Here is a 72,089-nt window from a genome sequence, read left to right as displayed (position 1 = left end):
ATCCCAAACACATGCTCTATAATTTTCCTGGTTTGTGCATGTGCCTCATAATGGCATTCTTCAGTGTTTGTGTGTCCATTTCTGATGGTTGTCATCATCCACGGCTGCAGTGCATAGCCAGCATCCCCCACCAGATGTCCATATGGGATGCCCCCTCTGGCAAATGTCTGGTACAGCTGTGAGGCATGCCAGATGTGGGATTTGTTATAACTACCAGGGCTGCCAGCACACATTCATGATAATCCCCTGGACATTGCACATAACCTGGCAGTATAGTGATAGCCCTTGCGGTTGACATAGACTCTACCCTCTTCATCAAGTGGCGCCTTGATGCAGATGTTCATGCAGTCTATGGCACCCAGTACCTCTGGGTAGTCTGCTACATGGTGGAAGAGATGCATATTGCTGGTCATCTCCTCATGGGTGCTGGGGAAATATATGTGCTCACCAGCATGTGTTTGCATGACATCCAGGAACTGGTGGAGTACCCTGGATGCATATGCTTGTGAGACCCCCATAATGTCCCCAGTAGGTCTTTGGAAGGTACCTGTACCTAATATTCTTAAGGCTACACATAACTTGGTTTCAACTGGGAAGGCCTCCCCTCTGTTGGCTCTGGGTCTGAGGTGAGGCTGGCACAACTCGCTGAGTTGCTGAAGTAAGTCCCTGTCCACCCTGTAGTGCTCTAGTATCTCCAGATCATGTGGCCCCTGGTAGGCTACCCTGGGTCTGAACACTCTTGTCCTCCTCCTCAGTCTGGAATGGTTGTCACCATTATCCTTCTCACCACCCTCAGCCTCTAGCACATACTGATGTATCAAAGCAACAGCAGCCCCTAACATTTTGTAAGTTAAAATTCCCAACTGTGTACACCAATGGTGCAGGGTTTGTGGGAAAAAACAGACTGAAAGGTGTTTGCGTACTTTATACTGTTGTGCTGCAAATGCTGTCTGTGTGATTGGCTGACTATGATACATCCCACCTGCCAGCTATATTATTTGTACTTGAGTGCCTTTATTCTGCTATTTCCCATTTTTTCTTCCCATTTCCACCCCTTCTAAGCCCTGCGGTGCACCATGCAAACCCACTGCTCAGTTGAAAACACTTCTGCTATTTTCTTTTTTTTTTTGCTCTGTTTAAGCCCTGCAGAGCACTGTGCAAACTGTTTTAGCAAGTGTAAACATTGCTGAGCAGAAAAAGCCCTCCCCTGGACATGAACATGCTTCTTGACATAGCTAAGCACAGTTAAGCAGCCTCAGACAGACCCCCTTGCTTAGCTGTGCTTAGCTGAGTGCAAATAGAAGCCCCAGATCTCCAATGTGCTTACACCAAGCGTGTCACAACCCATTTTCATGTCAGCTGCTTCTCCTGCTTATACTACCACATTATAGCTTCTGCACAGTTAGGTGCATGCAGACAACAATCTCCCATTTTGCTATTCAATAAATTTAGTTAATTTGTATACCCCGCTCCCTTGTCCCTTGTTACCGCACTATTCCAGAGCCTATGTCCTTAGCTACCACTGTTACCTGTTATTGTTTTGGTTCTGCATGCTACCCACTATAACGGCAATATTTCACTTTCACATAAAATTGTCTTTTTACATTTTCTTTTTTTTCTGTACAATCTCATTTGTGCATCACTGTGCTACGCTTAAACAGCTGAAACTGGCTAAAAAAACTTTGATTTTTATAATTTTGAAATAGTTTTCCATGCCAATGGCCATATTTTTGGCCATTGGCTTGCCTAATAGTCATAATACATGCTTTACTTTGAGCTATCATGCACCTGTTTTTATTTTTGCAGAAATGTGCATGGTTATTAACCGAATACATTTCTGCAGTGGACACTGCTCTGACACGGATGCCTGTCTGCTTACTGAATCGCTAATTCACCTCATTTGCATGGTTTCACCAGCAAATGAGGTAATTAGCATTATTCAGTAGTGTCCGTGTCAGAATAGTGCAGGGAGGCTCGTGCATGCCCCTGACCTTATTTACTGGATCGCTTGGCAGCCATATTCCGTGCAATAGGTGTTACACTATTCTAACACAGAGAATCGCTTCATGTAGGCTTTATTTAATCCCAGCCTGTGTTTTCATTTGAATGGATTTTGACTGAATGTGCAGTATTTAGGACAGATGTGATAATGTGTGATAGGTTGTGTATGCAATTGTTTTATTTCTCTCACTTGTTTTGAGATCATTATTTACATCGATAATTCAATATTTGCATATGCGCATCTGTGTGTGTGTGTGTGTGTGTGTGTGTGTGTGTGTGTGTGTGCATAAAGGATTCAGCACTTATTTAATTTAATATAATAAAATGTATTCAAGTTCTAACATAAAAAAACAAGTCTGTAATACCATACTATATTCCTCTCCTTAATACATAAATTATGAAAATAAATGGATATTCTACATATATGATTGTTCTGCCTGCATAGAGAATATGAACTGACAGATGATCTACTTCAGCACTTTTCAATAATAAATATAACCCTTTCATACTATTCTTACATTCCTCTACAATCTTTTGAATAACATTAATATAATCAGTCAGTCTACTCCACCATTCCCCAGAAACCTACCAGACTAATACTCCCCTTCTTTTACTTTAAGTCACAGTTGATGTGACTACCCCCGTTATTGAACCCCCTCAAACTATATTTCCTAATGTCTTATCCCTCATATATCTTTCAATCTTGTACTGTGAGTAGTAAACCCTGTGTACCTAAGTAGTTTCTTCATCCAACTTAATGATGCATTTATGGAACATTATCTCCTGTTTTCCTATCCCTCCTTGAACAGTGTCTCTTTTGACCAACAGAATGTAGTCCATCCCTCTCATCCCTCTTCCATAAATGTCTCCTTTATTTTCCTTGGAATAAATACAATAAGCATTAACCTTCAATGTTTTTTTAGATATACAAGCTTGGTAAATGACAACAAACTCTGCTATAGTTCCTTAGCTTCATAACATTCTCATCACATGTTCCAGTCATCCACCTCCTCTTGTCCACCATACCCCACCGTTCTTTATCATTAAGCATCTTAGGAATCCTAAACCACAGATCCAAGAAACAGATATATACATGCTCGGTCATCTTTAACTTGTGCACCACCATCCATCCTTTGTCCCTGTGCCTAACCTCAACTAATCATTCTTCACTCCATGAATTCTCTGAGTCTTATGCATTTTCATAAGATAGCTAAAAATGTCTGGTATACTCCAAGCTCTCATCACATTTGATATCTACAACTTAGACTTAATAATTCTACCTTAATTTTCTCTCTGTAGAAACCCATCACAAATCCTCTGCAGCTCTCTCAAATTTATGTAATGTGGCGTAATGGCCACATGCCTTAATAAGTACATAATCAAAATCAATATCGTAATGCTAACCATTTCAACATGCCCACCAAACACAGACATCCGGCTTTATAACTTGTTTAGTAATGACTTCACCTTCTCCAACAACACCTTCTGACTCAATTTCATTATTCCCCTGAGTGAATGAAAGAACATAATACCCTGTTGCTTGTCATCTTTGGAAAATCTTGGCAAAGCATCTCCATCTCCATCAACTCTTCCTATTCTAACATGAAAAAAATATAAATATTTTTTATGGAAACATAAACAAGGTAAATAAGATTTTCCCCAAATCTTCTGAAGATCTCCATCATTACTGGTAAAAGCCTAGTAACATTCCCTAGCAGAACTGTATTATCATCCTTGGTTACACTTATGTTGGTCACCCCTAACGTTTTCTCATTCTGCCCTAAAAATCTCCAAAGCTTCTGTGCCTCCTTTTGTACTGTCAAGATGAAGAGCACTGTGGAGAGCCAATGCCACTTCTTTATACCCTTTTTTGACTGTGCTCTATAAAAATATTCTCATTCATTTTTATGCATATTCACAATAGCTTATATAGTGCTGTTGCTCCCTGCAATAGTTTTTCCTCCCCAATTACTTGATACAAAACACTCAATGATAAAAAGACTAAATTATGTTCTTCCTGCCCAAACAATCCTCTACTGACCTATTTAATTTTCTTGTGCTATCCTCAGAGGATATAACATTAAATGGGTCTACTTCAGAGACTAAAAAACCAAAACATTGAATCCCAAAAGACTGAAAATTCAAAATACTGAATGATAGAATTTGCCCATTTTCCACTGTTGTGCGATCTTGGAGTTGGTAAATATAGTTAGCAGGGAGTGTTGGGGGCACAGCCCCCACATTAGGGGTGCAGGGGGCTTTCCCCCTGCATTACAAATGTATAAGTATTTTGAATTTTCAGTTTTCTGGGATTCAGTCTTTTGGTTTGTCAGTCTTCTGAAGTACACTCAACATTAAACATAGTCTCAACTGCCAAATTACTAGGTGTCACCATTAACACTAATCTTTGGTTTTACCTACATATCAATAAGAAAATAGCTCTTTATTGAAATCTTGACACTTGCAGAGATTCTGAAAGAAAAAAGACCAAAAATAAAGGATAAAAAAGAGAATCTAAAATAATATAAAAAAGAGAATATTCAACATCGCTCTTCTCCTTTAAACTTGTTTTTTTGGGGCAAGCTTCCCCTCCCTCAAAGTTACATATGCCAACTCTAATAGTACCATGCCTTGGACAAAAGGAATATTCCAAAAAACAGCAGTCTAAGACTTAGTACATATAAGTCCAGCTTTTCAACTTTTCAGTCTCCATATCATGGGACTCTGCAAAACATGATGTGTGATTTCAAATAGTTAACTTAAAAACAAATCTAAAACTAGAGACCCCTCTACAAAGCCAAAAATTACATGACTGAATATGATAGTAGATCAGTTTCCTATGGCTAGCTTTGTCCTAGACTACATTATGCAGTTCCAGTATTCACCAATCTACATTCCACTCAGTTGTTGCTCTGCCAAGTAGGGCACACCATTGCACTGCAGAAAAAAATGGCAAGTGTAGTTTCAGTTCTGTTGGTGAGAAAGATTTTGGCTCTATAAAGCATCTCTAATTTTTGGTAATTTTTTATGCAATTTTTGTATATTCAGATCGAATATGAGGGTAACATTCTCTGTTGTGTCTAATAATTTGCAATGAGAATTGACTTCACTGGTTGATTATTAAGAGAGAAGATTTCAAAGTTTGTTTTTTCATGAGAGATGGATTTTGGAAAAAAAGAAATATATATTTTTGGGGTGGTTGAGCATGAGTTTTAAGTTACAAAGCCATTTTTCAGTGGTTTGGCTGTTAAAGCTTCTTAAGTAATTTCTGGAGATGTGCCAGGATGACTGATGTGCATGTGAGTGTGGAGTCATTTGTGTATTGTATCCATGTTTTGTGGATGTGTGCAGAGTGTTAGTGAGAATGTTAAAGAAGAGGGGACCAAGGACAGTGCCTTGTGGTACGGTGGTGGTGACTGGCAGATACAGAGAGAGGGTGGAGAGTCATTTTACTCAATAACACCTATTGGACAAGTAGCTTTTGAACTATAGAAGGGTGGGTCGAGATAGACCTAGTGTGGACATCTGAAGTAGAAGTTTGCTGTGACAATCAATGTTGAAGGCTTTAGTCAGGTCTAAAATAAGGAGGATACAAGTTTGCCATTATCTTTAGCTTTATTGACAGTATCAGTAAAGGTTAGACATGCAGTGTTAATACTATGGAAGGGACAGAAGCTGTGTTGTGTGGGATATAGTAGTTCTTATACTATCAATAAGGTAATCTCTGCCTGACTTACAAAGCCATATCCAACTCAGAATTGATGGACATGCTCCACCTAAAGAAATCCAAGTCACTGCAAGCCACATGCTCTAGTAAGCTAAACCGCACCACAGCAATAAATAGAACATGCTGGACGAGTGGATGGGTAACAGAAAATACACCCCTAGGATCATTTCATTAGCTCTGCTTGACAGAGGTTCAGTTAATTAATCAATGGGGTGGTGAAAGCTGACACATTCTGGCTAGGCTTAAAAATGCCCAGTACCTACCTACCTATGAACCTATGAACCTATGAACCTATGTTATAAGAGTTGAACTCTATTGTAGTTTCAATTGGTGAGTTACTTGGGAGTGGTTAGGGTTGAAATTTTTGGCTGGAATGTAAACATAGCTCTCAACATCTCAGTGCATGAAATCTAGACAAAGCCAGAAATAATGCAAGGACAAAGGTCCAAGTATAGGGATATATTTTAAATATTGCTCCTATAAACTTAGAAAGTTGTTAGAAAGTTTTTCCTTATTATGTATTTTCTGAACAATATAACATCTGAATCTCAAATCTCTGTCATTATTTAATATTATTTGGTGATTTCAATCCTCAATGATTTGCCAGAAAACTGGAAATTTTATGAGGAACAGACCAAAAATATGAAGCAAAAATCTGGACATAGTGTGAAAATATGGACAGTTTAGATGTATGGCTGTAAGATTTCTTTAATGGCTGACTAGAATTTTTTGGGGTTCTGTTTATTATTTTTCTGAATGCTGTTCCCACTCTCAAGCCAGTTATTACAGAAAGCAATCAGTTTATTGTGCCGGTACAGAGCAATTAACAAGGAAGCACAAAGATGAGCAGTTTTTCATTTACTGAATGTAGAACCCAGGAAGCTGGTGAGACTAAGTAACATTTACACCCCGGGATTCATCAAGCCAAAATCTCTTTGCAGGAACAGTGTAGCCATTCCTGCACAGAATATGGCCGCCGAGCAATCCAGCAAACTGCTGATCTGACATGCATGAGCATGCCTACACTGTTCCTGCACAGATAGAGCTATAGAATGCTAATTACCTCATTTGCTGGTGAAAACCATGTAAATGAGGTGAATTAGCAATTCACCAAGCAGCTAGGTATCCATGGTAGAACAGTGTTATTTGCAGAAATGTATTCGGTTACTAACCGAATGCATTTTTGCAAATAAAATGGAGGCATGACAGCCCTCAAAAAAACATGTATTATAGTGTTAGCCATTCCAGTGGCCAAATATATGGCCATTTGCATGGAAAACTGTTTTCTTTTTATAAAAAATTAAATTTATTATTTTTTTTGGCCGACCTTGGCCGTTTAAGCATAGGGCAGCGGCACACAAACAGGATCGTGCCAAAAATAAAAACAAATATGTAAAAACTAAATTTTAAGGGAAATCTGCATTTTGCTATTATAGTTTATGGCATGCAGAATGAAAACAATACCAGGGAACAGTGGTTGTCAAGGGGAAAGGCTCTGTGTAAATGCAGTAACTATGGACTAAGGCAGTGGGGTATGCAAATAAGGGGAAATTTACTGAATCACAAAAATCTTCTATGTCCCAAACTGCACCTAACTGTGTAGGTGCTTTAGCACGATGGTGTTAACTAGGAGGAGCAACAGACATGAAAAGGGTGTGTGTAAGGCATGTTGTAAGCACATTGGAGCCCTAAATTTGCAGAGATAAGCTTAGTTAAACACAGCTAAGCAAGGGTGTCTGTCTGAGGCTGTATATTATTCCATGAACTGAGGAGCATGTTCTCGCCCATGGGAGGGCCATTTCTTACTGTTTACATAAGCTAAACAGGTTTGCATGGTGCTCACCCAGTCTAAAACAAAACCAAAAAAAAAAAAAGAAATGGAAATAGCAGGACTGTTTACATTTGGGCACTGGGTTTGTGCATTGCTTCTCATGGCTTAAAAAGGGAGGAAATGGAAAAGGGGAAAAAGAAAAAAAAGGAAAACAGCAGAATTAAAGCAATCAAGTACAAATAACATAGCTGGCAGGTGGGATGCATCACAGTCAGCCAATCATACAGGCAGCATCTGTAGCACAACAGTATAAAGTACGGAAACACCTTACAGTCTGGAGAGGAATAGCAATATGCATCTCTTCGACCATGTAGCAGAATACCCAGTGGTAATGGGTGTCATAGGCTGCACGCACATCCACATCAAAGCACCACCAGGTGAACAGGGTAGGGTCTACATAAACCACAATAGATTCTCCTCTATCAACTGCCAGGTCATGTGAAATGCCCAGGGCATTATCATGAATGTGTGTGCTGGCAGCCTTGGAAGCTATCATGACTTCCACATCTGGCATTCGTCACAGCTGCACCAAGCATTTGGCAGTGGGGGCATCCCGTATGGCCATCTGGTGGGGGATTCTGGCTATGAACTGGAGTTGTGGAGGATGACTCCCATCAGAACTGCACACACCCACACAAGAATGCCATAATGAAGCATACACACACACAAACCAGGATCATTATAGAGTGTGTGTTTGGGATTCTCAAGTCACGGTTGCACTGCCTTGACATATTTGGTGGAGCCTTGCAGTACTCTCCAGCCACATGTGCACACATGTTCATAGTATGTGCCATGCTACACAATATGATCTTGTGGAAACAGCTGCAGCAGGAACAGCATGAGGAAGGGCCACACAGCCCACCACCATTATCAGGTTCCCCACAGGCACAGAGGGACTCACAGGAGGAGGCCCCTAAGGCTGCTCCTGTAGGCAGACAGAGGTGTGCCCAGTATGCTCAGGCCTTGGCAAAGAGGCAATGCATAGCACACACACTGACACTGTAGGGACCCCAGGGACTGACACCTCTCTCTGACTTGCACACACAGTAAAATGGATGACACACACATCACATTACCTGTAACTTACCATGTATAGGCAGTGTACTGTGTGCTTTCAACATAGGCGGCCCTCAGATACCATCCTCACAACTGCCATAAGCACAAGGTAAGTCATTCTTCTTAACAATAAATGAATGGATTAGTATGTCTTGCTAGCATATCTACAGTAATGCTGCATGCATGTAAGGGACTGAGATGGCCTACTGGGATAGCGGCACACAACTGACAGCTATGTATATCACCAGGAAATGTCTGGCCAAAACTGGCCTCCATGCACTATGCAATAGTACTGAAGGTGGCAAATCCCACTGTAGTATATGTGTGGGGACAACTAACTGGGGGTTATAGGTCACAGGCATGGATGTCAGGGTAGTGGTCCCATAACCACCTCTCACATCCACACAGCAAGTCAGTTATAGAAAACCACAGAGAAATGTCTGGTAAAGGCATACAAATGGCGGCAATGTTGAATTACCCCCCCACAGACTCACACAGTGATAGCACAGCAGGACCCGCAGTTGCAGAAAGGCTATGAAGGGTAAGAAGTCTGAAACACAAATGTATGCCAGTACAATCTGACCTGGGCTCTTTACTGATATGCCTCTAGTCCCCAAGACAGAGCACTATAGTATGGTAAATGGAACCAAAATGTAAAGCAAATATCAGCACAGTCTGTGCAAATGTGTACACTTGACATGTGTGCACCCCCATATACCCACATAAATGCAGTAACATGTATGTTTGCAGGGAAATAGCAGCATAGCACATATTGACAGGGCTGTACCAATACACATGAAAACATGTTGCCTGTCCACAATGTGCAAGGGTCAATGAGCTATGTGTATGTGTGATTAATACTGTCTGGATCTGGCCAGCACATTCTCCTGGCAGTCTTGTAGTGCAATAGGTACAATACTGTCTTTGACATGGCCATGTGTGGATAACTGCAGTGCCAGCTGTTGGGTTTCTATTACCAGATTGCAGATGCAGTTTGATGAATGTGTCTTCATCAAACTGAAAAGTGCGAAAAGGCAATATAGCAAAGTGGCTTTTCAGAAAATTCTTTCCCTGGGAAAGAATTTGCTTGGCCGCTTTCGTTACTTTGCTGTTTTCAGCACTGTAATGTGATCTTGGAGTTAGTATATTTAAGTAGGGGGATTGTGGGGGCCAAAGGCCCCCATATTATGTAATGTTTTAAAGTTTGTTTTTTTTTTAATTTTGGAACAGTGAATTTTTTCCCTTGGAAAAAATTGCTGTTTTGAGGTTTCGACATTGTAAGCTTTTGCTTACATGGGGTTGATTATTTATCGTTCACTTTTGTAAGCCTGCGATAATATAATATAGACCACCAACTGTTATGCATGTCAGTGACACCCACTGTTATGTGTATATATAGCAGAACTGCCAAGGCTTTTGTGACTATTAATGTTTTTTGGTACTGTTGGCAGTCATCGTTCTCAATAATCCTTTTTTCTTATGTTTGCTTTTACATATAATGGACATGCCTGTGCAATTGAATGCATTCTGTACCCACACCCACAACTTCCATCCTCTGAGAGCAAGATGTCTAGACAAGGGCAGAAATAAAAGTGGAACAAAGGCACAATAATAGGCATGTGTTGTAAATATCGCTCTTACATACTGAGAAAGTTGGTTGGGTGAGGGATTTGCAGTAGTGGGAATTGTCTGAAAGTTATGTAGTCTGAAACAGTAATGTCTGTCATTACTTTGTAACATCACTCTTCAATTATATATAACCAGCTTGCCATAAAAACACATGTTTACTTAGAAAGGATGAAACCTCTAGCCAAACATCTGGATGATGGGCCAAAAAATGTACAGGTGAGAGGTATGCCCACACAAGGATATGACATTTCAGGTTAGAAAGATACCACACAAGCAGGAGATCCCCAGCCAGTATATCACCAGGTTGCTGGACTGTTTACACAGCTGTGTCATTACTAAACTGGTTGCAGCCACATCTCACAAATGGCCTTGTTGGGCAAGAATTTACATAGCTGCCCACATAATATTGGTCTATGTAGCATACAAGTAGTATTCCTCTGGTAAAGCAAGGTGATGACCTGAGGATGTCTGGCACTAGGTAATGACACAATACATTGCAGTTTCAGAATACAGATATGTCAGAAAATGTCTGCTAAACAAAACAAGTACCTTGAGGAAAGTCCTGTGTATTCCTGGGAGGTATGGCTGTAGCACGCAAAACCCTGGACTGAAGTACACCTATCTCTGGAATGGAGTCCCACTTGAATATATGACTGCATTGTGTATATATGTCTGTGCATACAGACAGCTATGTACACCTCAACTGTCCCCACACGAACACATCAGACAGGATTACCCTCAGCTAGCAGTAGGTGGCCCATATGTGATATATCTGCATCTGTTTTATGAGATACATACACATATATGTGGGCAACAGAGAACATATGTCAAGCATACACACACATAGATGTGGGGAACTGAGAGACAGACAGTAATAAAGAGAGAGTGAGAGAGAGAGAGACAAAGGGGGACACAGACAGAGTGAGTCACACAAACAGATACCCTGAATGGCATACAGTGATGTCCTGCTGTGGACAGTAGCATACCAGTTGTAAACAGTTGCACGAGTCAGCATAAAAGGTGAGCCCCATTGTGTAACAGTACTGAGGTTGGGTTTATAATATCACATCACCTGCCTGTGTGTGTGTGTGTGTGTGTGTGTGTGTGTGTGTGTGTGTGTGTGTGTGTGTGTGTGTGTGTGTGTATGTCCATAGGTCTACGTATTAGGAGACTCTTCCCACTAAGTGCACTTCACATTACCCTACTTCACAAGATCTGCTGCTGCTGTCATTCACCTTAGAAGTGCCATTGGACATCAATCATCCCTATAAGCTCTGTAGTGCATGTGATAACTGTGTAACACTATAGTACAAATAACAAGATAGGCAGGGGTTCTAATTTCAATACTGGCAACTGTGTGTGTGTGTGTGTGTGTGTGTGTGTGTGTGTGTGTGTGTGTGTGTGTGTGTGTGTGTGTGTGTGTGTGTGTGTGTGCGTGTGTGCGTGTGTGTGTGTGTGTGAGACAGTTGTTTATGTGAGAATGAGAGAGTGTGTGTTTGTTTGAAGGTGAAACAGTTTTAGGCCATTCCCACCTGCAACACTTCCCAGTGCCCCACTTTATCAGTCCTGCTGATGTCATTCCCCTTATCGGCACCTTTGGACAATTATGAACCCAGTAAGCTCTGTAGTGCATGCAATACCTGTGTAACACTGCACTACAAATGACTAGGTAGGCTGGGGTTCTACTCTCAGATCTGGCAAATGTGTGTGTGGGTGTAAAAGTGTGTGTGTATGTTTGTAGGAAGAAGTATTTTGATAAGATTCCCACCCACTGGCCTACTTTATCAGTCATGCTGATGTCACTCCCCTTATAGGTTCATAGGTGTGTACTAGACTAATGGCCCTGGTGCTTTTACAAGACTAGCCCCATAGAAGTGCCCTGCCATTGTGCCACCTGGCATCAGTTTCTAGTGTCTCTATCAAGTAGACCCACTGGAATGATCCCTGGGGTGAACTTTCTATTACCCATCCACTCATCAAGATTTCTCTGGAAGAGGGTCATCTAGGTGCTTTGCTTGACATGTATGGGAAGTCTATTCCAGGACATGTGCAGTCTCTGGGCGAGGAACCTGTCCCTCCAGCATATTGTGTTGATTGTGGTAATGAGGTCGAGGTCTCTGCAGTGTGTGGTGCAGAGGGATTGGAATGCCTTTAGATGTAGCATTTCTAAAAGAGCTGTGTCAGACATGGCTTTGCAAGTCAAGCAGAGATCACCTCTAAGTAGGTGATATGAGACAGAGAATAGCTGGAGTCTTTTGAGTCTGTCTGTGTAGGACATGTGTTTAATGTCTAGGATCCTCTTTGTAAGGTACTTCTGTGGCATCTCCAGCTGTTGCAGGTGTCTACTGAGGCCATTATAGTTGATGATTGGTCTAATGAGGGAAGAGTACACAGAGATGATGACCTCTTTCTTCCTGGATGCAAAACCCTTGGTAATGAGATGTGCCACATAGAAAGATTTCCTGACTACAGTGGCAATGTGGTGGTTGAAGGAAAGGTTGCTGTCAACCTGTGTCCGCAGATCTCGTATAATGCCTACAGTGTTCAGTGGGCTCCCATCAATGTGGTACTTAGTCGGAACTACGTTTTTTACCAAAGGGGCTGATAATGCGTTTTGTGGTGTTAAGCTTCTGCTCATGGTTTACACACAGTCAGTGGTCTCAGTGAGGCCTTTCTGTAGGATGTCTGCATCACTTCTGGATTTAATGATGGCTCCCAGCTTGCAATTGTCTGTGAACTTGGTCAGCCAGAGCTCCTTTGTGTTGCCCTGGACTCCTGAGAAGTAGATACTGAACAGGAGAGTACCCAGGAATGATCCCTGTGGGACTCCACTTGTGACCGGTTGGCAGTCTGACTTGGAGTTCACTACTTTCATACTGTGTGTTCTATCTGTGAGCCAATTTGCAGCCCCCCTCCATGATATAGAGGTTGATGCCTAGTTTGGTAGGTTCATCAATAATTCCTGACTGAGGAATGGTATCAAAAGCCTTGGCCAGATTGATATAGGCTGTATGCAGTGCCTTACCATCATACACAGCCCTGGTGATTGACTCAAAGAAGTCAACCAGGTTGAGGAGGCATAATCTCTCTTTCACAAAGCCAAACTGTGTGGGGTCCAGAGTTAGGAGATTACCTATATCTTTGTCGATCAGGTCCCTGATGATGTGCTCCATAGCTGTACATATCAGACTCATCAGGCTAATGGGCTGATAATTCCCAGGGTCTGTAGTCACTACCACTTTATGGACAGAGATGACTGTAGCAGTGCACCATTTGGGAGGGGCAAAGGCTGAGGTGAGGCTGTGACTGAACAGAGCACACAGATGTGGTGCCAGGTATCTTTGTAGTTCATGTAGAACACAGACAGTAATATTTTGGGTCCTATGGAAGCTGTATTGTTGCCTGTGGACAATGCAGGTTTAACCTGGGCTGCAGTAATCCTGGGTGACTGGCATTCTTCTGGCATTCTGATTGTTCCCTTAGGGGAGGAGAGAGGGGTAAAGCTGGCAGTGAATGTGTTGGCAAGAATGTTGGCAATATCTGTTGGCTTAGTATAGGAGGTAGCATTCTGTAGTAACTCAGAGCACTTCTGGGTATTGCCGTGGAGGTTCTTGATATACCTATCAAAGGCTTTGTGATGATTGTCAGTGTCTGCTGCAATTTTGCCATCATAGCTGGCTTTAGATAATTTCATGAGGGATCTCAAGTTGTTGTTGAGACTAATAAGGGAGTGTTACCACACTTGGGATGCCATCTTTTTCTGCAACAGTTTCTTTCTTCTGTTTTACAGGTTATTAATGGCAGGGGACCACCAGATTGGCCTCCAGTGTTTGGAGGAGAGTGTCATGGTTCTGTTGGGTATGGCTAGTTCCATGCATTTATGTACATGTTTGTACAGTGCATTTGTGTATGATTCAGCTGTCATGCAGGTATTTTCCATTGGCATGGGTGCTGTGAAGTTAGCCACCTCTGTTTTTAGGAGTCCAAAGTCAGCTTTGGAGAAGTTTTTCAAGGTGGTCACCTTTGCGGGGAGTATTGGTGAGATGTGTATTTCCATAATGATTACTAAAGTAAATGGTTGGATCTTACCAGGTAGGGACTGACTACTGTTGTCAAGCAATGGTCCCATATGTTAGTAATCAGCATAGGTCAAGGATGTTGCTTCCTCTATTGGGTGTCAGAATGAGATGTTCCAGGGCATTGGAACTTATGAATTCCAGGAAGCATTGGGTCAGTGTATTGGTGCTTGAGTATTTTTCCAAGGTGATGGAGGGGTAGTTGAAGTCTCCTAGTATGAAAATGTTGGGTTGGACCTTGATAGATTACAAGGTGTTGAGGAGTGTGGATTGAGAGTCTAGAGACATGGATGCACTCCTATAGCAGGCTATCACCTGGATTGCACTATTACCCAATGTCAGTTGTATCTGAAGTATCTCAGATGCATTATCCTGGGACACTAGTCTGGATGTGTACATATCCTTTGTGAATATGGAGCACCACCACCTTTGGAGCTGTGATCCATGTTTTGGGGCTGACAGCTGTGGAATGAGTTATAGCCTGGTAGTGCAGGGGTGCTGTCTGCTGCTGTAAACCAGGTCACTATTACAGCACAAATGTCAATGTTCTCCATTTTGAGGAGTGCTTTGAGTACTGTCTCAAGATTTAGATGTCTAGTGTTGAGCAGCATGACCCCCAGATTGCATTTATATATAATTTTTCTGTGGTAATTTGATTTGGAACACTGCCTAAAAAGGCACTATAGGGGTGGCAAAACACTTAGCCAGTATCTGGAAACCCAGGGGTGACAGATGCCGGCCATCTCTGGCAAGCTATCACAGTCTGTCAATCATGTCATCGCAAGCAAACAAATACTGAATCCCCTGAGACTGACACTAGACACTTAAGCCAATTGTTGAAGTCAATCATTTGTTGTTTGTACTGTGGTATTATTCTGGGTGACAGTAGTATACTTCTCAGGGCTACTGTCATACTCGCCTGGTTCACATAATCTGAGAGCTCCATGTCTCTTTTCATGTAGTCCAGGGAGGTGCGTCTCAGGTCATTCACACACATATGGACAATAACAGAGTGATACTTGTATTTGTTGTGGAGTGACCTCACTGGGTGTTTTGGATTCTGGCATCTGATAGACATCTGACTGTTACCTTCTCCATATTCAACCTAGTAAGTTGGACATGTGTGTGCCTCACTATTGAGTCAGCTAAGCTTACTGTACTGGGAAAGGTGGTTAGCCTTAGGGGCTTAGGTTGAGGGGCACACTGTGTAGGTGAGATGTGTGTCCTGTGGTTTGTGCTGTGTTGTGGTGGGTGAGTGGGTGTCTGTCTTGGTGGTCTTTGCTGTTTTACTAGTCTGTAGGTGTACATATCCTTTGTGAATATGAAGCACCACCACCTTTGGAGCTGTGATCCATGTTTTGGAGCTGACAGCTGTGGAATGAGTTATAGCCTGGTAGTGCAGGGGTGCTGTCTGCTGCTGTAAACCAGGTCACCATTACAGCACAAATGTCAAAGTTCTCCATTTTGAGGAGTACTTTGAGTACTGTCTTGAGATTTAGATGTCTAGTGTTGAGCAGCATGACCCACAGATTGCATTTATGTATAGTTTTTCTGTGGTAATTTGATTTGGAACACTGCCTAAAAAGGCACTATAGGGGTGGCAAAACACTTAGCCAGTATCTGGAAACCCAGGGGTGACAGATGCCGGCCATCTCTGGCAAGCTATCGCAGTCTGTCAATCATGTCATCGCAAGCAAACACTGAATCCCCTGAGACTGACACTAGACACTTAAGCCAATTGTTGAAGTCAATCATTTGTTGTTTGTACTGTGGTATTATTCTGGGTGACAGTAGTATACTTCTCAGGGCTACTGTCATACTCGCCTGGTTCACATAATCTGAGAGCTCCATGTCTCTTTTCATGTAGTCCAGGGAGTTGCGTCTCAGGTCATTCACACACATATGGACAATAACATAGTGATACTTGTATTTGTTGTGGAGTGACCTCACTGGGTGTGTTGGATTCTGGCATCTGATAGACATCTGACTGTTACCTTCTCCATATTCAACCTAGTGAGTTGGACATCTGTGTGCCTCACTATTGAGTCAGCTATGCTTACTGTACTGGGAAAGGTGGTTAGACTTAGGGGCTTAGGTTGAGGGGCACACTGTGTAGGTGAGATGAGTGTCCTGTGGTTTGTGCTGTGTTGTGGTGGGCGAGTGGGTGTCTGTCTTGGTGGTCTTTGCTGTTTGGGTAAATGTCTATTGAGTGCCTCTGTGAAGTTGTGTGTGTGGCTTTTGTTTGTATGTCAGAACTGTGATAGTGGCTGTTCTGGAGGGGTATGTAGTCCATATTGTGTGGTGCAGGTTTTGACACTTCTCCTCTTGACCAGCTAGTCCAGTCTTTGCCGGAGAGTGCATATCTTCCAGTTTGGTGATATAGGGGTATCTCTCACAAGTCTGAGTGTTGGGAGTTTAGAGGAGAAGGTTGTCTGCGTACATGAGCCAGTTACAACAGTGCCTCAGAATGCCCAAGTCACCAGGTTAATGGGCAAAAGCACAGATAACTGCACTTTAATCATGCCAGGAGGGGTGGTTATAACTGCTAAGTACTGGAACTAATTCCATGAGGAAAACTACTGCTGATGGCACTCAGGTGTGCTAGAATAGTTAATACAAAAACCTGTTGGAGTGTAAAACTAATAGGCTATTTGAAGTGCAAGTGAGAAAGAACTAGCAAAATCTAAGGGAAAAATTGAAGGCAGACTTTCTGGCACCTGTAACAGTTTACCTTAGCTGTGCAGTTATCAGCACCTTTGACCATTTGTCAGTCCAGTAAGCTCTGTAGCATGTGTGGTAGCTGAGTAACACTGTAGTACAAGTAACTAAATAGGCAGGGGTTCTACTCTCAAATCCAGCATATGTGTGTATGAGTGTGTAAGTGTGTATGTTTGTAGGAAGAAGTAACACTATAGTACAAATACCTAGATAGGCAGGGGTTCTAATCTTAATACTGGCAAGTGTGTGTATCATATAGTGTGTGGGTTATACCATTTTGATTTGTGTGCCACCCTGTATAAACTTTCATCACCCTACTTTACTAGGCCTGCTGATGTCATTCATTTTAGAAGTACCTTGGGATTAGGTGAAATCATGCAAGCTCCACGGTGTGTCTGATAACTGCATCACACTATAATAGAAATAACTAGATAGGCAGGGGTGCTAATCTCAATACTGGCAACTGTGTGTGTGTGTGTGTGTGTGTGTGTGTGTGTGTGTGTGTGTGTGTGTGTGTGTGTGTTTGTGTAAGAATCACATACTGTGTGGGTTATACTATTTTGAGTTGTGTAGCACCCTGTACACTTCCCATCACCCTATTTTACTAGGCCTGCTGATGTCATTTACCTTAGAAGTACCTCGGGACTAGCAGAAATCATGTAAACTCTGTGGCTCATCTGACAACTGCCTAACACTATAGTAGTAATAACTAGATAGGTAGAGGTTCAACTCTCAATACTGGCAAGTGTGTGTGTGTGTGTGTGTGTGTGTGTGTGTGTGTGTGTGTGTGTGTCTGTGTGAGTGTGTATTTGGGTAAAGATCATATCCTGTTTGGCTGATACCATTTTGATGTGTGTACCATCCATGCCTGTTTACCTCCTCCTGATGGCATTACTTTATACAGCATGGTAATGGCATCTGTCCCACATGCAGCATTGTGCAGGCCTATGTACAAATGTCTATGAAATATCCATATGTTTGCAACCTATATGTGGTATGTGTCCTTTAACAATGCCCATGTATGTGATATTATTGCCAAATCAGCCACAGTGAGTATAGTGACACACATGCCAGCATCAGGTATCATACCTGACTGAAACATCATGCTGATACAATGTCTGCTACCCTATCACTTGTCCAGGCTTGTAGGAGCAATACATGACTCTGCATGTGATTTCTACTGGGTTATCTCACCATCCATGAAGGCATTCAGAACATTACATGCTGTAAGAGGTAGTGTGTTGCATCCTATGCATATAATCTATGTGGGGCATGTCATTTGTATTCAGATGGATATGTAGGTTTACTAATCTATCTATTGCCAACTGTGTTGATGATAGTATATACACATTCCCTTTGTCAGTCTTTACTGTGTGTATGCAAAGGATATACCATTTTGTCTCCCTGTTCCACCCGGTGAACTCAGGAATACATTCCACAAACCTATCATACACAGTATCATGCATGCCCTCATCAACTGCATCAGGGTTGAGTGTATGGGAAAGAAATGTCAGGGCCAACAGGTGTTGACAGGTCAATCTGTTGTAGTTAATGTAATGGCTATGCTTGTGAGGGACCTGCTGACAGTACTGCGGTAGCATGTTCTGTATGTATGAGGTACTACATAACACTGAGGTGACATGTCTGAAGGCTACCTGTCTGTGACAAGGGGCATGTATGTAAGGTCGCACTGTCTGAAAACAGTGTCCCTCACACACTGTTGCATGCATACACACATGGTACATGTACATATAAAGCTGTACCTTGCCTATGACATGGTCGATGTAGTCCCACTCTGCCATAACCCTCTTGGGAATGTCTACAGGGCCACAGCTTGCAGACACACAGACACCTAAAACACAAACAGAATACAGCATGTCAGACTACATTCAGTCAGTGGTACTAACAGCAATAATGCATTCTGGCAAATAAGGTACATACACCTGTATGTGTACCCATAACAAATGCAAGTAGACAGCACCTTACACAGTATTACATAGCTACACTGTACTATATTCACTCTGTGTATCAGACCCATATTAGCATGTCCCTGCATAGATGTTATGGATGACAGGGATGTGGCACAGGTATCATCATATGCACAGGGAGTGGTGTGAGTTTGCCAGAAGCTTAGGCTGGGCCATATGGTTGACATCATGTGGGTGTGTTTGTAGGGCAATCCAATAGATGGGCTGTGTAGGGGTGCTGTGTGCATCTGTAGGTGACCTGCCAGTGATACAGATGTGTGTGCATGCATGCATACAGTCACGCCATGTGGCTGCCCTACACAGGTGTATGTTGGACAGCTGTGGGCTGTACATGGCAGGGTGTCCAGTTCACCATCTCCAGCCATGGACATGGGAATTGGTCCTGCCAGGGGTATCATTGGCACCACCAAGCCCAATGCCAGATGCAGTACTGCTTCCTGATGGTGACTGCTGTCTGCTGGATCTGTGTCCCTGATGGGACCAACCAGAACCATGTGCCCATGGCCTGCTCCAGTGTGATGTGGACAGCAACCCCCCTTTGGTAGTGCTGATGTCACTGCCACTACAGGAGTGTGAAGTTGCATGACCCCGTAGACTTTCATCTGTTGTTGGTGCTGACCTATGTCCACATGGCAAATGCCCATCTCCCACCACATGCTCTAGCACAGACATGCCACAGTCGAGGATTGCCAAGGTCTCACCCCACTCTCTATTCATGACCTAAGCATTATGACGTATGGCCTCAACAAGGTCATGTATGTTGCCACATAAATCAGGAAGATTTGCATCCACCACCCTGAGTATTTGTCTGATGTGGCATTCAGTATGTGCCTGTGCATTCATGACAGCCAGAAACATGTGTCTGGTGACACCTGCTGTGGCACTTCCAACAGCAGCTTGACAAGCAGCAGTCCTCCTGCGAGCACCCCTGTCTATCTGCCTGTGTGGGACCTTGCTTGCACTCTGGCTATGGCCAGTGTCTACACTCACACCTGCCTTAGTCACCACATTAGCCTGTTCCATGCCACAACCTGCCAACTGTCCATCATCTGTGGCCACTAGTGAAGGGGCATGTGTGCGCATTGTCACTGTATGCGGGGATGGTGAGGACAGCAGTGGGATGCCAACCAATGTCACAGATTCAGCCCCTGACAGCCCCACCTGTACCTCACTATTCCTAGCATGATTGTCAGAGTCTGCAGAGACAATGACATCAGTTTGCATTTGAGGTTGGCTATTACACACAAACACACACACACACACACACACACACACACACACACACACACACACACACACACACACACAAACACTTACAGGTGAAATGACAAAAAATCTGTTACACAGACCTCACATTACCCAAATGGTGACATGCATGACACATGGCCCTCAACATCATGCATTGCAGCCAGTTTTACTACATGTGACTAACAATATAGAGCTCTGGATACATGAGTAGTTTTAGTAGGTGATGACCCTTCCCCAGCACAGACTGCACCCACGTACACATCACTGCTGTTCACCTGTATAGCACAGTGGCAAGTACTACAGAACATACTTCATAACTGTACAGATCCTTGCAAGATGTGTAGCTGTCTGGCTCATATGTTTGCTCTGTTTCTCATAACCCCTGTCTTTGTCTGATACATAACTGGGATGATCTGAGGAGTGACGCTACTAATTAATGACATACATTTGAGTTTCAGACCTCCAAACCAGCAGTAAATGTATGGTCACACAATTCCTGTTACACCATCAACCTTCTAAGCTTACAGTGAATATGATAAGTGTACACAACCCTGTTAACATGCCATGTTATTTTAATATATAAAATGAGACCTCAAAAATGCATTCAAATATATTACCCACCTTTCATGTGACATATGACCTGTGCAATCCAATTGATAAACAAATGTGTTACGTGTAAAATATAATAAATGAAATATGCGCAATATGGTGGTTGCATAAGTGTGCACACCCTTAGAATGATACTTTGTTAAAGGACATTGTAAGTGACTTACAGCATTCACTCTTCTTGGAAAGGTGTCTATCAGCATGGCATATCTTGACTTGGCATTATTGGCCACTCTTCCTTTCAAAGGTCCCCCATCTCTGTCAGATTGCAAGGGCAGCTCATGTGCACAGCCCTTGTCAGGTTGCACTGGAGTTTTGCTATTGAGTTTAGGTCTAGGCTCTGGCTGAACCAATCCATAATCATGACTGTGTCAGGTGGAGCCATTCTTAAGTAGTTTTGGATGTATGCTTTAGGTCATTGTCATGTTGAAGGCTGACACCCCTCCCCATCCTCAGCATTCTTGCAGACACCTGATGGATGTGGGACAGATGTGTGTTATTTTGAAATGTTCAGAATTTCCACCACCGTGACTACAGGTCTGGTTCTGGCTTTAGAACAGCATCCCCACAGCAGGCCAATGCCACCAGCATGATTCACCATGGGGATGGTGGTCTTCAGGTGAAGAGAGGTGTTGCTTGTGCGCCACACGTACCTTTTGGTATTGTGACTGTGAGGTCGATCCATAATCTCATTACACCATAACACATTTGTACATATGCCTTTGGGAGACATGATGTGCTGTATTGGAAGTTGTATCCACTCCTGGATGTTGTTTAGTGTGGGGAAATGCTTCCATCTTTTGACCCTACCCCATAGGCCAAACTTATGCAGTATATGGGAGATTGTTCTCACATGTATTACATAACACCAGTACTTGCAAGAGATTTCTGCAACTCCCTCAGTGTTGCTGTATGTCTCCTGGCAGCCTCCCTGACCAGGTTTGGACATGCCTTTTCATCAGTTTTGGAGGGACGTCATGTTCTTTTCAACAGCACTGTTGTCCAATATTCAATAAACCTTTTGATAACTTTCTCCACTGTGTTCCATGGTGTATGCAATGCTGTGGTAATGTTGTTGTACCCTACTCCTGAGTGATACCTTTCAAATATGAGATCTCTTTGCTGCTTTGTAAGCTGTCTGCAAGCCATGGCTGTTGCTGTTGCAGGCAACTGAGCAAATGTCAAGAATATCCTACTTGGACAGCAGAGTGTTATGTGGTCTTACTCAGAGTGCCTTTACTTGATGGCAGGTGTGAACCCAAGCAGAGTGAATGCTGTCAGTAAATTACAAGCTGCTGCAATAAAATATTATTTGAAGGGTGTGCACATCTATGAATCCAGCTTATTGTAAGGTTTGTATACTCCATATTTGGTGCCCAACAGATTGGTTGGTTTTACAATTGAATTGTTCATGTTGTGGGTCACAGTAAAGACTGGAAAAGGCGTGGACTGACATATTGTGGTCTCAATGTGCAGATATCACAAACACCTGGCATCTTAATGGGGGTGTGTACACTGTTTATATCCACTGTATAAAAGTAATGTTTCACACATGTCCCTACCGTAGGCCATATGTCCCCCCATTTTGCTGGTCTCTGTCCAGACGTCTTGCCCTGACAAGTTGTGAGGTATGCTACAGGAATGTTACATTCTCTTTAGATTGGCCCCTGTGGTGACCACTGTGATACAATGCAGTTAACCCCACCACAAGTGAACATGCACATAAAGCAGTATGGCTATGAGTGACAGTTGTGTGCATGATAAATTGCATGTCCTTCACATGCCTGGGGTATTGGCAAAGCTCAACAGAACAATTCCATATTCACCAGCTTCAGGCTGCTGTCACACATGCAGACCAGAGGGACCTTGGTAGGTATGGGAGAGAGGTATTATCAGCAGACTCACATGTGACATTGGTATAGGATGGATGCAACATGTCTGCACATTTACAGTACAACCCCCATACTACACAATTTGCTGTCCTTCACCATAGATTTGCACTTCTGTGCATTAGAAAACCCCATTCACAACTGCAATCTGACCTGACACATGCATGTAGATACTCTACAGATACAAGTATGTCTGCTACACTAGTCTAGTAATCTTCATTGGGGCCTTACCTGCACGCTCCTCATCCATTGTCTGGGTGCCACCCACATCCAGCATGTGGTGGTCGGTACCTTGATGTTTTACTAGGCTGGGAGCCCCAAGGTAGGCAAGGAGCTCCTCGATGGGTGTCAGTGGAGGCTGCATGGCTGGGCCCCCACCTGTGGCTGTGCGGTCCCTGGCCATGGCAGCAGCCCTTTATCAGGCGTGGTGTATGAGGTCGGTTGCATGATGCCGGACCTGTTTGTATGTACGTGTGTGCAGGATGATGGACGGTCCTCTCTCACAGATGTTTCTGGCTTTGGCCAAACATTATAGCATGGTTCTGTATGATGGCTTCTATGATTATGGTTGTCTCAGCCACTGAAAATGTTGCCCTTTGCTGATGCAACATTGCACCAGCAAACAGGGAAACTCATCACAGGACCTCAGACATTTGGCAACAGTATGTACAGAACCTGCACATGTACATTGAATACCATTAGCCACCAGTTGCAACCACACCGTACCCCTGTAATCTAGCAGCACAATGTCAGCTTGCATTGTACTCTTGGTCCTGGTGTGTCATATTCACCCCAATGAGGGCCAGTTATTTGCATAATCCTCTATTCCTCATTCAGGTCTGTGTAGAGGGATGACATTGGCCATCTTCCATGTGGATGGGGTGTGGATGGTGCCAAGGCTTGGTGTAATTACAGTGTGTAATGGAGCTGGGAGCACATGCCTGAGTTCATGTAGGATGCAGACAGGGATGTTATCATGTCCTATGGATACTTACATTTTTTGCCTTTCAGTAGGTATTATGTACCTGCTCACTGGTGATGAGAGGAGGGATGTGGGTGCTGTGCATATCCACCTATAGTTATGGTGCGCCAGGGGGGTGATGTTTGCCCTAACTCTATCTGCAGCAGGTTGGCTATAGCTATGTTGTGTATGTATGTGGTCTGACTGACCACCATTACAGGTTGTGTTGGTTTGTTGCCTCTGAGATTGCAGACATATGGGAAGATGGCCTTGTGATTTGCCTTGGTGGATGTGTCCAATTTGTACTCATAGGTAGCCTGACAGTAATCCACCTGTGACCTTATATGCTTTTTCAGACAACAGCTGACTTGATGCCAGGTTGGCGACTGCTCCTACTTTGCCCTGTACAGTCAATATAGGGACAAAGTTTGTGGTTTGTGTATTGCTGCTGTCCAGCAAAGGGGATTGCTCTACTTTAGTTGAGGCATGTTTTACAAGTAAGCTACTGCTGAGTCCATACAGCTATGTAGGTGTTTATATAGCTGTTTGTAGTAGGCATGGACACAAAGTCATAACATAGTTGGACATCTCTCCAATTTCAAACTGATAATAATGCTTATTGTAATACACATGGCTGTGTTAGGGCAATGCAACAACCAGTAGTTGTAGAAATGTCACTCTGTTGGATGCACAGTAACTAAGATTACATGTGTACAACATGTACAGATTATTTAACTGACATTTTGCATCCCATGTCTTTTGTTGTGAGGCGACCAGATACACCTACTCATACTGACATGTGCACAGGTAATACCTGATATACATTTCTGTTCTATGTTAGTATGGCACACTGTATTCACACTCTTGCTGCCCAGTCATCCCTCTCAACCCATTAGAGCAGGACATCTGTAGGACGCCACACATACGGGGCGGGGGCAATGGGACAAAATTAGTGACTCTGTCTTAATATTGCTGTAACACACTTGAGTCATTCAATTGCACAGTAGCCTTTGAATTGACAGGCATACCCTGGAGGATGTACAACACTCATATGGCAGGAAGAGAGGAGAAAGGCTAGGAGTGTGGTAGTGAGAGTAAGAACTTTTAATGTTGGCGGTATGACTGGTATAGGGACAGAGCTAGCTGATATGATGGCCAGAGGAAGGTTGATATATTGTGTGTACAAGAGACTATATGGAAGGAGTATGGCTAGGTGTATTGGGAGGCAGGTCACAATTGTGCTATCATGGTGTGGATGGGAGGAGAAAGGGGGTAGGGGTTATCCTGAAGGATCAGTATGCCAAGAGTGCTTTTGGAGGATGAAATGAGTGTCTGATAGAGTGATGTTTATGATGCTGGAAACTGATAGTGTAAAAATGACTGTTGTTAGTGCATATGCTATGCAAGTTGGTTGCATGATGGATGAGAAAGAGAAATGTGAAGTCAGTTGGATGACATGCTGATGACTGTACCCAAGGGTGACAGAGAGGTGATTAAAGCAGATTTCATTGGGCATGTTGGTGAAGGGAGCAGAGGGGATGAGGAAGTGATGGTATATATGGTGTTAAGCAAAGGAATGCAGATGGTGAGATGGTAGTGGATTTTGCAAAAAGGATGGACATGGATGTGGTGAATAGATATTATAACATGAGGGAGGAGCATAGGGTGACATACAAAAGTAGAAGAATATGCACACAGGTGGAATATATCCAAGGTAAAATGGCCAGTTTGAAGGAGATTTAAGACTGTAAAAGTGGTGACAGGGGAAAGTGTATTTAGACAGCATAGAATGTTGGTCTGTAGGATGATGTTGGTTGTCAAGAAGAAGGAGTGTGAGGGTAGCACCAAAGATCAAATGGTGGGAAATGGAAAAAGGTGACTGTGAGGTGGAGTTTAGGGAAGAGTTAAGACAGGCACTGGGTGGCAGTGAAGATTTACCAAATATCTGGTTAAGTACAGCAGAGCTAGTAAGGGAGATGGCTAGAAAGGTGCTTAGAGTGACATGTGGATGGAGGAAGGAGCACAAGAAGACCTGGTGGTGGACTGAGGAAGTACTAGACAGTATACAAAGAAAGAGGTTGAGGAAGAAGGAGTAGGATTGTCAGAGAGATGAGGAAAGTAGATGGGGATATAAGGAGATGAGGTGCATGGCAAAGAAAGATGTGGCGAAGGCTAAGGATGAGGCTAAGGAGGGATGCAAGGACTTGTACCGATTAACTAGACTGAGGGACTGAGCTAGGAAATATGTGCAGCAGATAAGGGTGATAAAGAATAATGAGAGAAACATACTCACAATTTATTTATTTATTTATTTAAATGTGTTGACCGGGAGTGTCCGACTGGACGTAGGCCCATTTTCAGCGGAGGCCTGGGGAGAAAAGCTCCACAGTTAAAATAAACAGACAGTAGTTACATTGGATTACATAGCGATTAACAATTTGATTAACATAGCAATTAATTACAAACATATTTACAGATGAATAACAGAGCACATCAGCAGACAACTAGAATCTTTATCTGTGAAGTACATAACAGACATTAACAAACACCAACAGCAGCTTGACAAGCAGCAGTCCTCCTGTGAGCACCCCTGTCTATCTGCCTGTGTGGGACCTTGCTTGCACTCTGGCTACGGCCAGTGTCTACACTCACACCTGCCATAGTCACCACATTAGCCTGTTCCATGCCACAACCTGCCAACTGTCCATCATCTGTGGCCACTAGTGAAGGGGCATGTGTGCGCATTGTCACTGTATGCGGGGATGGTGAGGACAGCAGTGGGATGCCAACCAATGTCACAGATTCAGCCCCTGACAGCCCCACCTGTACCTCACTATTCCTATCATGATTGTCAGAGTCTGCAGAGACAATGACATCAGTTTGCATTTGAGGTTGGCTATTACACACAAACACACACACACACACACACACACACACACACACACACACACACACACACACACACACACACACACAAACACTTACAGGTGAGATGACAAAAAATCTGTTACACAGACCTCACATTACCCAAATGGTGACATGCATGACACATGGCCCTCAACATCATGCATTGCAGCCAGTTTTACTACATGTGACTAACAATATAGAGCTCTGGATACATGAGTAGTTTTAGTAGGTGATGACCCTTCCGCAGCACAGACTGCACCCATGTACACATCACTGCTGTTCACCTGTATAGCACAGTGGCAAGCACTACAGAACATACTTCATAACTGTACAGATCCTTGCAAGATGTGTAGCTGTCTGGCTCATATGTTTTCTCTGTTTCTCATAACCCCTGTGTTTGTCTGATACATAACTGGGATGATCTGAGGAGTGACGCTACTAATTAATGACATACATTTGAGTTTCAGACCTCCAAACCAGCAGTAAATGTATGGTCACACAATTCCTGTTACACCATCAACCTTCTAAGCTTACAGTGAATATGATAAGTGTACACAACCCTGTTAACATGCCATGTTATTTTAATATATAAAATGAGACCACAAAAATGCATTCAAATATATTACCCACCTTTCATGTGACATATGACCTGTGCAATCCAATTGATAAACAAATGTGTTACGTGTAAAATATAATAAATGAAATATGTGCAATATGGTGGTTGCATAAGTGTGCACACCCTTAGAATGATACTTTGTTGAAGGACCTTGTAAGTGACTTACAGCATTCACTCTTCTTGGAAAGGTGTCTATCAGCATGGCATATCTTGACTTGGCATTATTTGGCCACTCTTCCTTTCAAAGGTCCCCCATCTCTGTCAGATTGCAAGGGCAGCTCATGTGCACAGCCCTTGTCAGGTTGCACTGGAGTTTTGCTATTGAGTTTAGGTCTAGGCTCTGGCTGAACCAATCCATAATCATGACTGTGTCAGGTGGAGCCATTCTTAAGTAGTTTCGGATGTATGCTTCGGGTCTTTGTCATGTTGAAGGCTGACACCCCTCCCCATCCTCAGCATTCTTGCAGACACCTGATGGATGTGGGACAGATGTGTGTTATTTTGAAATGTTCAGAATTTCCACCACCGTGACTACAGGTCTGGTTCTGGCTTTAGAACAGCATCCCCACAGCAGGCCAATGCCAACAGCGTGATTCACCATGGGGATGGTGGTCTTCAGGTGAAGAGAGGTGTTGCTTGTGCGCCACACGCACCTTTTGGTATTGTGACTGTGAGGTCGATCCATAATCTCATTACACCATAACACATTTGTACATATGCCTTTGGGAGACATGATGTGCTGTATTGGAAGTTGTATCCACTCCTGGATGTTGTTTAGTGTGGGGAAATGCTTCCATCTTTTGACCCTACCCCATAGGCCAGACTTATGCAGTATATGGGAGATTGTTCTCACATGTAGTACATAACACCAGTACTTGCAAGAGATTTCTGAAACTCCCTCAGTGTTGCTATATGTCTCCTGGCAGCCTCCCTGACCAGGTTTGGACATGCCTTTTCATCAGTTTTGGAGGGACGTCATGTTCTTTTCAACAGCACTGTTGTCCAATATTCAATAAACCTTTTGATAACTTTCTCCACTGTGTTCCATGGTGTATGCAATGCTATGGTTATGTTGTTGTACCCTACTCCTGAGTGATACCTTTCAAATATGAGATCTCTTTGCTGCTTTGTAAGCTGTCTGCAAGCCATGGCTGTTGCTGTTGCAGGCAACTGAGCAAATGTCAAGAATATCCTACTTGGACAGCAGAGTGTTATGTGGTCTTACTCAGAGTGCCTTTACTTGATGGCAGGTGTGAACCCAAGCAGACTGAATGCTGTCAGTAAATTACAAGCTGCTGCAATAAAATATTATTTGAAGGGTGTGCACATCTATGAATCCAGCTTATTGTAAGGTTTGTATACTCCATATTTGGTGCCCAACAGATTGGTTGGTTTTACAATTGAATTGTTCATGTTGTGGGTCACAGTAAAGACTGGAAAAGGCGTGGACTGACATATTGTGGTCTCAATGTGCAGATATCACAAACACCTGGCATCTTAACGGGGGTGTGTACACTGTTTATATCCACTGTATAAAAGTAATGTTTCACACATGTCCCTACCGTAGGCCATATGTCCCCCCATTTTGCTGGTCTCTGTCCAGACATCTTGCCCTGACAAGTTGTGAGGTATGCTACAGGAATGTTACATTCTCTTTAGATTGGCCCCTGTGGTGACCACTGTGATACAATGCAGTTAACCCCACCACAAGTGAACATGCACATAAAGCAGTATGGCTATGAGTGACAGTTGTGTGCATGATAAATTGCATGTCCTTCACATGCCTGGGGTATTGGCAAAGCTCAACAGAACAATTCCATATTCACCAGCTTCAGGCTGCTGTCACACATGCAGACCAGAGGGACCTTGGTAGGTATGGGAGAGAGGTATTATCAGCAGACTCACATGTGACATTGGTATAGGATGGATGCAGCATGTCTGCACATTTACAGTACAACCCCCATACTACACAATTTGCTGTCCTTCACCATAGATGTGCACTTCTGTGCATTAGAAAACCCCATTCACAACTGCAATCTGACCTGACACATGCATGTAGATACTCTACAGATACAAGTATGTCTGCTACACTAGTCTAGTAATCTTCATTGGGGCCTTACCTGCACGCTCCTCATCCATTGTCTGGGTGCCACCCACATCCAGCATGTGGAGGTCGGTACCTTGATGTTGTACTAGGATGGGAGCCCCAAGGTTGGCAAGGAGCTCCTCGATGGGTGTCAGTGGAGGCTGCATGGCTGGGCCCCCACCTGTGGCTGTGCGGTCCCTGGCCATGGCAGCAGCCCTTTATCAGGCGTGGTGTATGAGGTCGGTTGCATGATGCCGGACCTGTTTGTATGTACGTGTGTGCAGGATGATGGACGGTCCTCTCTCACAGATGTTTCTGGCTTTGGCCAAACATTATAGCATGGTTCTGTATGATGGCTTCTATGATTATGGTTGTCTCAGCCACTGAAAATGATGCCCTTTGCTGATGCAACATTGCACCAGCAAACAGGGAAACTCATCACAGGACCTCAGACATTTGGCAACAGTATGTACAGAACCTGCACATGTACATTGAATACCATTAGCCACCAGTTGCAACCACACCGTACCCCTGTAATCTAGCAGCACAATGTCAGCTTGCATTGTACTCTTGGTCCTGGTGTGTCATATTCACCCCAATGAGGGCCAGTTATTTGCATAATCCTCTATTCCTCATTCAGGTCTGTGTAGAGGGATGACATTGGCCATCTTCCATGTGGATGGGGTGTGGATGGTGCCAAGGCTTGGTGTAACTACAGTGTGTAATGGAGCTGGGAGCACATGCCTGAGTTCATGTAGGATGCAGACAGGGATGTTATCATGTCCTATGGATACTTACATTTTTTGCCTTTCAGTAGGTATTATGTACCTGCTCACTGGTGATGAGAGGAGGGATGCTGGTGCTGTGCATATCCACCTATAGTTATGGTGCGCCAGGGGGGTGATGTTTGCCCTAACTCTATCTTCAGCAGGTTGGCTATAGCTATGTTGTGTATGTATGTGGTCTGACTGACCACCATTACAGGTTGGGTTGGTTTGTTGCCTCTGAGATTGCAGACATATGGGAAGATGGCCTTGTGATTTGCCTTGGTGGATGTGTCCAATTTGTACTCATAGTTAGCCTGACAGTAATCCACCTGTGACCTTATATGCTTTTTCAGACAACAGCTGACTTGATGCCAGGTTGGCGACTGCTCCTACTTTGCCCAGTACAGTCAATATAGGGACAGAGTCTGTGGTTTGTGTATTGCTGCTGTCCAGCAAAGGGGATTGCTCTACTTTGGTTGAGGCATGTTTTACAAGTAAGCTACTGCTGAGTCCATACAGCTATGTAGGTGTTTATATAGCTGTTTGTAGTAGGCATGGACACAAAGTCATAACATAGTTGGACATCTCTCCAATTTCAAACTGATAATAATGCTTATTGTAATACACATGGCTGTGTTAGGGCAATGCAACAACCAGTAGTTGTAGAAATGTTACTCTGTTGGATGCACAGTAACTAAGATTACACGTGTACAACATGTACAGATTATTTAACTGACATTTTGCATCCCATGTCTTTTGTTGTGAGGCGACCAGATACACCTACTCATACTGACATGTGCACAGGTAATACCTGATATACATTTCTGTTCTATGTTAGTATGGCACACTGTATTCACACTCTTGCTGCCCAGTCATCCCTCTCAACCCATTAGAGCAGGACATCTGTAGGACGCCACACATACGGGGCAGGGGCAATGGGACAAAATTAGTGACTCTGTCTTAATATTGCTGTAACACACTTGAGTCATTCAATTGCACAGTAGCCTTTGAATTGACAGGCATACCCTGGAGGATGTACAACACTCATATGGCAGGAAGAGAGGAGAAAGGCTAGGAGTGTGGTAGTGAGAGTAAGAACTTTTAATGTTGGCGGTATGACTGGTATAGGGACAGAGCTAGCTGATATGATGGCCAGAGGAAGGTTGATATATTGTGTGTACAAGAGACTATATGGAAGGAGTATGGCTAGGTGTATTGGGAGGCAGGTCACAATTGTGCTATCATGGTGTGGATGGGAGGAGAAAGGGGTAGGGGTTATCCTGAAGGATCAGTATGCCAAGAGTGCTTTTGGAGGATGAAATGAGTGTCTGATAGAGTGATGTTTATGAAGCTGGAAACTGATAGTGTAATAATGACTGTTGTTAGTGCATATGCTATGCAAGTTGGTTGCATGATGGATGAGAAAGAGAAATGTGAAGTCAATTGGATGACATGCTGATGACTGTACCCAAGGGTGACAGAGAGGTGATTAAAGATGATTTCATTGGGCATGTTGGTGAAGGGAGCAGAGGGGATGAGAAAGTGATGGTATATATGGCGTTAAGCAAAGGAATGCAGATGGTGAGATGGTAGTGGATTTTGCAAAAAGGATGGACATGGATGTGGTGAATACATACTATAACATGAGGGAGGAGCATAGGGTGACATACAAAAGTAGAAGAATATGCACACAGGTGGAATATATCCAATGTAAAATGGCCAGTTTGAAGGAGATTGAAGACTGTAAAAGTGGTGACAGGGGAAAGTGTATTTAGACAGCATAGAATGTTGGTCTGTAGGATGATGTTGGTGATCAAGAAGAGGAGGAGTGTGAGGATAGCACCAAAGATCAAATGGTGGGAAATGGAAAAAGGTGACTGTGAGGTGGAGTTTAGGGAAGAGTTAAGACAGGCACTGGGTGGCAGTGAAGATTTACCAAATATCTGGTTAAGTACAGCAGAGCTAGTAAGGGAGATGGCTAGAAAGGTTCTTAGAGTGACATGTGGATGGAGGAAGGAGCACAAGAAGACCTGGTGGTGGCCTGAGGAAGTACTAGACAGTATACAAAGAAAGAGGTTGAGGAAGAAGGAGTAGGATTGTCAGAGAGATGAGGAAAGTAGATGGGGATATAAGGAGATGAGGTGCATGGCAAAGAAAGATGTGGCGAAGGCTAAGGATGAGGCTAAGGAGGGATGCAAAGACTTGTACCGATTAACTAGACTGAGGGACTGAGCTAGGAAATTTGTGCAGCAGATAAGGGTGATAAAGAATAATGAGAGAAACATACTCACAATTTATTTATTTATTTATTTACATTTGTTGACCGGGAGTGTCCGACTGGACGTAGGCCCATTTTCAGCAGAGGCCTGGGGAGAAAAGCTCCACAGTTAAAATAAACAGACAGTAGTTACATTGGATTACATAACGATTAACAATTTGATTAACATAGCAATTAATTACAAACATATTTACAGATGAACATAGTACATCAGCAGACAACTAGATTCTTTATCTCTGAAGTACATAACAGACATTAACAAATGTTACAATAAGAAGTTCCTGCTGTATAATAAGTACTAGGCTTATGAGCATCTGAGCTTGCTATAATCAAGGTAATTAGTGGGTTGGAAAGAAAAGTAGTGGTTGGATGGGGTGGGTAATATTAGAGTGGGAGTTGCAAGGGCATAGCCAGCATGTTTTTAGGTGTGCTTTTAGTAAAGTTTTGAAGTGGGTGCATGATGGTACGGAGGTAATTGTGGGTGTGGGGAAGTTCCATAATTTGACTATGGCGCAAGAGAATAGTGCTTCACCAGCAGATTTATTGGCATTAGTGATCTGCAAGTGATTTTTGTTGCTGGTTCTTAGTGGTCTGGTGGTGTGATAGGGTTGTAGTAGATTCTGGAGGGATGGGACATTTAGTGGATGGTTTACTAGTTTGTGGGCGAGTCAGAGTTGATACCATTGAAGGAGGTGAGGGAGTTCAAGCCAGCCCAGTTCAGTAAGTGAGAGACAATGGTGACTACGGTAGAATGCCCCTATGGCGAATTTGGTGATTTTGTTGTAGCAGGTCTCTAGCTTGTTTAGATCGCATTGCCTTAGGTTTGTATATATTGGAGAGGCATAAAGTAGGGTGGAGATAAGGTGGGAATTTGCTATTGAAATCTTTGCTGCTTTGGTGAGAAGTTGCTTATTTCTGTATAACGCTCCTAGTTTTTTGTGAACTTTTTTTATGGTCATGGATATGTGAATGTCAAATTTTAGTTTATTGTCTATTTCTAGTGTGTTCAGTTGGGTATATAGTGGTGTCTTTTGCTGTGATGTTAAAGTGAGAGTTGTTTTGAGTATGTTTGGTGGGTTGGAAGATGAACAGTTTAGTTTTGTTTGGGTTGAGTATTAATTGGGCATCGGATAACCAAGTTTCAAAAGAGGCAAAGGCTTCCTGTGTGACTTTTTGCAGTTTGGGTAGGGACTGGGCTGAGCAGATGATGGTTGAGTCTTCTGCGTATTGTATGAGTGTGCCATGTTTGGTGGCAGAGGCTAGATTTTTGATGAAAACAGAGAAGAGTAGGGGTCGTACAGGTAACTCTGAAACCAGTTGGTGACTGATTGAGAAAAGGATAGGTTATTGAGGACAGAGATGAGTTGTTTGTGTGGGACCATGTCATATGCTTTAGATAGGAAAGTAGCAGAGGAGAGACAGTCATTACTTTTATGCTGAAGGACAAGTGAGGGGAGTGTGTTGAGCAGATGGAGAGAGTACTTTGAGAGGCAGATGAATGAAGAGAATGAAAGAGAGAAGGTTGGATGATGTGGGTATGGTGAATCAGAAAGTTCAACGCCTTACCAAGGAGGAAGTAAGGATAGCTATGATGAGGATGAATATTGGAAAGTCTGTTGGTCCACATGACATACTTGTGGAAGCATGGAGGTGTTTAGGGGAAATGGCAGTGGTGTTTTTAACCAGATTGTGTAATAATGTCTTGGAAAGTGAGAGGTTGCCTGAGGAGCAGAGAGAAAGCGTTTGGGAACCATTTTAAGAATAGTGTTGATGTGCAGAGCTGTAGTAACTGCAGAGGGATAACATTGATCAGTCACAGCATGAAGTTATGGGAAAGAGTAGTGGCAACTAGGTTAAGCAGGGAGGTGATGAGTAGTTTTCAGCAGTATGGTGTCTTGCCAGGAAAGAGCACTACAGGTGCGATGTTTGCTCTGTGAGTGTTGATGGAGAAGTACAAAGGATATCAAGAGTTGCTTTGTGTCTTTATGGACTAAGAGAAAGCATTTGACATGCCTAGCAAAGAGTTGTGGTACTGTATGAGGAAGTCATGAGTGGCAGAGATATATGTAAGAGTGGTACAGGATATGTACAAGGGTAGTGTGACAGCAGTGAGGCCTGCATTGGGAGTGACGAATGCATTTAAGGTGGAGGTGGAATGACATCAGGGATCAGCTGTGAGCCCTTTCTTATTTAAAATGGTAATGAACAGGTTGACAGACAAGATCATACAGGTGTCCCTGTTGATGATGATGTTTGCAGATGACATTGTGAACTGTATTGAGAGTAGGGGACAGATTTAGGAGAACCTGGAGAGGTGGGGATAGGCTCTAGAGAGGAGAGGAATGAAGGTCAGCAGGACTATGACAGTATATGTGTGTGTGAATGAGAGGGAGGATAGCGGAATGTTGAGGATGCAGGGAGTATAGTTGGCAAAGGTGGATGTGTTGAAATTATTGGGATCAACATTTCAGAGTAATGACAAGTGTGGAGGACAGATGAAGAAGAAAGTACAGGCAGGATGAAGATGGTGGAGAAGAGTGTCAGGAGTGATTTGTGACAGACGAGTACCAGTAAAAGTGAAAGGGAAGGTCTACAAGAGGGTAGTGAGACCAGCTATGTTATATGGGTTGGAGACAGTGGCATTGACAAAAAGGCAGGAGTCAGAGCTGGATGTGGCAGAGTTACAGATGTTAGGATTTACACTGGGTGTGACAAGGGTGCACAGGATTACCAATGGGTATATGAGAGGGCCAGCCCATGTTGGACGGTTTTGGGACAAAGACAGAGAGGCGAGATTACATTGGTTTGGACATGTGCTGAGAAGGGATGCTGAGTATATTGGGAAAAGGATGGTAAGGATGTAGCTGCCAGGCAAGAGGAAAAGAGAAAGGCTTCAGATAAGGTTCTGGAAGTAGTGAGAGAGGACATCCAGGTGGATGGTGTGACAGTGCAAGATGCAGAGAACAGGCAGAAATGGCAACAGATGATCCACTGTGGTGACCCATAACTGGAACAGCCAGTGGAAAAAGAATGAGATGTTGTAATGTCAGTCTTCATAGATTTGCCAAGGAAATGCCAGACATAACACAACTCTATGAGTAAATGACTGCAAATATGCCACACATATGGTCAGTGTACATAACACTGGAGAGTTACATGGTATGAGCTCAGTATATCACATGCAGTTCGACACACACATCTGCAACAGTACTTTACTATGCAAATGAACTGAATATTAATGTAATTGAATATTGTGAGCTCTGTGTCTCTACAGTTAGTTCCCCCTCTCCCCCCTGTTCTTGTTTTGGTGTTAATGTTGGTGGCTTTGAAATTGACCACCCCTCTTGTAAATTTGTATTTGAATACTCCTTCTGGACCCATCTCATTTGCTCACTCAATTGAGTGCAGTGAGATCATATTCTGATTTCAGACACTCCTACTAGTCCCATCTCTTCAGCTGTATCTACTGTGCCACTGTGTACAAAGAGAGCATTTGGGAATTTGGGAAGGACAACCCCTGTAGCCTCTTAATCCTACTCTGTTTCCTCCCTCAAAAAAAAAAAAAAAAAAAAAAATATATATATATATATATATATATATATATATATATATATGTATATATATATATGGGTTCCATACACTAGACTGAATTTTCACTAATTTGAAATAGTGCATGGAATGCTCACTGCAGCGAAAGTGCACTTAATCGAAAGTGCACTTACATGAAGTTCAGTACAACGAACGGGTGTTGTACTGAACTTCTGTGCAGTACTCACAGACATTAAGGTTAGGGCACACGTCATAGTAAGGACATAGCCTGTAGGGCTATCCCCTTACCATGACCCTTGCCCTAACCCTAAGTCCGTGATGACTGCAGCACAGTGAAGGACATATCAATGTCCTCCACTATGGTGCGATAGTCACGAACCTTAGGGTTAGGGCATGGGTTAGGGTAAGGGGATAGCTTTACTAACTATCCCCTTACCCTAACCTGTGCCCTAACCCTAATGTCCATGACTATCACACCATAGTGGAGGACATAGCTTGTTTTTTATGTCCTCCACTGTGCTGCGGTGTTTTCGGTGAAGGTCACTTGTGCAAAAGTTCACTTTCGTTAAAGTGAACTTTCGCAGAAGTGAAGCTTCCTATTACAAGTTCAAAGTAGTGAACTTTTGTTCTTGTAATAGGAATCCATATACATGCACACACACACACACACACACACACACACACACACACACATATATATATATATATATATATATATATATATATATATATATATATATACTTTATTCAGCTGTTCTTACTGTAATTGTCTTAGTTTGCTGTTCTGTGTGCAATCTCTTCAGTTGCTCTTACTCTGCACTTATTACTGCTTGTTAGTAGCCTTCTAATTTACTGCCTTCTGCACTTGTTTTAGTCATTTGTTAATTTAATTGCATTTATGTAAACTGTATTCACCGTAATATTGCTACACACTCAAGTGTGCTAGCCTGCACTGCATTTGAATTGTATTTACTACTGTTTTAGCTGCTTTTCTGTAAAAAAAATAAATAAATATTCTAAGCTTGTTTCCTGCCTTTCCTGTAACTAGTCTAGTCCAGGTACAGATTTGCTGTATCCAAGACTGTGTGTAAGTTTCTGAGCCCCCAAGCCTTTCTGTGTTGAAGGGAAGCCTTCTAGCTTGTCAGTGTGAGTGGTAAGTACTAGGTATACTATCTACCACAAGAGGAGTGGTTCCTGGCCCAGAAATTGTAGCTTATTGGCTGTTTGGGCAACTTTTTCCATCTCTTTCAACTTTCTGATTTAAAAGCCCACATTTGTGCTTGTTTCCTGCCTTTCCTGTAACTAGTCTAGTCCAGATACAGAGTTGCTGTATCCAGGACTGTTGGTAAGCTTCTGAGCCCCCCAAGCCTTTCTGTGTTGGAGGGAAGACTTCAAGTTTATCAGTGGGAGTGGTAAGCACTAGGTAGCTTATCTACCACAAGAGGAGTGGTTTCTGGCCCAGAAATTGTAGTTTATTGGCTGTTTGGGCAGTTTTTCCATATCGTTCAACTTTCTGATTTAAAAGCTCGCGCTTACACTTGTTCCCTACCTTTCCTGTAACTAGTCTAGTCCAGGTACAGATTTGCTGTATCCAGGACTGTTTGTAAGCTTCTGAGCCCCCTAAGCCTTTCTGTGTTGTAGGGAAGCCTTCTAGCTTATCAATGAGTAGTAAGTGCAAGGTAGCCTATCTACCACAAGAGGAGTGTTTTTTGGCCCAGAAATTGTAGTTTATTGAACATTTGGATAGTTCTTCCATCTCTTTCAACTTTCTGATTTAAAAGCCCACATCTGCACTTGTTTCCCACCTTTCCTGTAACTAATCTAGTCCAGATACAGATTTGTTGTATCCAAGACTGTTTGAAAGCTTCTGAATGATGCCAAAGACTGCTTTTCAATTTTTCCCTTAGATCTGCTAGTTCTCTCCTCTCCTGCACTTTTACTAGCTTGTTAGTTTAGCACTTTACCAGACTTCTTGTAGCAATTATTGTAGTACACAAAAGTGCTACCAGCACTAAATATTTTACAAGGAAACAGCTCCAGAACTTATTAATGCCCACCCCTCCAGACATGTCTAAAGGTCAGTACCCTGTGCTTTCTCCTATTAACCTGGTGAACTTGGACATCCTAAGGCAATGTAGCAACTGCCTCATGTACACTGACAAGACTCTCTTCTTACCTCCCAACACTCAGACTTGTGAGAGATACACTTATATATCCAAATTGGAAGCCACATACTCTCCAGCCAAAACTGGAATAGCTGGTCAAGAGGAGAAGGTCAACACTTGCACCACACCACATGGAACACATAGTCCTCCAGAACACACCAGCATTGCCTTCACATAAAAACAAAAACCACACACCCACCTTTGCGGAGGCTCTCAATAAAAATCTAACCATACAGCAGAGACCTCTAAGGCAGAAATGCACTCGGCCACCACAACACAACAATAATCACGAGACACATTACTTTCCTAAAGAGTGTGCCACTCAACCAAAGCCCCTGAGGCAAAACAGCATTCCCAGCACACTAGTCATAGGTGACTCAATAGTGAGGCACACTGATGTCCCACTCACTAGGTTGAATAAGGAGAAAGTAACAGTCAGCTTCCTGTCAGGCGCCAGGATCTGCCACATAATGCACACACTCAGGTCCCTCAACAACAGGTACAAATATGACTCTGTCATTGTACATGTGAAAGACCTGAGACGTACCTCCCTGGATACATGAAAATAGACATGGAGGAACTCTCAGATTATGTAGCCCAGGCGGGTATGACCTTAGCATCCTACCATCACCCAGAATGATGCCACAGTGCAAGTAGAAAATGAGATTTCAACAATTGGCTAAGTTTCTGGTGTCATTCTAAGGGGGATCCAGTATCTTGTCTGCCTGGGATGACATGATTGACAGACCTCAATGCTTTGCCAGAGATGGCCTGCATCTGTCACCCCTGGGCTTCCAGATACTGGCCAAGGCTCTTGCCACCCCTATAGTGCCTTTTTAGGCAGTGTTCCAAAGACCAAATTACCACTGTAACAGCTACAAACAAATGCAATTTGAGGGTCATGCTGCTCAACGCTAGAAGTCTAAATCTCAAAATGCACTCTTTCGAAATACTCCTTAAAATGGAGAACATCGACATTTGTGCTGTAACAGAGACCTGGTTCAAGACAGCAGAAAGCACCCCTGCACTACCAGGCTACAACTCATTCCACACCTTTCGGCCCCAGAACTTGGACCGAAGCTCCAAAGTGGTGGTGTTTCCATATTCATAAAGGATGCGCACACCTCCAGACTGGTAGCCCAACATAAAACATCTGAGATACTTCAGGTGCAGCTTTCATTGGGTAAGACAGCAATTCAGATCGTAGCCTGCTATAGGTCCCCAACCATGCCCCAAGATTCACACTCCACATTCCTAAGCACTCTGGATAATATTAGGGTCCAACCTAATACTCTCATACTGGGTGACTTCAACTACCCCTCCATTAACTGGGAAAACTACTCATGTATCAATACACTTACCCAACACTTTCTGGAATTCATTAATTCCAATGCACTGGACCAGTTCATGCTTACCCCCACTAGAGGTAGCAACATCCTTGATCTGGTCATTACTAACATGGGCGACTGTTGCTCTACACCAATAGTCAACTCTTCCATGGTTAGATCCGATCACAAGCTAATCACCTTGGAAATCCACATCCCTCCCACACCCCCACCCCCAACAAAGGTAACCACCATGAAAAACTTCTCCAAAGCTAACTTTGGGCTCCTACAAACAGAGGTGGTTAACTTCACGGCACCCACACAAATGGAGAATAGTTGCATAACTGCAAAATCATACTCCAAAGCACTATACTACCACGTACACAAATGCATGGATCTTGCCATACCCAATAGAACTAAGATACTCTCCTCAAAAAAAAAAAAAGGAAGCCAATCTGGTGGTCCCCTGCCATAAACAAACTCTACAACAGAAGGAGGAAACTGATGTGGAATAAGGTGAAGTCCCAAGACTGGAAAAACTCCCTTATCAGCCTCAGCAAAAGGTTGAGATCCTTCATCAAATCCTTTAAAGCTAGCTATGAAAACAGAATTGCAGCAGATAGTAAATACAACCACAAGGCCTTCTATAGTTATGTAAAGAATCTCCATGGCAATACCCAGATTTTCTCTGAGCTACTGCACAATGGTACCTCCTATACCAAGCCAACATATATTTCAAATATACTGGCGGGCAGATTCAGGGCTAACTTTACCCCTCTCCCCCCCAAAGGAACAATCACAATACCAGTAGATTGCCAGGCACGCAGTATTACTGCTGCACAGGTTAAAACAGCACTGTCCAAGGCCAACAATACAGCTTCTATGGGACCTGACAGTATCCCTGGCTGTGTTATACATGAACTACAGAGTGAACTGGCACCTCACCTGTGTGCCCTGTTCAATCACAGCCTCACCTCAGGCTTTGTCCCTACTGAATGTGGCACTGCTACAGTCATCCCTCTCCACAAAGGAGGAGTGACTACAGACCCTGGGAATTATCGCCTCATTAGCCTGACGAGTCTGTTATGCAAAGCTATGGAATGCATCATCATGGACCTAATAAACAAGGATATAGGGAATCTCAAAGCTCTGGATCCTACACAGTTTGGTTTTGTGAAGGGTAGATCATGCCTGCTCAACTTGGTCGACTTCTTTGAGTCAGTCACGAGAGCTGTGGATGAAGGTAAGGTGATTCATACAGCCTACCTTGATCTGGCCAAGGCCTTTGATACCATTCTCCACTCAGGAATCATAGAAAAACTTACTAAGCTAGGCATCAACCCCTATATCACTAGGTGGGTTGCAAACTGGCTCACAGATAGAACCCACAGTGTGAAAGTAGCTGACTCCAAGTCAGACTGCCAACCAGTCACAAGTGGAATCCCACAGGGTTCAGTCCTGGATCCTCTCCTGTTTGGTATCTACTTCTCTGAAGTCCAGGAAAACACAAAGGAACTCTGGCCAACAAAGTATGCAGATGCTTGCAAGTTGGGAGCTATTATTAACTCCCCAAGTGATGTTGACATCCTACAGAAAGGCCTCAATGAGACCAATGACTGGTGTCAGAACCATGGCCTTAAGCTTAATGCCAAAAAATGTGTCTTCATTCCCTTTGGGAAAAAAGTGGTTCCCTTGAATTACCACATTGATAGTAGTCCACTGAACACAGAAAGTGTTATAAGAGATCTGGGAACACAGGTTGACAGCAACCTCTCTTTTGACCATCATGTTGCCACTGTGGTCAGAAAGTCCTTCTATGTGGCACATCTCATTACTAAGGGTATTGCATCCAGGAAGAAAGAGGTCATTGTCTCCCTCTGCTCTTCCCTCATTATGTCAATCATCGAGTACAATACCCCATTTGGCATGTACCTCACTAGACAGCTGCAAAAACTGGAGAGGCCACAAAAGTACCCCACAAAGAGGATCCTAGGCCTTAAACACTTGTCCTATATGGACAGACTAAAAAAACTCCAACTATTCTCTGTCTGCTATCGCCTACTTAGAGGCAATCTCTGCTTGACTTACAAAGCCATGTCTGACCCAGCTCTGTTAGAAATGCTTCATCTAAAGAAATCCCAATCCTTCCACACCACATGTTCCAGAGACCTCAACCTCATTACCACGATCAACAGAACATGCTGGAGGGATAGGTTCATAACCCAGAGACTGCCCATGCTATGGAATAGACTTCCAGAACATGTCAAGCAGAGCACCTTGCTGGCCCTCTTCAAGAGAAATCTTGATGAGTGGATGGGAAATAGAAAATTCACCCCGGGGATCACTCCAGTGAATTTACTCAACAGAGGCACTAGGAACTAAGGTTGGGTGGCAAAATGCCAGGGTAATCCTATCGGCAAGGCTTGTAAAGGCTCCAGGGCCATTAGCCTAGTACACACCTATGAACCTATGAACCTAAATACCATGTATAGGTCTTTCTCATTTCAGACACAAACAAGCATATTTATAGTTGTATTCACAAGTAAGATATGAATATGTATGATATCCCAGTAGCTGGCCTAGCATTCTCACAATCAGTATTGTTCAACACACACTGCAGTAGTAGTCACATGCTGGAGGGACAGGTTCATAACCCAGAGACTGCCCATGCTATGGAATAGACTTCCCATACATGTCAAGCAGAGCACCTCACTGGCCCTCAAGAGAAATCTTGATGAGTGGATGGGAAATAGAAAAATCACCCCGAGGATCACTCCAGTGACTTTACTTGACAGAGGCACTAGGAACTAAGGTTGGGTGGCACGATGCCAGGGTAATCCTATGGGCAAGGCTTGTAAAGGCTCCAGGGCCATTAGCCTAGTACACACCTATGAACCTATGAACCTAAATACCATGTATAGGTTTCTCACATTTCAGAGACAAACAAGTATATTTATAGTTGTATTCACAAGTAAGATATGAATATGTATGACATCCTAGTAGCTGGCCTAGCATTGTCACAATCAGTATTGTTCAACACACACTGCAGTAGTAGTCATATGTGAGCCATTCCTTTCTGGTGTGACTCAGGGGCCTGACCTATGATCTATGTCACTGCAGACAGACCCAGATGCTATTCCCTCAGTTCTGATCAGCAATATATCAGAACAGCAACTCTTGTTGAGACATATATGTTAAACTTCAGATTTCCCATTCTTAAATACCCCCTACTGCAGTCCATTACATGCTTACTCTTTTGACATACCTGTTTTTTTTCCAAGTGTAAGTGGTTATATCCTGCTGTTTTCTTTCACTGTTTCCCTCATTTTCTCTCTCTTTCTCTCTCATGGATGTAGGGTGTACATCTGTTTTGCATAAGCAGCAGCTTGCCTTTTGTAGGTAATGCTCATGAGCAGCTGAAGGCCTTTGCACCAATTGGTGTCCCCCACTTGCTAATTGCATGCAGAACAGCCATGTTGGTATTCATATAACCAATGGCATGGCAACATACTCCTTTAATTGCGTACTTCATGTGAGCATTGAGCCTTTTCCTTGCCAGTGAAGAGGACTTCATGTAGGTGTGTGAACGGGTATTTGGAAAAATACCTCTTACATCCAAAACTTTGGAGACAGGCCAACAAAATGGGGAGAATGTTCCAGAAATAGGGACAGAATGTAAGAATAGCTGTTATACATTTGGATTAATGCTAGTTTAACAGGAATTGTGTGGATGTGGAGTTTCTGAATGATTTTAACTCTGACAGTGTTATGTTTGACATAGCTCTCAACTGTAGGGCTATCCACAGAATGGCCAGAGTTTGGACTCCTATGTTTGGTGTGTGTTCCTCAGACAATTTTTTGTCTTTGGAAAATCAGTAGCATACTTTGGGGATTGCAGTCAGTAACTGCTAACATCAGTTTGTATTTCTGACCTCATATCTCTCAGAAAAGATATGTTACAACTAACTCTTACACCAGCAACCTTCTCAGTTTATAAAAGCAATATTTCAAATATGTCCCTGTTTTTGAGCCTCTGTCTCACAATTATGTCAGGCTTTGTCCAGAAGTCATGCAGTAAGAGGTTGATAGGTATGGTATATGATTATTTAGTGCCTGCATTCCTGATAACATCCCAGTGATGTATCAGACTGCCAGACATGTTATGTGGAAGAGGCTTTATATATGAGTGGAAAGTCTGGACATTCTGTGGGACTCTGTACAGTTGCTAGGTCTGTGTATTTCTGGCAATTGTTGAAAAACTGTCAGGATTGTGTAGCAGTGTAGTGTGTCAATGCTATTTGGCCTGAGAAGGGTGGGTGTATGTGTTATGGCTCTTTTTGTATCTTCCTGTGCATGCTGCTCCCATTTCTGGTGGTCTGTTGGCTGTATATGTTTGTAGGGGCAGACTGAGACATGTCCCATACCACAGTCAGGCATCAGACTACACTGTGAATTGGGCCAGTATATGTAGGGGTGGTGTGTGAGTGACAAACATGTTGAGATATTTTTGTTCACACAGTCCTTATACTGTACTGTTCCTTTAGCTTACCAGTATGTCACTGTGACTGTGGTGGAATTGGTTGTGGGTATATACTTTCAGACTGGTGTCTGTTTTTCAGTACTTTTACATCACTGTAGTGCCTGATATATTTGCCAATACATGTGTAATTCCCCCTAGCAGATTTGGGTTAGTGTTGGGTCAGTCTGACTGTAGTTTGGACAGTGCTTGGTGACATGCTTAGCAGCTGAGTGTAGTTTCCCTAACGTGATGTTATGTCCAGATATTTGAAGGATGTACTGTTGCCTGGCCCCCATAATGCTGTGTATTTCTGACACATCAGTGGGCTGATGTGAGGATTTGAGTCACTAACTAGTGAGAAGTATCTGAGTGTTGGACCTGTGCTGTTTCAGTCAATATATGTTAGGACAGACATGAGGGTGTTACTGCAGCAAGTGTGTCAGCTTATCTACTCCAGTATTTCAGATATGTCCTTATTTTCATGCCCGCCCCCCCCACTTTGTCAGACATGGTCCAGATTTGTTGCACTAATGGATTCTTTGCCTACCTCTTGACTGTCTAGATTGTTGCAGTATGTTCAGGTTTATTGCTCATATTTCTGGTCTGTTCCACAAAGTCATCATTTTTATATCCCTGGTAAATCACTGCGATGATCCGCGGATTTCTGCAGTAAATGATGACATACATTTCAGTTTCAGAGCTCACATCCTTCTGAATATGTATGCTGAAACAAACCCTGTCACTCTGGCAACATTCTATATTTATTAAAGCAATTTATAAAATATGTCCCTAGTTTGGGCCCATTGTCCCCCCATTTGGACAGCCTCTGGACAGATTTCTTGCACTAAGAGGTTGAGAGGTATGGTTGTGAAGTATGACTCCACTACATGTTATGAGCATATATATATATATATATATATATATATATATATATATATATATATATATATATATATATATATATATATCTCTGTTTATATTATGCATATATTTTCCATATATATGCATCTCCATACATATATGCATGTGTATATGTTTAAATACAAAACCTGACTCATTCTACGGTATCTTTTCCCTACTGTTGAATGACTCTGCTGCATGATATGTTTGAAAATGCATCAGCAATCCTTACAAGTGAAATGGTGTAGTTGTACATTGCTCTGACTATGGTGTACAAGGCCCTGGGTGTGAGACTTGGCAGGGCTGATTATTTGGTTGCTATACAGAACAGTGGCTGATGGAAACAGAGTGTTTAAAGCAGTTCTAAGTGGGTTTGCATGACACTAAGTGATGCCAACGCATTGTTAAATGTACAGATGCTTAATCTGTGCTGGCTCCACTTAGTGATGTTTACCAGTGTGCAAATACACTTAGCTAAGTTACCTGCTGCTTAAAGCTGCTGAGCATTGCTAATGATTGCTCACAGTTCATTCTTATCAAATATCTTTTATATATATTTATATATATATTCTATTATTATAACAATACTATAATATTATATCCATATAATATTATTATAATATCATATTATATTACATATATATATATATATATATATATATATATATATATATATTTCTTATAAAATATAAAATGTGCTTCCATTACAGTAGCAAAGAGTGTAACTATACTGTATGGGACACATGTATACATGGGTAGTTTCACATGTTATACATGCACTCTCACTTCTATTTTACACCAGATATACTATCCTGGATGACAAAAATAACTTACCACATATTTTAATATGAAAATATTTCTTTTAATATTGCTTTTCCATGTAAAATTGGATTGCCTGCTGTAGTACTCAAACCATGTACGCCTGCATGCAAAGCTGAGACTTTGATCTCTACACTACCTTTGTTTGGGGATCTGAGTTGTATATTTGTATTTATCTTCTACTGCATATTAATATTATGTTATTATATTAAATGGAGAGTATTGAGGTTTTCGGCCATGTCATTGAGTGCTGTCATGACATAATGACATACATTTCAGTTTCAGACTTGTATCCTTTAGAACATTCATGCTAATGCATAACCTGTTTTCTATCAACTTTCTGTCTGTCCTCTGTGCAGATGGGATGACACCGCTGCTCTGGCTATGGTTGACTACACTGCAGAATGGGTCTGAGAGCTCATGCCTGTGTTCAGGTAGGATGCAGCCACAAATGGTATCAGACCTATGGAGACCTCTGTGTGTTGCCTTTGAGAGGGCATTACAGACCTGCTTCTTCATCATGAGGGGAGGGGGGCAGGTGCTGTACATGCACATGTGTACCTATGGGGGACAGGGGGGTGAAGTTTACACTTCACTTGTCTGCAGCCAGTTGCCTATACCTATGGCATATGTATATCTGGTGTTACTGACCACCACTACAGAGCAGATATGTGTGTTGCCCCTGGAATTGCAGACACATGTCTGGAAGGCCCACTGATTGGCCTTGGTGGATGTATCCAGTTTGCACTGAAAGATAGCCTTAGTGTACATCCCCTGTGACCTTATTTGCTTGTGCAGAACTAGGTGACATGGCTGCCAATGAGGTACCCATTCCTTTTTGTCCTCTCCTGTGATTATTTCCAACTATGATGGTAGTTGTGTATTGCTGCTGTCCACCACAGGTGTTCAGCCTATATTGAGGGGGTTGATTTTGTCCTGTCAGGTATTACTGAGGCCATACAGCTATGTAGGTGCCTACATAGTATTGTGGTGTGGGCCTGGACACTGCTGCTAGTTTCAACATATGGGACGTCCTGCATGTGGGCCTTGCCCCTTTTCCTTGCCTGTGCAGGAGACATTATGGAGGGGTGAGGGCTAAAGCTTCACAGACAGTAGGTGGGAATACCTCACAGGACAGGACTTGTGGAGACAGCCCAACAGCATGTGGGACAAAGCTCCAGAATTGGGTACAGATTGTGTGTCAGTGCCGTTATACACATGGAGGGTTGCTAGATTGACAGGGTTCATCTGGACATGCATTTATTAAGTGACTTGACATCTGATAGTGATATGCCTCTGACATGCCTCTCAACTGGCATGTTGTCCACAGAGTGTCCAGAGGTTTGCCTATTATGTTTGGTCATTTCCTCAAACAATGTCTGCTTTTATGTTGTTGGTAGGATAATGTGAGGATTGTAGTCACTAACTGTTGACATCCATTGGTGTTCCAGACATCATATCCTTCAGGGATGTTATGATACAACAACACATATAACACCAGCTACTGTTTCAGTTTGTAATGCCATTATGTGTAATATGTCCCTCTTTCCAGCCCCCTGTCCCCCATGTATGTCATGCATTGTCCAGATGTCCTGCACTACAAGGTGCAGAGGTATGGTATATCATTAATTACCGACTGCACTCCAGTTATCATCCCAGTGACCTAGCAGACTCCTAGCCATGGTATGCAGCAGTGGCCAGGATTATGGTTCCACACCCTGGAAATTCTGTGGAAATCTGTACATATGACAGTTATGTATGTGTGGCCATTGTGAACAGACTGCCACAATTGTGTAGCAGTGTTGTGTGTAGATGTTTGTTGGGCTGGGTAGGGAGAGTAGCAGATGTGAGTGCAATACATCCTTTACCTATCTGACTGTGCATGCTGCTATGGCTGCTGGTGGTCTATCAGGTCTGTATGCTTGTAGGGGCAGACTGTGAAATGTCCTGTAACACCTCAGGATTCCCAGTACACTGTTATTTTGGCCAGTATATGTCAGTGTATTGTGTGACTGGCAATCAAAATATGTTTGTTTAGACAGTTGTACTCAGGAGTTCATTTTGGGTACTGGTATGTTGCTGTGACTGTGGTACAAATGTTTTTGGGTGGACATTTTTGCACCACTATCTGCTTTTCACTGCAGTTCCATCCCTGTAGTGCTTGCTATATTTGAATATACATGGGTAATTGCCCAGAGCTGATATGGGGGAGTGTCTTGTTGGTCTTACTGTGCTTCATAAGGTGCTGGGTGACACTTTTGGCAGCTGTCAGGAGATTTCCAGTCTATTACATGACTGCGGTCATACCTCTACACTGTCTAGAGTACTTGACACTGTCCAGGTGCATGGCTTATATGTTTGGTCTGTTCCCCACACAGTCGTTATCCTTGGCTAATCAGTAGGATACTCTGGGGAATGCAGTCAGTACATGCTAACAACAATTAGTGTTACTGACTTAATATCCCTCAGAAAAGAGATGTGACAACAACCCCAGTAACACCAGCAACTGTCTAAATTTATAACAGCAATATATCCAATATACCACTGTGTTTGGGCCTCTGTCTCCCAATTATGTCAGGCTTTGTCCAAATCTCATGCACTTAGAGGTTCAGAGGTATATAGTATCCTTATTCATTGCCTTCATTCTTGCTACCATCCCAGTGAAGTCATAGACCCCAGACATGTAACAAGGAAGCGGCCATAGATATGAGTCCTGTGCCTATACATTCTGTGGGAAACTGTAAATTTGAGAAGTCTGTGTATGTCTGGCCATTGTTACCAGACTATCAGGATTGTGTAGCAGTGTAGTGTGTACATGTTATTTGGGCTGTGTAGGTAGGGTGGTACATGTGAGTGTCATGGGCCCTTTCTATCTGACTGTGCATGCTGCTCTATTTTCTGGTCCCCTATCACCTGTATATGTTTGTATGGGCAGACCATGACATGTCCCATAACACCTCAAGATTCCCAATACACTGGGACTTGGGGCAGTATATGTAGGGGTAATGTACAAGTGGAAAACCAGATATTGTTGTTAACCCATTCATTATACTGTAGTGTTCAGTTTGCTTGCTGGTATGCTGCTGTGACTGTGGTACAATTGGCTGTGGTATGCACTTTCAGATCAGTGTCTGTTTTCCACAAGTGTTACATCCCTGTAGTGCCTGTTATATTTGCAAATGCATGTGTACAGCTCCAGAGCTGGATTTGGATAGTGTTATGTCAGTCTGATTGTAGTTTGGTTGTTGCTTGTTAGCTGAGTGTAGTTTCCCTAGTGTTATATCCATACATTTGTAGGATGTCATGTTGTCTGGCTGATATCATTGGTCTGGTCCCCATAATTGTTATGTATTCATGACACATCAGTAGGATGATGTGGGGATTGAGGTCACCAACTAATGAGAAGCAATTGAGTCACAGACTTGTGATATTTCACTCAATATATATTAGGACATACAGTGTTACTACATCAACTTTCTCAGGTTATCTACTCATGCATTTTAGATATGTCCCTAATTTCATGCCTTTGTCCCCCCACTTTGTCAGGGTTGGTCCAGATTCATTGCAGTAAGGGGTTCTGAGCATACCTCTCCACTGCCAGGGTTTTCACAGAATGTCCAAATGTTTGGCCCATACTTTTGTTCTGTTCTACAATTTATTTGTATTTGTCTGGTAAATCTCTGTGATGATCCAAGGATTTATGTCAGTAAATAATGACATAACATTTCAGTTTCCATCTTCATATCCTTTAGCAATCGTCTGCTGAAATGCACCCTGTTGCTGTAGCAGATGTCTTTGTTTCTAACAACGCTAGTTGAAATATGTCCCTATTTCTGTCCCATTCCCCCCTTTACAGCCTTTATACAGGTGTATTGCACTAAGAGGTTGAGAAAGATGGTTCTGAGGTCTGACTACACTGCATGTTATGTACTTGCATTTATATATATATATATATATATATATATATATATATATATATATATATATATATATATATATTTTTTTTCTTTTACCCCTTCCTTTATATATTTATATATGTATATCTATAGTATTTATCCACTATTTCATATATATGTTTCAACCGACATATATCTATATATATATATATATATATATATGTATATAAAACTATAAATATATACATATATATATATATATATATATATATATATACATATATACACACACACATATATATATATATATATATGTATATATATATATATATATATATATATATATATATATATATATATATGTATATGGGTCCACTTTGTAATTTCGAAATACTGAAATCTTGAATTTCAGTATTCCGAAATCACAAAGCCAAAAACCCAACTATAACTCACAAACTCGAAAATGCACAACCGCGAAATTCAAAATCCCATACCCACACTATACATACAGTACACACATAAACTTACACAAAACTCCCCACAATCAAACAAACTAATCTAAACTACAAGAAAGCCCCCATGCACCCCCATGTGGGGGGCTGCACCCTCCTCACCCCCCCACCCCCTACTTATATATTCTAACTCTGAGATCGCACAAGCAGTAACACAAACGAAACTCACACACATCTTACAATCTCTCAAACACAGTCACAACACACACTTACACACACTAAACCTCTAATCAACCTACTTACACACACATACTTACCAAAATTAAGCCCAAACATCCAAATTCCATACCACCAGAAGCAGAAATTCAAAATATCTGTGCTTTTGTATTTTGAATTTTGCGCTTCTGCCGGTTTCGGAAATGTGAGTATTCTGCTTTGTGATTTTGAAATGCTAAAATTCAAGATTTCAGTATTTCAAGATTACAAAGAGGACCATATATATATATATATATATATATATATATATATATATATATATATATATATATATATATATATATATATATATATATATATATATATATATATATATATATATACACAGGTGGTACAGACTTGGGACTGATTTTTTTTCCCTTAATGTTAAATGACCAGAATGCATGATATGTTTGTTAAAGCATTGCAGATTCTCACAGCTCAGATGGTGTAGTGGTATGTTGCTGTGATCGTAAAGCACAGACTTCAAGATTTGGCAGGGCTGACTATTTTGTTTCTTTTAAGCAGTTGTAAGTGGGTTCGCGCAGGTTTGCATGATTGTAAGTGATGCCAAGCTACGGTTAATCCATTTTAGCATCACTTACCGCCATTTATTCCCGCTTACCCCTGAGCTAATTTCTTTAAAAGAAAAGAAAAGGGGTGATAGGAAAGTGGTGAAAAAAGGGGCACATGCAGGGAAGTACAGTATGAAAGGTAGCTAGGGATGTGGTGGACAGGTGTAGGAAAGGTCTATAGCTGGCCCTTTCATCTACAGCAACATCTATGAATTTCTATAGAATTTGGAGGTGAATTTGGACAACCAAACCCCTGAGAGAGGGGTGAGGACAACAGTCATGTGTTGTCTAGCCAATTGGACCAGAGTACATGTCCATTGGACACATGTGCAAAATGTACAGCTATGTATGGGATGTATTTTTTTTTAAGGTGAGAGTGAGACAGGGAAGGATTGTAGGTATATTTGGGGAGGTAAGTTGGGTAGGAAGACAGACAAGACAGACAAGACAGCAGACAGGGCAGTATATGACACATGTGGGGAGTAAACACCTTGGACGGGGAGGATAGTTGGGAATCGTACACCCATGAGCCCCCAAATGGATACAGTGGGACTGAGGTCCCCACCCTTGGGTAGTCACCACTGCACCTTCACGGCCTCAAACTTGGCTGTGCTTGGGGCTGGACACGAGAGGCAGGCTGACCATCAAGATGCATCCGGCAGCCCTCAGGCTGGTACAGCTGTCCACCAAACTCCTTTTGCATGGCACTATGCACCAAACCCTGTACCTGGCTACAGATGATGGTTTCCTGTCCACTCCCACTCCCAGGGGGGATGGGCCCCTTCCCCTGAGGTGGTTCCACCTGAATGTGGTTCAGGACCTGTGGATGAGGAGGTCCTGGGTTGGGTTCCAGATGTGCTGGGGCCCAGTGCCATGGTCAGATGAGGCGGGACAGGCAGATCTGCTAGGATCTGCCTTCTCAGGCATGCTATGGTGTTGAGGTTTTACAAAATATGTTGGTTAGTCATGAACAAAACATTTTAAAATTAGTTTCAACAGCATGCATTGGTGTTCCAATTAACCCAAAACAACAGATTTGGAGCAGTTGCATAGCAAACAGAACACATGCATAAATGGAACAACAGTAGGCATCATAATGGCATGTAAGTTACATTGATAGCAACAGGTCATCATTGATAGTATTTGAATGGGAAACATTAATAATCAAATTATTCAATATTTGTAGAATAATAGGACACATGTCCCAACTGTAGTTTTGGAGAAAAACATACCCGTTTATTATGTGTATGAATTATTGGTGCAGATAGGGTGGGGGAGAGAGAGAGATGTCAATTAGCAACTGTATAGGCTTCAATTGTTCACAACTCTACTGATCATTGCTCTACTTATTACTCTCCAGGTATGACTTCACTTTACATCTACCTATGGCCTGGGGTTGGGCAGTGGAATGTTTGTACACAGTGTATTACTAAAGCCTTCTTAAAGCTAATACATACATATTCTTACCTGGTAGACCTGTGGAGTGAATATCTGTTAACACTACCTGACGGTTTCTACACATAATCACATATTCAAGGTTACATATGTGACACTGACAGGGGTGCCCTGCACTCATGCTGTGTGTGTGTTTTACTGCCATACTCTGCCTGGATTTTTATCTGTCACCCTGGGTATTGGCAGTGGTGACCACTAGCCTTGACTTGAGGGACATGTATTGGAAGAAACTGCTTGGTGTATGTACTTATCTTGCTGTGTTTTGCAGCCTTGGGGTTGGACAGTGGAAATGTTGTGTGCAGTGTATTAGTACAGCCTTCTTACAGATAATAGAAACATTTTCTTACCTTGCAGACCTGTGAAGGAAATTTTTGTTAACACTACCTATTTCTACACATGTTCACATATTCAAGGTCACATATGTGACACTGACAGGGGTGACCTCCACTCATACTGTGTGTGTGCTACTGCCATACTCCACCTGGATTTCTGGCTTCATACAGCTAATAGAAACATTTTCTTACCTTACAGACATGTGAAGGAATTTTCTGTTAATACTACCTGCTTGTTTCTACACATATTCACATATTCTTTGGTGAAATTATGCATACAGCTTACTACTACTTCTCCTGGGAATCGAACAGTGCCTGTGTCTGCAAAAAGGTACAATAAGGTTGCGTTTCAAGGCAATGAGCTATTGAGAAACTGCTGTTTGTTGTTTGACTGTTTTCTGCCTAATACTCTTTAATTGGACAATCTGACCTTGTAATTCTGACATTCATGCATGGCAGATAGTTCTTGTATTGTGTATAAATAACATATAATAATCTGGAAAGCAATGATAAACACTAAGCACTGCTGTAGGGGATACAGTATACTAGTTTACAGATTACTATTCAGGGATCAGATCTTGGTGCATGGAACATTTCATGTAGTTGATCTGTTTTACAGCTCTACAATCTTTGTCAGATGAGCTTCAATTAATTAATGCTGTCAGAGCCATAGTTACTGTGCAGAACCTGTACACATTTAGATTCATACCACCACATACCAAAGTAAACACAACAGTCTGGGGGTTTTAGTTTTATTGAAGGATACTGGCACATTTATTGATAGATATCCTGTACATTGGTATTACTCTGCTAATGTCTCGTGTCGTCATTACACACAGTACACATTTTAACCTACTGGCAGTTGACATTCTACTCCTTTCTATTTATTTACCCTTAATACCGCAAGCTAGATTAGTACTCACCAGCCTCCTGGCACAGCCTTAGCAACCTGCTGGCATGGGGGTCTATGTTCACAGCCCTCTCATCTGCAGCTGTACAGGAGATAAAGAAACATTTATGCACAGCTATCAATCACATTCACAGGCTGGACTTTGTTGAACACTAATTGATACTGGTATTTGCACACTTCTGGGACATTCTGTGCTCATGCGTCTTGAGTCCACTGGTCCAAGAGCTCCCTCTTCCTACGCTTGAGGTCAGTAAAATGGTGCCGGACCTGCTCACCAGTTTGAGGGATGCCAGTAACACTGGTGAGATCATGTGTGAAATGGTCCCAGGCCTCCACTTTGTATTGGGAACCTGGTACTGGCCCTGCAGCAGTCTCTCTTCATGGTCTTCACTAGGAGTCCAACCATGACTCTGGTCTCCTGAATGCCCCAGCATTGCACCACGAAAGCGCAAACCCTCATCTACACCAGCTATAGTGCCTGCAAGGATGAGCTACAACTGGTTATGGCTGTATTCTTGCCTACGAGGTTTAAATAGAGCCAAATTCCCACCGTTTGCTATCACTGGAATTTTTTGAATATGCTGAGCTAAGCTAAGTGATGCACAAACACGCTTAGCTAAGGTTGGCAGTGCTTAAAGGGATAGATGTTGAGCACTGCTTACCAATGCGCAAATCCACTTAGCTGGGCTACTTATTGCTTAGCCTTTACATTTAAGCAATGCTTACACTAAGTTAGCATAGCTGAGCACTACTTAGCATTGTTCACATTTCATTTTATAAAGTATCAAGATTGTGGGATTGATTCATCATTACTGACATATTATAATTTTATGATTACCTTTCATGACATCCCCCTATGCGCTTTCATTAAATTATATTCTTCTGTGACTATACTGTATGGGGCACTTGTGTTTATATGGAGGTTTCACATATGTTCTAGATTGACATCTCACCTTTGGACCTGCTACACTACCATGGATGACAAAAAACAGTTGCTACATAAATTTAACACTACTGTCCCATAGAAAAATAAGTTACTTGTCTTGGTACTCGAACCATGAACACCTGCATGAAAAGCCAGGATTCTAACCACTACACTCTGTTAACTTGTGAATTTCACCTCTATATTTGCATTTATCTCCTAGTGGATGTTTAAGCTATGCTAAGCAGATGGCCATAACACTCACACCCACTTAGCTACACTTAAACATTCCTTAGACTTGAAAAAAGTTTATATTATTATTATATTCTTGTTATATAAGTGAGTCTTGTGGTGTTCTGACAGCTCATTGAGGACTGCAATCATGAAATAATGGCATTTATTTAGCCTTCAGTTTTCTATCCTTCAGGGACTCCTGCTAATACATATCCTGTTTTCTATCAACTTTCTAAGTGTGTGAGGGCAATTTTTTAGGCATGTCCCTAATTTATTATTTAATCCCCCCATCATTTGTGCACTGCTCTAAGGGGATATTGGCATACATTTGCTTTCAGAGTTCTACCTTCCCATAATTAATGCTAATGCATGACCTGTTCTCTATCAACTTTTTATGTTTGTATCAGCTATATCTGTGTTTTGTCCCTTTTGAAGGCTTTATCCCCCGTTATGTGTGCATTTGCACACATTTTCTGCATTAGCAGGTTGCAGAATTGTTGTATGGCACTTTAGCAATGCAGGGTGTGTGTCACAGAACCTGTCACATGCCCCCTGCATTGCTTTCTTCATGTCAATGTTTTTTTCACTGTCCGCAGACACTGAAATACTGCCATAATATTAGAGTCAATCTCTAATATTACACCAGTTCAGCTTAGAAAGTGCTGTATGGCACTGTTTGAGTGCAAGATGTATGTTCAGTGTGTGTGCACTACTTGGACACACCCCCTGCACTCATTCATGGTTCATTTCCATATAGGAAGTACAGCAGCGTGCCTACATGAATATTCAACGTGCGCTGCTGTGCTAAATGGACATGAACCACTCTGTGCAAGAATAGTCTTATTCTTGCACGGATTTTGTTGAATCCAGGGGACAGTGTAATCTATTAGTCATGAGAAAGGATAGTGGCCAACTTAGTAAGTTGCCTATAGAGTGTGAGGACTACTCCTTTGGAGGAATGCAACAGCCACTTTCCAGCAGAGGTCAGGCATGTATTTGACTAGTTATACACAGCAAGGCTCTTCATTTTAAATTTGCTTCATTGCACAATGACAGTATTCTCTTTGAAAATGTTTGAGAGTTGGGTCTTGTGGCAGAGTTCCTTTAAAAAATACAACTTTCAAGTCCTGTTTACCTTTCTATACATGTCCATGACACGTATAACAAGCCTGCAGGCTTGACACGCATACAAGGTTCTTTATGCATCTTTTTCCCATTGAACACAGTGACAACTGAGGAATGTCATGAACATTATTTGAGAGGTCATACTCTTCTGAACAGCACACCTCCCAGTGATACATCCTGGAGAAGAGAAAGAGAACAAGAAAAGAGAGGTAAGGACTAGTTAACTACTAAAATCGCATCAAGAGTCTCAATATTGCTTAACTATTTGCATTGGAATATCGTGCCTTCTGGGACCTTCTATTGAATACAAGATCACATCTGACTGACTGAGTAATTACACCTAGTTCCTTGGCTTGAACATCATTTGGCCTCCCTTCTTCAGCACAGCCTCCTTGCTGGTAATCCTGCACTGCCCCTCACACAATATGCAAAGATAGGTCTCTATCATCTTCTACAACCTCTTCCACCATCCACCCTTGCTTCCCTCGGGCATCCAGTTTTAAAGGTGATCTTTTCATGAAGCCTAGCATATCAATATTACTACAGGCTTCTGTAGTCCTACTGTAATTGTGTCACTTCCACATTTACTAAATTGGGCCCTAGCAAAATGAATCATTCACTCTATGCACAGGAACAGGAATATTTTTTTCTGCAGTTGAAGCTCCTCAGCTACACACTGCTTTGACTTCTGCGGCTCCCTTTGTACTACTACAAATTCATGCCCAGTAATCCACTACTTCTGTATAAACATGGACAACTTCTTCCAAGGACCCTAGACCAACAGAGGATACCCTGTCATATGTCTCCAAAGCAAACAGATATACAAAATGAATTACTGTTCTGGCTTTCCACAAATTTCAACCTGTGGCCTGCAACTTCGTCTATCTTTGATATACTGAAGCCAAGAAGAGTGACCTTAATTCAATATCCAGCCACTGCAAGTTCTCTGTCTCCTTTCACATTGGCATGTCTTAACTAACCAGTCCTTAAGCTTATAGTTATGGCATTTTACAATAACCTGCCAGGACTTTACCCTCACTACATACAAACCGCTGACTCTGTGCACCATCAGCTTGATAATTAAGTCCTGGCATACCATAAATTAACTAGATTAGCCACCCTTCCAAAAAATCTAGTACATGTTCTCCTTTTACTCCTTCCTTCAGCCCAGAGCTTATGATATTGTAATGTTGACATCCTCCATCAGTAACAGCATTTCAGTGGCTGCTCTTAGCTGTGGAATGTTTTTATCTTGCATCTGAAATTAGCATTTTGCATCACTAGCATGAATTTCAGCTTGCACTAAAGCCAATTTAAAAGATTCTGTTCCTCCCTGTGTTGTCACTGTCTCTTAACTCTTAACATTTATATTCAAAGTTGTTATCCAGTTTCCCCAAAATACAATTTATTTTTTCTTCCATGCAGTACTTTTTTATCCCTCAAACTGTACCAGTTTGGTTATCACAGGCAAAACAGATTCCGACATAATATTACCTAAACTTCTCTTCTTTTCCAGAATTTAAATGGGTTTCTTTGTGGTTTGGAGCAGAGCTAACAGTTTGCACTGCCATAATAATTAAGCTCACTGGTGTGCAAGTTCAGAAACATAATTTTAGTCATTACAGAGAGGATACAAATGCATCTTTAAAATGTAGTACTGGTCACACGTGAATGCATTTTCTGCTTACCATACCTGAAAGAACCAACAATCCAAATGAATGCATTAGTTAATTTTTCATTAATTTTGAAGGAGCTCCATTACCTCGCAATTGATTGAAACAACATTTTCCTACACAAATATTCAGAATGTCCATACCCAGTCTTGTAAAATCTTCCTATGACCCAGTAATGTTACCCAAACCTAAGTCACTCTAGTGAACAGTGCTGTTATTTTTAGGGAGCATATGAAAGGTAACTAGTAAAATACACAGAACCCTTACCAAAAGAAACTGGAATCATCTGCAAGGCTATGAAAAATATGGTGACAGAATTAGTTTAGCAGGTTGTGGGCAATGTACAACTCCAGGTCATAGACCAGTATGTACTGGGATGAATAAAACATGTATTTCAGGTCTGGTCAACTTCTTCAAAGACAGTAGAGGTGTACTGTATGAAGAACTGTCAGGGCACATAGCTTTTCTGTTCTCACAAAAGTATTCACCATTGTCCCCCCCCCCCAACACACACAAAGTGGTCACAGATAAACTCTGTGAGCTTGTGGATAATACTTCATCGATCCACTGGAATGGTAGTTAGCACAAGTGGTGAGAGTGGTAACAATTCTTCACACTTGAAGGAGCCACTGGGGGCACACTAGGTTCCCCTTTTTGGCATCTTTTTAGAAGTACAGGCCAACACCAGCAATCTCTGCATCTTCAGGTTTTATGATGAGTGCAGACTTAGTACAAATGTCCTTCTGCCCTTTAATACCTTAGACACTGGCTAGATATAACCCACACTTCTATGAAACACTATGAGAAACTGCTGCATTGTCAATTTTGGAGGCAAATAGTTCCTGCCACTTATTAATTTGGGGAGAAGAAGGGAGGATGACCATTTAGACAGTCTGATTAAAGACCAAGGTGCAAGTTCCCATGGTAGAAAGAAACGCTTTTGATGTGGCTAATATGAAACATGTCTTACAAGCCTTTACAATAAACTGCCACTCCCTTTAATGCACTGTCAACCTTCATTTAAAAAAGGAATTAGAATGGTGCATATGTATGTATAAATATTAATATGGGACAACACTGGACAATCTTCTTAATGGCCACAAGGCAGTACATTTGATACCCAACTATGAATTAAAGGGTATATCAGTATTTAAAGTAAAAGATTAAATGTGTCATTTTTTATAATATTAGTGTTATGGATGAACACAAGTAAGTATGACAACTTCTAGTCAGTTAACTGAAGAGACATATGACAGGATATTTGTTTTCAAGATCTTTTGCTGAACTGGCAGGTTTTTCGATCCACATAATACATCAGCTCCATTACTATGGTATGTATTAACTTCACACATGGTTATATACGTGTCATCCAATGACTTTTATACAAGATAATTGTATACAATACTTCTATCTACATTATGCTATTTCATGTCATAACGCATATCATGAATATCATGATTAGTATAATGATAAGTAATACAAACATTTAAGCTGGTTGACATAGGCAGTTTTCATCATTTACTGATTATGTACAGTGAGTATATGATATTGTTTAAGTATCCATATCACAAATATACATTGCCAAAAGTTGAATCAGCAGATTTGATATTTTCTTTTTTTGAACGCTGCACATCTGATAAGTAAATTTCATGGAAGAGTCTTAGATGGTGTTGCACATCAGAGTTTTCCTAATGAGCTTAATTGTCAGCCTCATGCACAGTATGACATGATGATAAAAGCCAATCTGTATTTGAAACCTGAGACACATTTTTCATATATGAACTCGCAGGGTAGTATGATTTAGAGTTGATTGCTTAAAAATGTTTTCCACAAATACTGTAAATTTAGGGATCAGGACCTTTTTAACAAATATAACATTGGTTCTTCTTTGTTTTTGACTGCTATGCCTGGCTCACTGGCTTTTTGACTTCAGTATTGTGATCTTTGCTTAATAGTTATCATTATCTTTCTGCATTTTTTTAAATAGTAAGAATCCTGATAAATCTGTCTTAACAGACATTTTTTTTCTCATTGACACTTTTGCAGCAACTGGATGGCATCACTTTTACTAGCCGGTATGAGTAAGAAGTGTGAAGTAGGTAATTAAGACATTAGGCCTCTGCTCATCAACAACTGAGCTGCGGATAAATGCACAGACTGTACTGTCATCTTTCCATATTTAACAATTCAAGAATAGTCTGAATTTTCTGAAACACTCATCTCTTAATATGATTCTTTACTGCTTGTACCATTCATTCCAATTACTCCATGGATATCTGGGGCTTGATTTATATGTTTGAATTAATTCTGTTTCATAAAACTACAAAATTCTTAGCTAATAAATAACAGATCATTATCTAATGTTACTACATTAGGAATACCATGTCCTGGTAATATAGACTTTTTTACTGTTACAACATCGTGACTTGCTATTTCATATAACTACACAACAGCTGGATATTTAGAATAGTAACCCACACACAGAAGGCGATATGCATCTTTGTACTGAAATAAATCAATTCATGCCTTCAACCAATGAAGCTTTTGGAATTTCATGTTGTATCATTTCATTCTTTTGATTTTTGAACATATTACAAACGTCACAAATTTTTACTATTTGTTCAATTTGTCCAAACATTCAAGACAATGAAGAAAATCAAGGACCCTTTCTCTTCACAAAATAATTTTTAAAAGTGACTCACATCTTATTCAACATAATTTAATGCAAATGAATGGGAAGAGCGACTCTATTTGCTTCAAACAGAAAATGCACCCAAGTAAGTTTATCGGAAAATGAAAAATAAAAATGAATATACAGATGAAGTGGCATGGAACTCTCTGGCTCCTCATTCCTTACTCCAATTCATATCCCATAACAGGTACTGTTTGGGGTCTTACTTCATTCTGTTTTGAGCTTTTCCAGCTTCTGAATGGACATAGGTATCTGGGAGTCCAAAGCGTATGCAGATATTGTTGACATGCACTCTGCATGGTATGAACTATACTAATCTTCCTAGTTTGTACTAAACTAACAAACCTTATTTTGAAAAAATAATAATACTATTTGCAGCCATGTTGGAGGTTTATGAAAGGGTTTCTTGAATCAGTTTGTGCTTTGATTTAACAATGAGTCTTGCATGTAGATTTAGTCAATGTTATTTCTGATAATTAAACGCTGTAACACATTTTTCTTTTTCAAAGCTCTTGGCAATAAACTTTGAATCTGATTTCTTACAGTAGAACAATTCCTAGCTCTTAGTGACTGTCACCAATCTGCAGTGCAACTGAAATTTATTTCAGCATGTGCACATCTAGTGCAGCCCCATAGAAATCCTAAAATTATATTCTCCTTGCAAATAGCCTAAATCCATAAACAAATTGGATTACCTCTTGAAGATATCATTAGGAACATGAGGTACAACTAAATGTCCACAATTTTAAGAATTTTATTTCTTAAATCCCATTGATTTACTTCTACTTTTATAAATACTTTTAACAGACTTGATACTGTATTTACTATCCATATTTTATTCTTATATGTAGATAGACCATTTTCCTGAACTTCCTAGATTAATAAATTATCACAGAACTCAGTAAAAATTGTCCATTTCTAGAATATGTATGACTCAGTGCATCTTCAATATTATTAGATTAATTGTTCTGATCTCTAACGTTACCTCTGATGCTGATGATATTGATCAACACATCATTCAATAACTGCACAGCATGGATTTCCTTATCAAATCATGTGTCTCACTAACATCACGACCTAATGTGCTAGGTTGTTTTGAGTATTTCTTCACTGACACTCCTTGAAATAATAATAAGCTGTATTTTCTGCAGTTCTAATCAACACAAATCCATCCCACATGGTTCAGTTTGTGCTTGGGAGATGTCAAAAGAGTGAAGCGTGATGTTTACTTTACTAGACAATACAATGCCTTAAACATAAACTCACTCAATATCAAGTCTAATTGCAAAGCATATTACTTTTATAACTTGATTCTAACAATTGGTTATTTTTCCTGCTGCTTATTCTGGTACTGCATTCACAATATATAATTCAAGAGAACCTACAAATATTTCAGTTCTTTGCTTTGTATGCATGTAAATCTTACTTCAAAGCTTTATTTCAATTCTTGCACATTTTTTAAAATGATTATATATAACTTCATAATTAGCAGATTCAGTTAATTGCTTTGCAGCAGGCTTTCTCATGTCTGTAGTCATGATGCTTACACTGTGTGTGGCATCTGCCTGTATCTTTATTACCAGGGGCCACCTGGAATGCCATGCAGTCAGCAGGATTTGTAGTCATATGTTAATTATCTTTAGTATTTGTGTGCTTTACTCACCTCTCATTTCTATTTGCAGCCTTTATTTTATACACTTAATTCCTCTGTTATACTTTTAAGCTGTATGCTTGAAAGATCACTCAGTTTACATGCACCTGGCACTTTATCAAGTGTTACTTTAGATTATTTTATCAGTCTGCTTCTCACTTAGTCATGTTTTGATTACATATGTGCATCTATGTCAATGAATCATACAATTTGTCAAACTCATGGGCTCTGAGCTTCATATCAGTCAAAAAGATATATGTTGACTCATTAAATCCCTTGATTTCTCTCGAAAAGCACATGCTTTATATATGACTACTCTCCTTTGACTCACCCTCAGCTTGAACATGTCTTTCAAGATGAATGTTGTCTTTCTTTCTCTCTGTTTTTCTCTTTCTGTTGTCCTTTTCTACCTGATTCTTCCCCTATATAAGATTAAATAAATATTTATGAAAAAAAGGAAAAATGCACTTTTTTTAAGAAACAGTATAAAAATGCAATATGGAACTGGAACCAAGACTTTCTTTTTTGGATTTTTTTTGAAAATTTGTATAAAGCAGAAAACTGGAGGAATCAAGAAAAAAACCAGGAAATATTTATGGAAGGCTTACATATGCCAAGGTTAGAGGTATATGAGGCTTAACAACTAACAGTTAAGATAGGAGGAGATGAGATAAAAATGGAGATGCATAACTAATCTACATGAAACTCTCCAGGGATAGATGGTATTCTGGTGGAAGTCTTGAAGTATGGAGGGAAGAAAGTGATTTCTGGAAGATTTTGTTTAACAATATTTTAAAAGGAGAGGAGGCACCAAAATCCTGGGAAAAAAAGCTGTTGTGGCTGTAATACCTAAAGACAACAAAGACCCATCTAATACAGCTTCATACAGACCTATTTCACATCTAAACTGTTTTTATAAAGTATTTATGTCTATAATGGCTAAAAGAATGGTAAAGGTGATGTCAAAATCAATAGGTATGGACCAATGTGGCTGTGTGGAGGGGAAGCAAACATTTGAAAACAGCAGAACAATAATGATGCAGAGGGAAGCAGAGTATAAAAAAATACCATTGCCATTAGTGGGTTTTGATGCAGAGGAAGCATTCAACAGAGTAAGCTGGGATTTTATGAGTATAGTAATAGAAGCATTTGCATTGCCTGATACAATAATAAGGTTAATTCAGAAAGATATATAAGGGATCGGAGGCAAAAATTAAAGTGAGAGAGTTCATCTCTGATAAGTTTTGTCTGAACAGAGAAACTAAAACTAGGCAGGGTTGTTTCCCCTTTGTTATTATGGTTATATATTGACCCACTGGCAAAGAAAATAAGGGACTCAGGAATTCAAGGATATAATTGATATGGTGTTCAAGAAAATATGGCTTTATTTGCTGATGATATTATTTTGTACCTGATGGAACCGGACAATGGCATCTTAGTGTTGTGGCAGTCCCATTTTTTTTTCCAGGATAGGATATAAAGTTAATGAAGATAAAAAAAAACTATAGCTATAAACTGCTTACCCATGCATGAATTGGTCCAGCAATATCCATATTTATGGGGGCAGGATAAAATGAAATATTTAGAAGTATAAATTAAAAAGGATTTGGATATGGCAGCTAAGGATATAGGGGAAGAGACTAAACAAAAGATAATACAAAAACTGAGAAACTGGAAGTTCCTGCATATCGCTATGGATAGCAAAATACAACCAGTAAAAATGTTTTTAGTCCCTTTAATTTTATGCAAAGGTCAGGAATACTTTTATCAACCAAGGAGAAGTCGTGGACAATAAATAATAAAGTGTCAAAGGATTTTATCTGGGAGGGGACGAGGAGAAGAATCAAGTGGGATAAGCTGATCCCCCAACAGAACAAGGGAGTTTAGGATTACCTAATTTGAAGGGATATTTTAAAGCTACACAGTAAAGGCTCTTATAAATACCACAAGCGGAAAGCTACAGTTCAAAGTGGAAAGGGATTATGATGAAGCAGGGGATAATTCAAGAAATAAAGAAATAATGTGATTTTGGATGCAGAGCCTTAAGATGAATAACAACAGTGATACAGAGTATTATATTCATAAAGTAGCAGAAAGTATACCAAGAACTAAACCAAAAGGGGAATGGATAAAGAAGATTTTACCAATAGGGATGACTGCAATTAGGGGTACAGAGAACAGACAAGAGGGTTTGGAATTTACCAGAAGAAGCTAGCAAAAGAACCAAGGAGTTGGGAACAAATAATCAGAGAAGAAAAGGTAATAGAATAGAAAGAGGCCAAGAAGACTTTTAAAAGGCAGGCTAGTGATTTCTTTCCTTATTATGCAATAAAATCAGAATTCAGACAAATAGAAAGGGACAGGGGAATCTTAAATTAAAGACTTGTACTGGTTGAGTTTTTAATTGAATCTAGAACAGAAGATGCTGTTAAAAAGGATAATTAGTAGCACAATAACTATAGGAATCCATCAGAAGAGGCCGAGAAAGACTGGAAAGAGAGATTTGGTATGCAACTCAGAAAGAAACAGTGGAAGGATATATGTATGGCTACCAAATATGCAACAAAGTCTAGAAGAATTAGGATTCTTGCCTGGAAGTGTTTGAACAATACTTTTGTACCCCAAGCAGACTCCAAAGAATTTTTCCGCAGGTAGATAGGAAACATTGGAGGTATCATGGGGATAAAAAAGGTGAATGGGAACAAATGTTTTGGGAGTGTAACAAGTTGGTAGACTTTAAAAATTCCTTACAAAGTACTCTGTCAGAAATACATGGTGAGCAAATGAATGTAACTAAGGAAATATTTTTTTTACTGGGATACAGGATCTGAATTGCCTAGACATAGTAAGACCTTGTTAAGTTTAATTGTGGTGGCTGTGAAAAAAAAGCAATTTAAATGTTAATCAAAATATAAACCAACTATATTTGAAGCAGTGAATATTGTAACAGAAGTCCAAAACTACTTTGTCACATACAAGATTGCAGGCCCATGAATGGACTACCTGAATCTGTCATAGAGAGGAAATTCACAGAGGAATTCAAAAAGTCATGGGACAGGTGGGGAAAATGTACACAATAAAGTTAGGGTGGAGGACAGGTAGAATGTTAAATGTAATTAAATGCTAGATTATATAGGCTTATTGTCTCCTTCTGCTGTTAAACAAGGGAGATATAATATTATCCAATGCAACATCACATATAGGTTTATATGTGATAGTGCAGGTTACTGAAATGTCTTTCCAAAATGATTTCCTCTTTTGTTGTTACCTTTCCACCTTACAGTTCCAGCATTATCACAATATGATTAAGATCTAGCATTAAAAAACATTGTAATATATGTGTTTCTTCTGCTTAAGCCCCGACCATCAATCTGTCATAATTTGTTATTAGTATATTAATTTAAAATATTCCAAATGAGGACTTAGAATGACAATTACTTGTTTATTCACTTATAAAAATCTAGTTTTCTTACAAATAAAATGAGTATAAATGTAAGCTAAAACATTTCTGCATAAGACTGCCAATTAATATCATTGGGTTACAATATATAATGGCTCACTGACAGGCTTTCAAATCTTTTGTAATCACAAAAGAGGAGTTACCAGAACTATAAATACCATTTAAAAAAAAATTACAAAAAAAATTTTTTTGCACCCATACCCACTATTATTCACACACTAATGATCACACATAAAGGGTGTCAATCACTAGTTTTTTGTATACATGAGCCTAGCTCCTTTGTAGATATTATACTAAAAAAAGTCTGTATTACATAGGAAAATGGTGGTGTCATCTTTCTGAGAAAAACAATGTCAATTTTAAATGCTGACACATATCAAGCTTGTGAATTGCATAAACAATGTAGTAAATATTGCTGAAGTTCTATTTGCTTTATTATATTCTAGGTATCAACTGCCGATAGGTCAATGCCAGTTTATTTGACCTTTTGAATGTTCTGGATAAATGAATTAATGAAATCATATGTGTAATGTTCCACAACGGCTTTGTACTTCGGCAGATGCTTAATTAATGATCTTTATATATATGGCTTTGTGTAGCAGTTTGCATGTATGAAATGTCATGAGAAACTGTAATTGCATTTCCTGCGAAACCAGACCAAAGTCTATTGAACAGGCAAACTTACTCACAGTTATTATCTGAAAGGAGATTGTTGATATCATTTGGATTGTGTACTGATAAGAATGTACAATGTAACCATATAGGGTTTTGAATGTTCATTTCTTGGCAGAGTAAATTATATTACATTATTTTTCAAAAAGATCTTTAATGGTTTTAATCATCCCATGTCATACATTTTGTTACATATTCATTTATGCAACCAAGATGCAACATTATGAGTTATTCCACAACTGACAATCTTAACTTTTCTCAACCGATAAACTACATCAGTTGATTAGGTATAAGGACCTTTAATTTCATATAACTAAGACCTCAAGAGCAATGCTTCCTTGGGAAAGATACAACAAACACCTACCTAGTAAGTACTGCTTTTAACCCTACACACCTCTTCTCACTACCTGATGTATAAATGCCAAAAAAAAAAAAAAAAAATCAAACAATTCACAATGTTGCATGCTTCTGAATATTCATGAATTCTACTTTGGTTTTCCCCCATCCACTTCCTTCTTACAATTTCTAAAATGTATAAGATGTTTCCAATGATCTGTAGATGATCTATATTTAATAACACTTGCTTGCACTATACATCTGACTTGGAATAGGACACACTACAGGCTAGAATTTAACAACCCTGTAAATAATTTGCATCATAGCTCCACCATAAGATTGGGAGATGGTTTTCTGTGAGATCTGAATCCCATTTACCCTTGGGTAGTAGTATGACCATAGTCTCCCCCAATGACCTTGGCATTACACTCTTTTCCACAATATTGTTAAACCCACTGACTAAATATGAACTCAACTCCATTTCAAAGTACTTGTAAAAATAAACTGGGTTTCCATCCAGTTTATAAGGCTAATAACCATTATCATCTCCCTACACTTACCTTTATATTCAGTTTTCATCTACCTTCTTCCTCCACTACCAGACCTAACAACTCCATAAAAATATTCCCTTCCATCTTAATGTCCTTATATAATTCCCCATAATATTCCTTAATGACCTCCCTGATCTCGTCCCTTACACTGACCCTCTTATTTTTTTTATTCCCCAACCCAAATGGCCGTATCTTTCTCTGAGCCCTTAATTTCTACACCAACACCTAGGCTTATCAATCTCTTTTTTAATTATTATATTTTCCAATGCTTATTCATCTCAGCATGAATTAGATCTCCTCCAATCTCCTTAGCCTGTCTTCCCACTCCTCAGTCTCCTCTCTCCTCATCTTTTTTCCTTCTCCCCTATTAACGACTGTAGCTTCTACAACTTCTTTTTATACCAAAAGATCTTTTCCTCTTCTTTCCTTCTGTATACCGCTTATTTCAGCATTTCAGACCACCATAATCCCATCCCATTTCCTCACTCATTTTCTTCCTCACCAACGTTTGCATTTATTCTGTTCCAGCATTCTAATTACCATAACCTTCCAACCATCTTCCTGCTACTCTTTCAGTTAACAGGACTTGACCTCTAAATGCTGCTACTTCTGCCTTTCAGCCTTACCATCTCATTACAACCATTACAAAATCAGACACAACAGAATCCAAAATATTAAATTCTCTGACATCCTATGCCATATTGATGCTCCCTAAAAACTAGCCCATCCCACTCATGTTTATACTCATCACCCCCAGTGTAAAAATTATATATGCACTGACCCCAAATATTTTGTTCCCTCCTTAAGCTATTTTGACTCCTATTATGAAATTCAATAGCTTCAAACAATCTTTCCAAACATAGGCTCAGCACTAAATGGAATTTCTTCTGAAATAATCTTATCCCCCGCCTTCGTATACCGCTTAATTTCCCTATTACATCCAATCAAAAAGTTCATCCTGTCCTCATTTGGCCTGTAATAGGACACCACTATCCATCTTTGCCCTTCAATTACCACTCTCCCTACCACCTGTTTTCCCACCTCACCTGCCACCCAATTGTCCATTCTCCAGCCTAATGTTTCCTACACCAAAATGCCCACAGCCTTCTTCCCTCCTTTTGTACAATCCATGCCAACTGATTTGAATGCTTTCTTCTGCAACTTATGTATCTTCCTTTTCATTTAAAGTTCCTCAAGAAATGCAACATTCACCCATTATCTTACTATCTTTGACAAAACTCTTGCCATCTTTACAATGTTATTGATTTCCCCCCACACATTTCACATCACAAACATTATTCAAACTATCCACACTTCTTTCAACCTTGTTGTTGATGTCTGGAAACTAGGCTTCAAGAAGCCTTGGACATGACCTCTGGATGCACCAATGCTCCCCTCCTACAGCTGCTCCAGATTGCCATCACTGCAAGCCATCTTCAGCAGCATCTCAAATAAATTACACAACCCAAGCACAGCTGTATTCTCCATACTGTTACTTCTGCCTTCCCCACAGCACTCCCTATACAACCGCTACAACTTAACCATCTAACCCAGGCCAATCTAAGCAATGCTTCATCCCTACTACTACTCTCAGCCAACTTCTTAGCAACATATATTTTGAGTGCCCCAAACCTCCTTGACATTCTTATGCTTTTCCACAAGCTATCTGTTAAACATTATGTGATACAGTATCTGCACTAATTAATGAAACTAACAAGCAGATGCAGACTCATGCTTTTTAATATGCTATTATAAACATTTTCAAACTTTTAACATTATAGTAGGCAGAAATCGTCTGCAGCATTTCAGCCCATCACATAGTTCTCTCCATACTAAACCAATATCTTCTGAAAAGAATGCATTTTAATAATGTAGCTTAATAACACTGCTCTATACTAATTTAATTTAATGGCATACTCCCTAGACCATATACATATTAACATTCAGCAAGTACCTCATCTCCTCCAGTGATAACCAAAACTTTCTTGTAAGCTTCTACAATACAATGCACAAATGCACTGAATAATTTAACTTACAGCCAGAGCACATATATGCTATAATGTCTGCATAAATAGATTGCAACTACCATTCAAGAGTTTACTTCCCCCCATCTAGCACTTAATGCTCATTCTGCATATTCATAATCATATGCTGTACCAAATACATTAACAGTGGTTATCTAACAAGCAGAACTCAAGCCACTTCTTATACAGCAACATTCTCCAAATAGCAATCAACACTCAAAAACTATACTGGTTATACAGTCCCATCAGTGGCTAATGTACATAATTATAAGTCACCCCAATATCCTTCTCCCACTTGTTGTTCCTAAGCAAGCAGTTGCTTGTATGATCAACTTTTGGGCACCTATAGGGGCACTGTCCTCTTCATCATTGCCCATGAATAAGCAGTTGTAGCCTGGGTTCTTTGTAGACTCACCACTATCTTGCTCATGATCCATTATCCAGCACATCTCTGCAGGGAAGCCCCCATCCCTCCCTTATGCAGACTATATACAGATCTATCACAACCATCCAGGATTACTCTTGCATTCTCCACCACCAGGATCACCATATCGCTATCCAACCAACCACGCAGGAAGCAATTATTTTCATTTGTTGTTGCAGATTTTGCATTTATTCTGTAATATTCTGTAAGAGGTAGACAATACAGTAGTGATACCATTTTCTGTTTGAGTATATTCCTTTTTACAGCTATTCACATTGTCAACAGACTTCATTGTGAAAAGGGAAAGGGACCTTCAGTAGGGAAAATGGAATTATGACCTCTGAAGACAACATATAGTCCTATTATCAGCTAACCCTCATTACTCCATTATTATTTCTCTTCCAGTGAAAGGGGGAAGACCTTAAAATTTTCCCTAATGTATTAGAAGGGTTGCACCTATTCTGTGACTGCTAAATCTATATGCATGTTTAATTAAAAGTATCTTCTTCAAAAGGGAGGGTATTCCTACTATTGAAGCTATAGTGGCCACTCACCATCAAAAAAAGAGGCAAACTTGTTTCTTTCACATATGTCACTTTCCTTCTAAAAGCTTTACAGTGTCAAGGAAGTGCCTATTCGGAATTGACAGATCTGCATTCTTTCTGACTCGTTTCTGCTTGGCAACAAATCTCCTTTTCCCACTAATTTGTAAAATGATTGTACCTGTACTTTTTCTTTCTTTTTTATTTAGAAAAGCTGATGAAATAAGTCTTCCTCCCCTTCACTCATCTCTATGTTTTAGTTTATTTATTTCCATCTGAGACATGCAAGAAGCCTTTTCAGAGGAAACCCAGAGAGAAAAGCAGTGAAAAATAAAAGTATAATGAGAAGAAAAAGCAAAACACAATGCAAATATTGAGATTATACAAAAAGAGTAAATAGAAATAAAAACACTGTTACAAGTTATTTAGCAAAAATTAATGCTAAGAAAAATAGAATGTTTAAGAGAAATTAGGAAGCAGATGGAAAAAGGTTAGGTTGAAGGAATTATTGTAGATATGAATAGTGAGAAAAGAAAAAAACAGTGTGTGAGAGAAAGATAAGGGAGGAATGGAAGAGGAGAATAAGTATAAATATGTAGTAGGAGTAATTAATAGAGTTTGAAAAGATTAGGAATAAAGGACAGACTGCAGTTAGGGTGTGAAGGAATATTAACAAGGAGGGTAGAACTGGGTATAGATTGACTGGTAGGAATAATGATTAGTGAAGTTTGGAAGGGCAGTGTCTTGAAAAGAGTAGAGTTAAGAAATTAAAAGGCAAGAATTAAATCTTTCAGGGGAGCAGGGACAAGAACAGAGCCAAGAGTTGAGAAACAGTCTTTTGGTCTGACAGTTTTGTAATAAACCAATATTTGTCACTGGGGGCTGTTTATTTGCAGACTTTACACATAAAGACATTAATTTACGATAGGGTTGTGTAATGTTCTATGAAAGGTGTATAAAGACTGTACGTTGTGTGGACAGGTAATATAAAACTGTTATCACTGATAACTGCAGTATGAATAAAAGTAGGAGAGTATGATTGTTTCCAGCTGTCTCATTACCACTATGACATAATAAAATAATCTAAACTAGATATACACTATAAGCAAAATGCATATTAGCCAGTTATACATACTTGTATAGTCACATTTAAACACTCATAATATTTATTTATTTATTTGTCTTTGTTTATTGGGAAAGTCTGATTGGGTAATATTCATTTTCAGTGGAGGCCTGGGGACAAAAGCTCTATTTGCTTACATTGCAATCTACTAAGTTCCAGTTAAACACAGAGTAGTTCCATTTCAATTTCCATGTATACACAAACAGTAGTTACATTTGTACATTCCACGATTTTACAGAGGTGGAAGTTACTAAAGAGAAAGGCCACATGCAACTTAATGCATTAGGTTCATAGGTTCATAGGTTCATAGGTTCATACTAGGCTATCTGCCCAAGGGCATTTATAAGCCTTGCCCATAGTTATGTGGCTTTCGCCACCCCTTTAGTTTGAATAAAACTATGCCTATTATTTTGCTGTGCCTCTGTCAAGCAGTGATGGATGGGAGATCACAGATATACCCCAGGGATTATCCTGGGGTATATCTGCGATCTCCCATCCATTGGTCAAGATTCCTCTTGAACAAGGCCAGCGAGGTGCTCTGCCTCACATGTACCGGGATTTTGTTCCACAGCATAGGGAGTCTCTGGGTGATGAATCTGTCCCTCCAGCATGTTCTATTAATAACCGTGTCAAGATTTAAGTCTCCCGCCCTTGTGGCTCTGAGGGATCTAGATTTTTTGAGGTGAAGCATATTCATCAAATCTGGGTTTGACATGGCCTTATATGTCAGGCACAGGTCACCTCTGAGCAAGCGGTATGAGACTGAATAGAGCTGGAGTTCTTTCAGTCGGGCAGCATAAGACATATTTTTGAGACCCTTTATCCTTTTGGTGAGGAACTTTTGGGGCCTTTCCAGCTGCTGCAGGTGTCGGGTCAGATACATTCCGAATGGGGCATTGTACTCAATCATAGGTCTAATGAGTGATGAGTACAGGGGGACGATGACCTCCCTTGATCTAGATGTGATTGTACAGGCAGTAATTATGTATAAAAATTGTTTTGTCATTTCAGTTAAAGGTTGTGAGTATTCAGTTTAAGGAGAGTATTTGGAGAGTATCGTATGGTGAACACAAAGTTCTAACCTTGTGATGAACATGTGCAGGACCAGGATCACTTAAGATGTT

This window comes from Protopterus annectens, chromosome 5.part0 (genome assembly GCF_019279795.1).
Source record: "Protopterus annectens isolate FY-2018-M chromosome 5.part0, PAN1.0, whole genome shotgun sequence".
Lineage (NCBI taxonomy): Eukaryota > Metazoa > Chordata > Ceratodontiformes > Protopteridae > Protopterus > Protopterus annectens.
Note: the sequence above shows the minus strand (reverse complement) of the source record.